At 40.6% G+C, this 72,089-nt stretch overlaps 2 protein-coding genes and 4 non-coding genes across 6 annotated transcripts; 1 reads left to right on the forward strand and 5 right to left on the reverse strand.

Annotated features, from left to right (window-relative positions):
* Positions 1-9,553: 9,553 nt before the first annotated feature.
* Trnav-aac (transfer RNA valine (anticodon AAC)) lies at positions 9,554-9,626 on the reverse strand. Its single transcript has one exon. It is a non-coding gene; the product is annotated as a tRNA-Val (tRNA).
* Positions 9,627-11,211: 1,585 nt separating this feature from the next.
* On the reverse strand, positions 11,212-11,283 carry Trnaq-cug (transfer RNA glutamine (anticodon CUG)). Its single transcript has one exon. It is a non-coding gene; the product is annotated as a tRNA-Gln (tRNA).
* A 5,264-nt stretch (positions 11,284-16,547) lies between these two features.
* On the forward strand, positions 16,548-16,629 carry Trnal-aag (transfer RNA leucine (anticodon AAG)). Its single transcript has one exon. It is a non-coding gene; the product is annotated as a tRNA-Leu (tRNA).
* A 17,987-nt stretch (positions 16,630-34,616) lies between these two features.
* Positions 34,617-37,345, reverse strand: LOC125770065 (uncharacterized). The gene is made up of 2 exons (XM_049439263.1): positions 36,832-37,345; positions 34,617-36,747 (listed from the first exon to the last, which is right to left on the reverse strand). The coding sequence occupies exons 1-2, from the start codon at positions 37,013-37,015 to the stop codon at positions 36,083-36,085; spliced, it is 849 nt and encodes a 282-aa protein (XP_049295220.1). The 5' UTR covers positions 37,016-37,345; the 3' UTR covers positions 34,617-36,082.
* Positions 37,346-37,641: 296 nt separating this feature from the next.
* On the reverse strand, positions 37,642-39,520 carry LOC125770064 (uncharacterized). The gene is made up of 3 exons (XM_049439262.1): positions 39,055-39,520; positions 38,538-38,984; positions 37,642-38,466 (listed from the first exon to the last, which is right to left on the reverse strand). Exons 2-3 carry the CDS (start codon positions 38,794-38,796, stop codon positions 37,868-37,870), a joined length of 858 nt encoding a protein of 285 aa, XP_049295219.1. The 5' UTR covers positions 38,797-38,984; positions 39,055-39,520; the 3' UTR covers positions 37,642-37,867.
* A 263-nt stretch (positions 39,521-39,783) lies between these two features.
* Trnaq-cug (transfer RNA glutamine (anticodon CUG)) lies at positions 39,784-39,855 on the reverse strand. The gene has a single exon. It is a non-coding gene; the product is annotated as a tRNA-Gln (tRNA).
* Positions 39,856-72,089: the final 32,234 nt, after the last annotated feature.

A 72,089-nucleotide genomic window follows, 5' to 3' on the forward strand; every position in this document is an offset into this window, starting at 1 on the left:
AACAGGAGAGGCTTACTATCATGGCGTCAAAATAGGCTTGAGTCCTTTACTGGAAAGTGATGACATGAAATGAGGCGCAGTAATATTTAGGTTTTTGTCATTTGATTTTGTTTTGTAATGCCAGCAATGTTATCCACGTGTCAGCTAGTACTTTGTGTCCTATGACATGAATGACTTATTTCTGTCGAAATTCTCCTCTTCCTTCTAATTTTTCTCTTTATTTAACCTTGCCACTAGAGGAGTGTTAAAAAGCTAATAAAAGAGATATTTTTAGCACGAGTTTGTATAAATAAAATTGTTAATCATTGGACGATCTTAGAAAACATGGAAAACATGTAAACTATTTAAAAAATAAAAGAAAGTAAAGAGAAATATGACCAATAAATAAAACATAAGATAAAACATTCAACAGTTCGAGAAAAATAGAGTTAGAAAAAAGAGAAAAAAAAAGATTCAAATGTAAACAGCTTTTTAAATGGTGTTTAAGCTTCGTAATTATTCTAAATTTAAAACTTTTAACACATGCTAAATATCGCCATACGTTTCTTTCTAGCATCGCTTCTATTATGAAAAATACAAAACTTATTTTCTATCATATAAAATTCCTTCCCTACCAAATTCCTCCTCTCTCCACCATCACAACAGGATGTAATCCTCAATAGTGAAATTGAAATTTTCAAACAGCTTCCTATTGCCGCCTCTTAACAAACGCTTTACACCGGAGGGGTTTCCTTTGACAAATACAGAAGCACCGTCGCCGAAGAAAAGTACACTAGTAAGTAAGCAACCAAAATAAAAAAAGTGTATCCATTGTGCATGTAATAGGACACGCTAAGCAGCAACAACACACATACATACACATAGAAAAATATGCAACAAAAAGTAAAAAAAAATCGAGGTGTCTTTCGACGCTCGTTGTGGAGCGAAGAGAAGAATTCGATTGATCGCGAAACGCCTGAATGACAATCAATATCACCTACCCCCTCGGGGGTGGGGATGTGAAGAAAAGCACACCCTAGAAGTGGATTGTATTTTATTTTTCCCATTTTTTTTTCTTTTTTTTTGCACCATCTTCTCTTTTGTGAGGATTTCATTTCGTTCTATTCACAGCCTAGAGAAGCATCGAAGGTTTTTCCCGAAGCGGCTGTGACGGATTGTGACGGGAGCTACACGATCGGGCACATTGCACTCGCTTTGGAGGGCTTTTCAGACGTGCTTGGTCATGAAAGGAAAGCCAAAAAGGAAAAAACCCGCACCAGATGAAATGGATCCAATTTAATCAAACAAAGAACTGATTGTATGCTGAAACGAGGCGAACAAATTACCGACGCTTTTGAAGCGAACTTTAAAAAAAAAAGAATTCTGTTAAACAAAAAGTCACAACTTTAAAAGCGAATATCTCGGACGGACGCTATTGCTTTGCTTTAACAGTGTTGTGATGAGATCGTTTAATCTTAACCATCTTTTCGCCACCGAATGACAGATTAAATTAATCTCGTAAAACAAAGCAAAAGAAAAAAAACGAAATGAAGCAAAACGATGATGAAGCTTCAATACCGTCCGGACTCTTTCCGCAGCTTAAGATTATGGCTTTGCTTTAGTGCTATATTCGACATTCCACGCAAAAGCGAAGCACAAGTTTCCGGCACAACCGAAACACAAGGTGCTAAATGGGAAAAAATAAAATTGCTCAGTTTTCCCACCCAGTAAGGAAGGAAGGCATTTTATTTCACTATTTCACCCTTCTGCCATCACATTTTACGATCGTCCTTTTTTGTTTTTGCTAAAATTTTTTTTTGCCTTCCTTTTCCACGATCCAGCGGCATGGGTTTGGTTAATTACAAAAGTTCAAATCGTTCTAAGCTGATTTATTTTGTTTTACTACATTTGCATATCAGGAAAGCAAAGAGAAAGAGAGAGAGAGAAAGTGAGCACAACGGCTCAAGAAGAAAATGGTGCCCACGTGAACGATGTAACCACCCAGCAAGTAGTGGGCTGTTTTTCACGTGGTCCTAATCCTTTTCTTTTTCGCCTTCTCACCCGATACGCCACTCTCTTGCTGGTGATAAATTTCTTATAGCCTACACTTGCTTTTAAAGGATCTTTTTTTTAACTTCCTAAGCATCTTAAGCCCTTGACAATATCCCGCACAGGCGTATGTACGCGCTGGTTGTCGCAAGATAAGCGTACAATCCGTTTGCGGTTTTGTATTTCAAATGTTTTCAAAGATTTCCAGGAATACATTTGAATACTCCAAGCGATGTTTACGAAAGACTTGGATTGTTTTTGAATTTCCATAGCTGTGTTGGTTTCTAATTTCTTATGAACATTTTATTTGACTGCAAAACGTAAAGTGAAAATTTTTCTTTATAAAATAAAATATACAAAAAAAAGAAATATATTTTCAACTACTAAAATAAAATATAATTAACGGCATATAAAGTGTTTTTCGGATGGCAGAATGTTACCTTATGCAGCATAAATCATAATCATATTTCGATATATTATATATATATTATATATATATTTACAAAAAGCAAAAAAGCATATATTCTTTTGTTACATGATATTAAAAAAAACATTAACAAAAAAATCTGATAGAAACGACCAAACGTTGTTGTGCATTTCCACACATTCGCAAAGCAAATAAACGACTTACCCGTTCTGCTAAATAAATCAGCGAGATTACTAGGTTTTAATACTCATTTGAAACATTTCGCCCTTACAAAGTCATTTGTCTACGATGGATGATGGTTTTTTTTCGGGTGCTTTTTCTACTCCCCTTAATGGTCAAACGAGTTGTTAGAAAATCCAGTTCCAGTTCTTTGCAAAATGGGAAACACCCGAAATACGACAATGATAAATAAATACCAACAAAAAACACATGCAAATAGAGAGAGAGAGACAGAACAAAAGCTACACCAAAATAGGCAACCGAAGCACGGAAGCATTTTCCGTTTTAATCTAGTAAATTTAATAAAAAATGATTGATGACCGTCAAGGCACGCCCCGAAGCAAACGGTGAACGACACAGTACCGGCACCGGCGAAAAACAAATCTCGCGCGATCCATTCGCGTTGGGTTGGTTTACTCTAAACCCGGAAAAACCCCGGAAAAAACTCTCTCCCAAATAAAAAAAACGGCCATTTGTAGGAAAATTCCGTAGGAGAAAAAAAAATCACATCGCAAAAGGGTTGTGTAATTAGAAAAACAAATTTTTACCCCGTTAGCCAAGGGAAGGTGAGCAAAAGGAAAACAGGGGCATGAGAGGAACAACTCACAAGCGGAAAGACACACACAGCCAACGAACCGAACGGCTTTTTCCGTTTTATCCTGTTGTGTCAATGTGCTGTCCTTTTTTGTCTGTCTCTCGTGTTTTTGCTCCCCCTTGGTTACTTGACACATTGAGACACATTGAAGGGATTTAACAGTTTGTTTCGCTATGCCGGCTTCGAAACGATGGATTTTCGGCAATGAGTCTCATGGGAGCGGCAATGAGCTAAGCCACCGGTACCGGCTCGGTCTTGATTGATAGCTTCGGAAATCGTAGCCATTTTCTGCAGTTTTCTAACCCTTCTAACTCAGGGAAGCCTGCAATCTGCACAACTCTTTCGTACAGTAGAGTAAAGCGGGCAGTACAAAAAAAGAAACATAAAATCGATTGCAATCACATTCAGAAAAAGCGAGAACATGCGGTGAGACAAATATTTGCATCACCCTCGGAGTTGATCACAGATAACGATCGATCGGTGTTCGGAAGGATGGCTATTTTAAGCTCCATTCGTCATCAGCATCGTCATTATCACAACCGACCTGTATGATGGTGATTACCCACCAACTCTTATCCCGGGTGTCTGACGAACCGGTCAATATTGATAGTTTTTCGAAAACAGACCGATAATTGTGGTTGTTTGTAGGGATATGGCCAGATGGAGTCCGATTGTGCAACTGCATCTTCTGACCGGTGATTATCAGTAAATTATTTTTAACACCACCATGTCCCGGGTATGCAAGGGCTCTGGAGTTTGATTCTTAGAAGTGTGACGTGCAACACAGCTACACCATCTTGATTTGTTTGTTTGGTGCACTATTATTAATTGTATGATTTGTTTGTGTAAACAATAGTCGACACAATCGAGCAATTCGTCACCAAACGTGAGGAAACACAGCAGAGCTATTTACACAATGATTCTATTATGCAACACCATTAGACTCGTAAGGCTTCGAAGTTGCTGGTCAAACGTCACGTGAATAGAAACAATTAATAATTCAACAGGAGAATTTTATTTTAAAAACTTATTTTTATTTTTTTTCTTGTGTTAGAAAATCGATTGCAGTTCTACGTAGTTCTTTTGAAATTTTAAAATTAAAAATTTATTTTTTGAATTTTTAAATAATGCAAATTAAAGCTAATTTTGTTTAAAGCCATTAAAACATTGTGGAACGAATTCAAAAAAATATGGGAGACCGTCAAAAGATTGTAGGATGAATTCAAAAAATATGGGACGCGTTCATAAGATTGTGGAACGAATTCAAAAATATATGGGATGCGTTCAAAAGATTGTGGGACGAAATCAAAAATTTCTGGGAAACATACAAAATATTTTAGGACGGATTCAAAAATATATGGGAACCGTTCAAAAGATTGTGGGATGGATTCAAAAATATCTGGGAACGTGTCAAAAAATTGCGGGAAACCCTGTAAATTAAGCTTTTCTTTCATTCAAATAAATATTAATTAAAAAACGTGTATTAAATAGCAGAATATATAACCATGCCAACTCTAGTTGCTGAAAAAAATTATTAAAATGTTTCTTAACCAAGCAACGCAACAGGAGAAAAAGAAAACATTACGCTACATTCAATCGAGAGTAATTATAAAACCTTCCAAACAAACAAAAAAGGAAACCCTCAGCAATACAGTAATCTGCGCAATTACTTACTTGCCTTTTTTTTCTTTTCACACTCTCTTAACGCTTGCTGCAAACTGATTCGTTCATTTTCCTTCGCAAACGATTTATAATAGCAGAATGCGTAAGATTTGCCCTGCAAAACATTACTTCTCAAAGATCTTTTCTTCTTCTGCTCCTTTGTGTCTTTTATGATTGGGTATGAAAAGCAAGGTGAGCTTTTTCTTCGTAAGCAAAAAAACAGGGGGCGACAAATGAATTACACTGAAGTGCAATTAGTTGCATTCAGATTCGAGTGCAGCCCGTTTTTGCCACGTCCTGTTCTGTTCTGTTCGCCAATCGGTTTTTACTGTAGCCTTTGTTGTAGGGAAAGGACTGCGAAAGAAAACAGAAGGGAGCGGAGTTGACCGGAACGTAGTAACTTTACCATCATAATTTCCCTACATCGCATCGTCTCGTGCGATGCAATAGCCCCGGACAGCGCAGTGGAAAATTTACAGCTCAATTTTTCCCACTTGCACTTGGTGAGTTTTTCCTTCTGTGTTGCAAAAGAAAATTGTATCCCTCTGGAGGGGGTGGGGTGTTCATGATGGTGGTCCGTATTACAAGATGGCGACCGTGGATGAGGTGTCGACACCGAGGACGAGATAGCCATTACTTTGTGCGTTTTATGAAGATTGGTTTACTTAATTGCAATGGAGGCTAAAGTGTGAAAAATAAAGCGAAAAGTCCCACTCCTGTCCACTGCAGAATGGAAAATGTATTTAAAAATTACATACCAGAAGAAAAAATGTGTTAAAATGTCACTACAAGTATGCGCCTTTAAAGTAATTAAATTTACAGGGAAAAACACTGTTGGACAATGTTCTTCTTCTGTTGTTTTGCATCAAACATGAAAACCGTACCAAACAAGAAAGGAGCGACCCACCGTCCCACTTCGATCAATAATGGATAGCTGGAAGGTATCTCTGTTTGCCGGTGAACAGTGAAGCAACAACTAAATTAGCATGTTGATGGCTTTCTTCACACCAAAGTGTCGCCTAAAGGTACCGGGTACCGGTCTAGCTTCTTTTGCTGTTGAATGTCATATTTACGGTGGATCTTTTGCTGCTTGGATTTCTTCGGTTCTTTCCGCCTTTTCAAAAAAAAAACCTCCCAGTATGCCCGTTCTACGCATCATTGCAATTGAATTAGATGTGTCTTGTCTTGCGAACACCACTTTTTTTGTTATCCTCACGTAATGTTGTAATCTGTGTGGGGGATTTTATTTATTTTATTTTGTTCCGTTTTCCACTCGCGTGTCGGTTTGACCTCCTCCCTTTTTTGCTGATAAAAAAACACATACACACAAAGGAAAGGGAACACGAACTGCTCCGAGCCAACCAATCATCCAGTAATACAATTTCCAAATTATTCAATTACAAAAATAAACAGTATCCGTCCACGAGGATTTTTTTTTTGAGGACGTCACTGGAAGACACGCAACAACAAGCAGCAGAGTGGCAGTAGAGTGGCAAAAGCTACATGGAGCGTTGGCGATCCAACAGGACACAAACAACGTGTGACAGTTCAAAAATTGCCAACCATCGCTATTGTTATGTTTTATTTCCATGTTCTGTACTTTTCCTCTTTTTGTTTTTTTTTTGTTCGGCCGCATTTTTCCCTTCGGTCAATGTTTTTCTTTTACCCTCCGCAGTGTTTGTTTTTCAACTAGACGATAAATTGGTTGTTTGTTTAATCGTGTCGCTTCTACTGGACGCCGCTGGCCACCGTTTGTTACTTTACTGGCGACGCAGGACACGTCATTACTGGCACGTCAATTGACACTCGGTACACACAGTCTCTGGCACTCGGTGGAATGTATTTCCTACTCATTTCCGTTCGTTGCGTGCATAATAATGTGGCCAAACCGAGAAAAAAAAACACGACCGGTTGCTCAGTTCGCAGTGTTCAGACTTTGGTCGGAAAGTTTGGATAAAACCAATGAGATAATGTTTTGTTTGCTAATAAATTGGATAAACAAGCTGCAGTGGGATTGAATTAGTTTTTTTTTGTTCTTATTTTGATAAAGAAGTTTGTGTAATAAAAACGAAATTCATAATTAACACTTTATGAAAAATAAAAAAAACAATTGACAATTAATTAATGAAAAACACAATACATTAAAATCATTAAAATTATTAGTTAAAGCAAATACTTAAATAAACAACATAAACAGCTTAAAGTTAAAAAACATAAAAATTTAATAGGAAATTAAACAAAATTTAAAAAAAACACAAAAGAAATAAAAGTGAAAATCAGAGTAAAAAATAAATAATAACAAAATAAGTGTAAACAATAAATAAACAAAATAAAAAGTTTAATAAGTGAAACTATCTCAAATAATGTAATTGGTTTTGTTAAACGACAAATAATGTAATTGGATTAGCGTTGGGTCGGAATGTGATTCAGATTCGTGAATCGGGAAGAATATTTAAACTGAATGAATCACTCTGAATCCCTATTCTGATTAATGAATTCTCATAGAATCATAGATTCGGGGGAAATGTTTGAGGCTTAATGAATTTTTTGGGAGTTGACTCATGATTTGAATGACTCTTTGTTGCGTATTCATATAAACGACTCTTTTCATAAGATTTATTATCCTCAACACTTAGTTGAATGAAACAAACATTTGAAACTCTGTAATATACCATTCTTTGTTGCCGGTGTTCTGGCTTATCTCACTTATCCACACAACGACAAAATTAACGCCAAAAAACAAACTCCCAAAGCTGAATACGGAGAATAATTTTCCCATCAGATTTGCACGGGAAAGGGATTAAATTTAGCAACATAAAAAAAACATCATAATACAATTTTGCTATGTGTAGCTATGTTTGCTATGTGTTGCAAGATTGGACAACATTTCCAGCAAAACCCATCTGGTAAAGGATAAAGGTAAAGCCCTTGCCAACGGATACTGTAAACCATCGATGTAGCGAATGATTCATCATGGCTCTAATCTCCAACGCCACTCATTCGTAGGGAATGAGTCAAAATTCATCCATCAGCCAGGAATGCGTCCCTGGCAGGATTAATATCTCGACTATCTTTCTCTCTCTCTCACACACACTCTTACTCGCTTTAGAGAAAATGCAATCAACAGTACAGAGTCTAATAAGACTTACTGCGTTTCCCTTGGCAACTTAAAATGAGCATCGCGCAACACTAAATCCTCTTCTGTTCATTACACATGTCGTGCCTGTAGCGTGCCTTTGAAGCGCCACCGTGTGCGTACGGGTGGAGCTAATCCTTTTGGTAAACGGAAAACGGAAAAACGGGAGGGAAGCAACCCTTAGACACGTTAGTATGCTAGCGCCATATTTGCCATACACACCGCTACACCGTGTGGAAAACAGTCGCGGACGCAAAACATGCCGCACGGTCACATCATCGATGAAAGGTGATTTACTACATCTGGTGGCCTGATGATACGATCCCTCTCGGTGCTAACTTTTGCTAACAGTGCAGATAAATGTCAGCAAACGCATGGGAGTTTGTTCGGGAAATTGAAAGGAATTTTTCCTCGCAACATGCTCCCGAGTGGGTAAAACTCACATTCCATTCGCTACCTTGGCAACATTCTTGCAAGATTTTAATTGACATTTTTATCCCTCTTTGCTGGCGCGTTTTCCCTGCGCGTGCTGTCGCGGAATGCCGGATGCAGCAAAGCGGAACCGTGCAGTACAGCAGGAAGCATAAATAAACATGCGTTCTATTCAACTTACCGCAGGGGCCCGTCAAACGACTTCCATCCCGGGGAAGGGATCAAGCCTGAAACAGGAAGATACGAAGCTAGGACAAGATGTGTCCTTCTAGAATAACTGCGTAGCAAAAGGGATGACTCGCACAGTTCAACACATTGTGCGCACAAAATAGTTCCATCAAATCTCGTGGCGTGTGATTAGTTACGGACGAGCAGATCCATTACCGGACCGGAGAGCGCGTTTCGTAGCGTTTAAAGAAGCCACACTATATTACACGGCCAATCTCTTTGTGCAGCTTATTAATTGTACAGGGCTCCTGCTGCTGCTGCTGCTAGCTAGCTCACCAGGTGCCGTACGGACTCGGCAAAGCGTTCTGTTATTTTAGACCTCATCCGGTGACATTTTGGGTAACGTCGCAACCGGCACAAACCATTGTACACGCTGCGGTAATGTTGTACAAAAGCGTACAACGATTGGTTATTTTGTTTTCCTACCCAAATAAAGCGAAAACGTTTGCATTTGATTAGCAAAAAAGGGAAGCTTAGGGCACGGTTCGATGGCATTGCATGTGGTTTGAATGGGACGAGGATTATGTGTCGCCCGGTTTTGTGAGCACATTTTGTTTTTCTTTCTACTTATTTTAAGGGTTTTTTGCTATTTGAAGCTGTCCTTGAGAAGGATTTGTTATTGTCTCTAAACAGATAGAAAAATTTTATAATTTAATTGAGGGTTAAGTTCATGGTTGAGTTAAAAACAAAAAAAAGGAAAAATTTCCGTAACAAATTTTGCTAAAACTTACGGAAATGTGTTTATTATAGAAACTTCTATAAAACAGCTTCGAAAAAAAAAATTTCTAATTTCTCTAAGCAATAAGAAATTGAAAAAAGGGTCCACTGTTTCCGCCCGGGATCGAACCGGGGGCCTTCCGCGTGTTAGGCGGATGTGATAACCACTACACCACGGAAACAACTCCCACTTTGCCACCCATTCGCTGGTGTTTCTCGAGCAATCTCGATTCGTTTGATTCCCATTCAAAAACGCGATTAAAAACAAACATGACGCGGCACGAGAGCACATTAAAAATATAATCCAAGCGACTTTTTGACTTCTTCATCCTGATCGAACCGAAACCTTTTGCGGTGTGGTGCCGTATCAAAACCAGGAATAGAATGCAGGGGTACCCGCCGGAGGCGGCGGCGACCGCTGACTTGTGTCACACAACAATGTGGCAGTGTTTTCGGGCTGGTTTGCTGATTCAACACGATCCCATGGTTGCGTCATATATTTTTGCGCCGAAATTCTTGCATTATCGCAGGCAAGAAATTCGCGAGGAAAAGCAAGAATGAATATTTTTAGCATCACGCGATAATTGCCAGGGGTTAAGAAATGTGACGCAGGCGAACGAATCAAAATATTTGTTTTCGGGCAAGAATGATATTTACCAGTCCGTTCGCTTATCTCGCATGACATTTGGTATGGTTATTGTGAAATAATCGACTGAGAACAATCTGAACTTTCAAGTGTCATTTTTATAGATACCACTTCGTAAAAACATGTTACTACAAATACAGTGTCATAAAGCAATTCTAATTCAATCACATTGACGTAATCATCATACCGAGCGTGGAATGCTTTATATTGCTGATGATAGCACGGCTGACCTCTCGGGACTTTGAGACTTTGCCATGTGCAAAATCTCACCAACGCTAATCAAACCAACAATTTATTACACAAACATTACCTCCAGACGGTTCTGCCTCTTGCCCATTTCAAACCACCATCAACCATTGTTCACCAAACCGATGGAACCAGTTCACACCGGCCGTCATAGATTACTGCCGAGCTTAAGTTCCTTTAACCGGTTATCGGCTTACGCGCACAGGAAGTGACCAGCCAACAAGCGTACTGAACTGTCCCTGAACTGCACTCGAACCAGATTGTGATTGTTGGTACACCGATGGGATTATCAATTTATAGTAGATGCTTTCGTTAGTGAAGGTATGTCCACATTAATTGCGAATCATTGGTTTCTTTGTTACTAAGCACGATCAGAACGTATAGAATTATAATCGCGAAGTACATACTATAACTAGAAATACTCAAGAAAAACATGCCGTAGAAAGTTAAACAATAGAAACGAAAAACAAGAAAAGCGTAAGAAAACTTCAAAGGCAAAAAAATAATCAAATCTGCTAACATCATTAGAAGAAATAAATAAAAAACAATAGAATTTAACAAAACAAGGAAAAAATGAAGAAAGAGGAAGAGAATCAAAAAACGCATATAAATAAAACAACGAAATGAAAAATATTGAACAATGGAGTAACAGCAAAACAATTACGAAAAAAATGCTTAAGTAAAGGAATATATAATAAAAAGGTGTTCTGTTAAAAGTAGCTGATAAAACATAAAAATAAACATGATGTCTCTAATAAGGACCATGGACAGGTAATTTCACATTCCTTCAAACTCCATAAATATTCCCAATATCTTATTCCCCATCAAATTACTTACCAAACAGCATAAGTACACCTACAAAAAAGATCATTTGAAGGTTCCACCGAGATTTGAACTCGGATCGTTGGATTCAGAGTCCAAAGTGCTAACCATTACACCATGGAACCCGGTGATGCAGCTTAGCCGCTGCAATCATTTTGTTTCTCTAACCCTGCAATCATGATTGCCTACCTATAATAAACCTCACAAAACCTTATCGCTGACCAATTCATTTACACATCCCTTTCAAAACTCACTCAATGTTCACTGGCACGTAGCACCACACTACCCAATAGTGTCTTTACTTGATGTTTTCCCTCCCGCAGATCGGCAAATCGGCCTATGAGCAGTAAGAAAAATAGCCCTCAATTTCAGAACGCAATTGCAGAACGATTGCCGACGCACAAACGCTCAACGACACAGCGATGAGCCCTTCACGTCCCCAGAGCAGATTCATCCGCATCGAGTGCCAACGATTGCTTTAATTAAGAATTGATTCTCGATTACTTTTCGGGCCAAATATCGTCCGGCAACCGTTGGGATGCGGCTTGTTTTTTTATTACCCATCGCGTCAGGCGGCGTACGTCCCATGGCGCTGCTGCTGTCTGCTAATTACCGCTTCTCACCTTCTCAAGCAGGTTTCAGTCGCGAGTGGGTTGGTTTGCTGGAGAACATGCCAGTAAGAAATATCATGTAATGACGAGGGCAAGAAGAAACAAACAAAAACGGAAAAATAGAAGAAAAACCCTACCGAAACGGAGGCCCGTGTACGCGTACGGTAGGATGGCATTAATAGAAGAGTCATAAAATAATTTACGATAGATAATACGGACTCATTAAGGTAATCACAATAAATGCGACGAGTTTTTGGTCGGTTACGGGACGGTTCCAGCCCATCTCGATACCCTTCAAAATGGTATTCTCTTGCTCGGTTTAATTTCATCCGTACGTTTTTCCGTACCGTACAATACAAAACATCCCCTTGAGACGAATCTCATTCGAATGCTAATCCCCGCCCCGCCGAACGAGGGGAGTCTTTTTCCGGAGGTGGCTTTTTACCCACCACTAGATGGCGCCGTAAATCATGCTGCTTTTGGACGGTCCGGCCAGTCTCGGCACCACTTCAACGGTTTGGTGTGCGTGTGTGTGTGTGTGTGTGTGGTCAACTGCCTGCTTTCGGCCTATTAAATAAATACCTTCGATTTACTGCCGAAAACATTAAACAAACAGCGCACCGTAATGGATTAAAACGAACCACTAAACGATGATGCTTCCTTCCCATTCCATAACCGTATCAATAATCATTAAAACTCGGTACGGTGCTTCAAATATGCGGTGCCTCACATACAGTTCCCGGCGGCATAAAACATGGTTCTTCTTTCGATATCGAAAACGAAGCATAGAACCGTCTCCATGTGTACCGCCCTGTAAGATGGCAACAAAACGATGGGAATGAAGAAAATTGAAGCAGGTGAACAATAAAATAGACGCTGGTTGTGATATCCCTTCGCTATACACTCTGCTAGCATTAATGGCAAATTACTACTGCCACAACAATTCAAATGAGCTTAAAATCTTACAACTCTCGTCCCATTCTTTAAGGATGCATCAGGGGCACTTACGCCCTCGGTAGAATAAAAATGTATCACCTTCAAGACATTTTACGCAAAAGGGATAGTAATATTGTCTTCGCAATTAAAACCCAAGGTACATATGGAAAATTTATTAGCTATCAAAAGATTACCAGGAAACGACCAAGGATTGCCTGAGAAACGGAACAGCAGGTGAGTTGAAGTTGTGTACGTATCAGAATGTATTGTAGGATATTGTATCTTTCCTTGTAGGCAATTACATTATGGCTGATGGGACAAAAAATGTTGCTGAAGATGGTAACAGAAGATACTCAAGACACAATGTGTCAAGATCTCGATAGTGTAGGAATTTATGGCTGTTGTAGAAATAGCTAAAAGTTGTGATTTATGTATTTTTAAATTCTAGCTCAAGTCACTAAACTTAAGTACGTAAAATACTTTCTTCTGGAAGGTGTACAAGAAATTTAAGAACTGAGTCGTCAATTCTGACAACATGGCCAGTCTGCAGGATCTTTGCGATTAAGAGTTGTGGATAAGTCTCCAACTCGCTATCCAACCTAAGAGTTCCAATTCCTGATATATTCTTCATCTTGCCACCATCTTGAATGCAAGATGTCAGGTGTCGATTCTAACGCTTGTTCTGAACATTTGTTCAGATTATTGTTTTTACATCACCAAAACTCCTCAAAGTATTTCAAAAAACCTTTTCTTCATCCTCATCGTTAAGTCAAGTCTTCAATTATTGTCATACTTCCAGATGCAGTCTCCCGATCGGATCTCCACAGGAGTAATCTCAAACATTAAGATCTCAAATGGTTAATCAGAGATGCCTTTCTGTAAGTTGTGAATTGATCTGCGATTTCATAACAATGTTTAAGTCATAAACGTTGTCGAAGAATAACTGACAAGTGATCCTCTGACTCCTCAGTAACTCTGTTAGTAAAATTACTTGTATTAACAAATCTATTTGAATCAGTTGCATAACACACTAGAATTGAGTGGCATTCATGTTTTTCCCAAAAAAAACAACACAGTTTCCAACGAGCGACTAACCGTCAAATTCAACTGCTCCAACTGTTCCCGTAGAGATATACAGATTAAACCAGTAATCAATCCTCATTACGCGATCCGTGCGTGGAAGCCATCATGGTGTGCACGTGTGGAAACAACAGCACGCCAATCCGTCTCACTATCATCACAGGCCCATCATGATCCAGGCCACCACATGGCCGTGCACGAACCAGATCTCAACCGAAAGATGATCTAATTCCAACGCTTCAGGCGTTTTACCGTACTCCGCTACGCGTCCTGTCCGCTTGTGACTTTGACAGCTGACCCATCCCATTTTAGCTAGCCGAAGGGAGGTGGAGAATCGTTTGTTTATTCCATCATCCACCACACAGTGAATTTGTATCACAATTAATCGCTTATTTAAATTCATCATGAAATCCACTTCGTTCGCATGCACTGCCGGTTTGCACGGTTTGCACGTGTTCCAAGCGTGGCGCATGTCGATATAAATGGTGGAATGCCGTTTGAGGTGCCATCGCCAAAAATGGTTTGCCTCCTAACAATGACCACAACCACACAACGGTTCCACGTGATGCTGCATTGTAGCAAGTGGGTGCCTTTGTCAAACAGCAAACACACAATAGGCGCAAAGCAGAAATTCGGAACAGCCATTTTCATTATTTTTTCGCGCTTATTTGTTTCACAAAGGGTTTTGTTTGCCATTTTTAATCCATGGCTGACGAATTCGTTTTCGATACGATTATCGTAAGGCTGGAACAAGGAGAGCAAGAGAAAGAGACAGAAAAAGAGAGAAGCTTATCATCCTACTGGCTGATGTTTTGCGGGGGGTTCATGACGATATTCATGATGATGACGTTGAAAAAGGTGCTTTGTACGCTTTGCATCTCACCTTAATCCAATCGGACACGAGAGAGCACGTTTATTTAAATGAAAAAAGACACTGGCAATCACGCAAAGGGGATTTAAGCTGTGCTGTGTGCTGTGATCAATCTCGACTGGAATTTTGTGTGGGGTACAAAACTGCCACAGCGGAAAACACGATGCTTCGGGGCACGTTATCAGGCCTACAGATGACAGTTAAAATCTTTATCGACCGAAAATGTACATACATTTGTTCGATGTTTTAGATTGTTTGATGTCACTTTTAGAGAGGCTCCATAAACCAATAAAATGGACCTCTTCTCACATCGTGATTTAAATCTTGTTTACAGCCGTGTTTTATTTCTGTTTAATTTCTTGTATTTTTCATGGTGATTGTCATTAATATTATTTATTTATTTTACCTTGGTAGCACCATTTAATTATGCTTCATATTTAATTAACAGATTCTGCACGAACCGTATGTAAATATTGAGTACAAAGTGTAAATAATATTTTTCATGTCAATTTTAACCAATCGCATCGCCTTTGCGATGGAGTCAACAATGCACGGAATCGATATTGTATCATTATGTGTAAATAAATAAAATTCCCCACATCGAACTGCACCATCAACCGAATGATCATCATTAAGTCGTCCAGCTGAAGTTTTTTTTCCAATACAAATAGAGTAATGCTCAATTTCATTTAACTACATGTACCTTTTTTGTGTGCTTACACAAAAACCACCCAAAAAACACTGGTTTACTGGAAAGCTGAACTGAAGGGTTGGACGCAATGTTTTCGGGAGGAAAAAAGCTGGAAAACTGACTTCATTATGCATTTTATTTGCATTCCCCATTTTCCCCGGGCTGCCGGGGCAGATATTATTCAATCGCTAGATAATCTACTCGTGTAGTTGATTCCTTTTTTTTTTGTTCACTCTTTGTCTCTCTATGCGTTTCAGCTGCAAATGAGCACCAACAAACAACAAAAGGGGTTTGGTTTTGCCACCCCGAGCACGATGGGTAGAATGCAATCGAATACTGCATCCACGAATCGGTTTCAGATCGAAATTATGCAATCCGGTGCGTTACACTTTACTTACCGCACCACATTCCATGTGCCACCCCTTTGCTTGTTTGGGGTGTGTGAGAGAGGGTGCATTCCCTTATTAAGCCATTTATCAGCTGTGGGTGGGATGTATGCACGTGTGTGTTCGTATAATTGCGGAAGAGAACGGAGTAATGTAGAATCAAAGCCAGATAAGCGCGAATCCGTAGATGTGTTGAGGTGCGATGGTACTTGCATAATGGAAGATGGAAAAGGGGTGCTTTTGCTCCAACACAATCTCACCCCCCGGCCATTACTACCCCAACCGGAGAGGTCTAAATGGAGTAACAAACGAGAGATAAGCGCTTAGTCAAACATCATCTGCGGTGGTCTGCTTCACTTGCTGTCTGATTCTCGCTTTCTCTCTCTCCCTCTCTCTCTCTCTCTCTCTCTCTCTCTCTCGCTCTCTCTCTCACACACGCATACACGTACGCAAACAATTTTCCAAACGCGTTGTTTAATACGTGTGGAGAGAATCTTCGATAATTGGAGTGCTTGTTTATTGATAAACATGGTGCGCCCGGGCGTGTCTATACTCCCGGGCGTGTGTCCACCATTTCGGCACGGGGAATGGCCAGGCGGACGTGTGCCACGAGCGAAACGAAGAAGAGACCCAAGAGAAGCAAAAGAACTTTGCCTACTTATAGATAACTTTAGAGTGGTTTGATTTACTTCCAAGGGTGGGATGAAGATGGAACGCCTGGGTGCGCAATGCGTAAGACTTTGCCGTAAAACGATGCTGCGATAGGGTGGTAAAATCGAACGGGATGGTTAATGCGCAGCATCTACGCACCGAAGGTAGCGTGGCCGAGCGGTCTAAGGCGCTGGTTTAAGGCACCAGTCACTTCGGTGGCGTGGGTTCGAATCCCACCGCTGCCATGCTCAATGAAACTATTATTTTATTATTTCATAAATTATCAATCAAATCCAAATTATAAAAAAATCGCTAGCTAGATTTCAATTTTTTTTATGCCTTTGAAGTTTTTAAGCATCTTCCTTTATTTTTTATTACACATCAGATTAACATTTTCACCAGGGGAAAATTTTAAAAGTGATTTTCCGAACCTTTTCACGTGCAAAATAAATTCCCCCTAGAAATTTTGCACTTTACGCTATCTTGGACAAAATTGCAAAAACGTATACTGCATCATCTCGTAGGTTCGTAATACATCAACCATTAACCAGAGCTGCACAACCATCTCAGGCAACCAAACGAGATGCTCAATTATCGTACGATCACCATTGCCGTGTAAGCTCTTCACATCGTGTGCCGTGCCGTTGAAAACAACCCACATGCAACCCAGCTAAGCAGCGTCATGAATCTGTCATCAATTTATGGTTCCATCTTTCTAACACAGGTTTTTCTTTCCTCGCTACTTTTTTTTCCTCCTGTTTAGATGAGTTATTTCCATCCTACGTTTCACAGCGCGATAGCAAAGCGAAGGAAAAAAAATGCCCGTTAGAAAAAAAATAAGGAAAATAATCTTCACTTCTATCCAACGAATGCTGGTGCTGGTACATGAAGAAAACATGCCAAAACACACACATAAACTCCACGTCAAACCCGGGAAGGGAAGGAAAAATAAAGAACGATAGGCAGAAACGAGTCAAAACTCATTTCGTAACACATCTCGTGTATCGTTGCCTTTCTTACCATCCAGGCGATTAATGCGCACCTCACACAGTAACGGGTTTGTCCTTTCGTTGCTTTTCCTGTTGGTTTCCACACACACACACACACGTGATGATACATCGTTTGCGGTGGAAATGAGATGAGATTACATTTTTCCACCATCATCCACCAAAGTGATGCTCGTTTTATGGTGACATATTCGAGCTTTTAACGTTCTTGCCGCTGCATCCGTGTAGTGCACTGGGCTGAAAAAGATTTACCACTGCGACAGAGATGGAAATGGTTAATATGGTTGGAAAAACCTATCTGTTTAGTGGAAACGACTTACCAAAGATAATAATTTTCTTGAAAAAATTGTAACAAATAAATGTTTTTGTAACAGGTTAGAACAAAATTTCTTTATTTTAACCTTATCAACCCCGAAAAAATAATGTATTGCGTAAAATCTTACAAAACACCAGGCGTCTCCATCGGGAAAGTTCATATTAATCCCTGCAAGTTTATGTTTTGTTCCATCTTACTGTTAGCGCTGGTGCAGAATAAAAACAGCATTACCTTTAAAATCCGCACTATGTTTCACTCATACCATTACCCATTTTGCAGGAAAACAATCATCAAACAACGACACTTTAATCATATCGCTTCGGAGAGCCATCGTTCGCTGTTCCGCCGTATTGCCGTCGTGGTGTACTAGCGTGAGAAGATCTTTAATCTTGGCAAGGTTGTAAAACATTAACAACCCCACAAACACCACCTTACCCGCTCCGTAACGTTTAACAAAAGGAAAAATCGATTTTCTCACCACACACACACACACAGCCTACAGCTCTAGCCGGTCCCGCCCCGATAACGATCAACATGGGAAAAGTTTGTCATAAAATTTGAAAGCCACACCATTTAGCAATATTCTGAAACGGTTAACTGGTGAAAGGGAAAGAGAGTGAAAGAGAAGGAGAGAAAGTTCTATTTATTTTTGGCATGTCCGGAAATGTCATCCGAACGGAAGAGGGTTGAAGAATGAAAACAAAAAATACTTGTCAAAAGACACAATAACAAAAATAAATAGCACAAAAATGGTAATGAAAATAAATGTTCAAATAGAGGAGAATACAGTCAATGTTATTTCGTATTACGATTGTTTCAATTTACCCCCTTTACGGATTCGGAAGAAGGAAAAGCATTTTTTCAGCAGTACATTTTCCCGTTCCGCATTGATCACATCGGTGATAAGAAGATGGGTTCAATAAATACATCCGACAAGTGTGTATATGTTCTGGGCTAGCTAAATGTGCCGGTCAATTCCTTAAACTTATGTGCTTTAATTCTTCTAGCGTGTTTCTGTATGTGTGTGAGCGTTTGAAGCTTGTTTTCTTCTCCATCATCCCATTAAGATGAATATTTTCATATTTTGTGTTACCAGCGGTTCAAATAAAAAAGAAAAATCTTCCTCCCAATGACTTTTCTACCTATCGCTTGGCGTTCATGTAGCCCATGTAGCTTCCCCTTTTGCCATTCTCCCACACCTCAAACCTTCCCACCTTTCTTCCCTTTGTTGCTATCTTTTATCTAAGCTTCCACTTCACTGTCACAATATTTGCCATTCAATTTCCTGTGCAAACATGGCCCCACACCAGAGCGACAGAGCGACACGCACACATCCTTTTTACAGTGTGGACGAATCACGCAACCCCTTTCGTTCCGTTGCTTCGTTTCGTTATCTTTTGCCAACTTAAATCCTTTTCCCACTTCCTTTCTCCCTCTCCCTCTCTCTCCCCCTCTCGCTGGCTCGTCCGATACATTTATCAACCACGAACCGGATATCTTGGGCAGAGGAAAAGAATGTCAAATTGGTTGCTTCCTCGGCTGTTTGGTTCGTTTGCCGTATATTACGAGTTTTTGGAAGTTGAGTTGGTTTGGACTTTGACTAACAGGTGTGCCGCAGAGAGGTAAGTTTACATACAGATCACTAGAAAAAATGGTTTTGCAAAATGTTTCCCCACGGCTTCTTCCCCTGTACTGTACTGATTGATAAGACCGTTTAAGATGGTTGAAAGCATTTCATTTTCCACAATCCAATACCGTCCAATTTGTGTGTTGTTTTTGGTTGAGCTTTTCTTTTTTGGCACCTTTCTTGTTATTATATCGTCAGACCATCCCAGAAACGAAAACAACACCACCGCCCCCCTTGTCACACACAGAGAGAAAACAAAATAACGACCTTGACGCCAAGCTTTATCTGACAGTTTGCCAAAAATGTGTTGTTTTGATAATCACCAACACCAAACGACCCCATCTATTCGACTTTCGGGGGCACACAACACAAACACAAAACTCTCCTACATTCTCTACTCTCAGTACAAACGCACTCAGTTAGCAAGCTCGTCATTTGGTGTGTGCCCACCCCCCATACACATGCACACACACTCACACACACACTGTGCTACATACAGGACAGGCCCCAACATCGACCCCCATTAGATCGGTAGATCTATTCTAACATTCACATACATACACATACAAACACTCACAACCCTCAATCTCCCCCCTCCCCTCCCATTCGGTAAGAAAAAGGTAAAGAAAAAAAACAGGAAAACAACAACAAACAGCATCACACATACATATACGCGCTAAATGTGCGAAAACAGTGTGAATACTTTACCGGCTTAAATAACCCACACCAGCAGGGAAACCAAATGCGATCAGAATCAACTCCATCATCACTCATTGTACCCTTTTCGCTTCTCATCCTCTATTTGCTATATTTCCTACCCCCTCACCCCCTCCCCAATCCCATCCATTTGTAAGTGGTAAACAAGCGAAAGCATCTTGAATAAATGAAGCAAAAAAAAATCACCAACAGAGTAGGCTGATATTCAACAAATACACACACACACAAACAGATACACGCGTTGACGTATCATTTAAGGGGGTGGATTTAAACATTTGCCATTTCGCTCGCGCACACGCGTGTATGGGGTGGCGTGGCGTAAATAGTAAACAGTTTAATAAATAGACACTTTTTATCAATTTACTTTTACCGGGTCCTATTTTTACAACTCTTAACACGTTTGATCCGGTATTGTCGGGGGTGCGGGGGGTTTTTAATTCGCTCGGGAGTGTTGCGTAAAGAATGTTTGCCAGGGCGGGTGTATGTTTCTGTACGTTTGTACACAAGGTTGGTGTTTTTATTAAATAATTTTTTATTTTTTTACCATATCCCTATACAGTATATTTGTTCTAATTTTCTTTTATTAAAAAAAATTAACGTTTTTTATACCAGCTAAATCCAAATTTAAAAAAAAATCTTTAAAAATATTTTTAAGATTTTAAATTAAATCTTTGAATTTATTTTAAACTAAAAATTCTTAATTTACCTAGTGTAGTAAAGAAATAGCTTTTAAAAAAGTCACTTAATTTTGCGTATCGTCTCAAAACATTCCATTCCAACGATCGTATGAGCGATCAAAATTGTTTAGTCGATTGGTTAAGTAATTACGTTCCTATCGAGATTAGAAGCTTGCTAAAGTGTTAAATTTAACAGTTAGACAAAACAAAATACTACCAGCGAACTATTCAAACTACTTATCAATCATTAGTCACACGTAGGAATATTTAATTCCTGCATCAAACCAACAACGTTTAATAATTCTTATCGCTAATAATCTTAATCGCTTTCATTAATGTGCCCCGTTTCATCCTAATCACTCATTCGCTTCATAACAAGCGCACACAATAAGCGGCAATTAAAAAAAAGAAAAAGAAAAAGAAAGAATAACTCACACCCCAGCTTAATACTACATTGAGTTGGTCATGAGCAAAACAAGCCCAAGCAGTCAGTCCAAGCGGTAGAACAACATTCAGAAGGAAGAGGAGAACAAAAAAACAATTTCAACACAGATAGAATGAGATTGGACGCAATTTAAATACGCAACACACAGACACACACTCTTCACCCTTCCGACTTGAACGGATCGCGAATAAATCTCCCTTCTTTTCTTCTCACCCTCCCCCCGCGGCCACCCCCTTGGATTCAACCATCTGCAGGGTAGTTCAGTGATTCTGTTTCGCGGCACCGAACCGAAACTGGGTCAAAATGGTGCGCAGTTCTGCCATGTGCAACCACATCGTACGACCGTAACGTGCCTAAGCGTGTGGGCTTTATCTAATCGCGGATTCTGTACCAATGTGTGTGTGTGTGCGACTCCGCGAGAAAAGACAGAACAGAAAAAGAAAACAAACAAGAATCGGAAGGAGGGGGTTGCTTTCGATTCCATTCAGCATTCGACAAACAACAACAACCCTCATGGTTCTTCCTCCTTGTGCCGTTCCACAACTCCTCACTAACTCTTACTTGTTGCGCACTGACCAACCGGTTCCATCGAGAACTCGCGCAAAGACTGGAAATAAAACTATGGCCAGAGGTGTGGAGCAACGGATGGAGTGGTTTCAGCTTGGTAAATATCATAACAATTTGCGAATTTTTTTTATGTGTGTTTATACGATTGCCTTTGCTGATGGGCCCGTCCAGCAACAACAATAACATGGGCACGTCTGTCTATCTTCATTGGATCGAGGGAGGGAAAAATATCGAATCGCGGTATCAACTTCAAACTTCCGTAAGGCCACCGAGAAACCGAATGATTGGAGAAGTTTGTGTTTATCGATTAGGGAAAGGGAGTAGGGATTTTTTTTTCTGCGTCTCCAATTTTTTTCCATCCACACAATTGCACCGAAAAGGGGTGTTTCGTATGTCAACATAAAGAATAAAAAAAACAACCCGGTAAAAGGCTAGAAGGTTTGAAAGGCTTGAACCGATTGAGCATTGAACAAACAACAGTAGCCACTAACAAAAACCAATGCTAAACACACTTTAACATATTAAAATAAACCAGGAAGCAACCGATAAGACCGGCTGGTATCATCATGTACGCCCGCGGAGTTTACTTTTTTCATTGCCCCGGCGTTGTTGTTGATAGTCAAAAATTGCGCAGTTGTGTGTTTTTGCTTAGTTGGACGATGGTTTGAGATTTCGACCCCGAAACAATCGCTTCATTTCGCAACCACACCCGTCGTGGACAGAAATTGGGGTGTGTTCGTTGATATGTAGAATCGTTCCCAAACGCCTATTGTTTGGAGATGTACATGTTGGTGAAAGAAACCATTTTTCTACATAAATATGAAAAGGCTAAGCGAGAATTCTTCAGACGCCAGAGACTTCGGAAATGAGTAATTATACAGAAAATAAAAATAAAGTAATTAATTCCTCGACTTTGCTAGACTTTACAAATAGAAACAATAAATATTGGTCTAAAAGGTGATTAGGCTTGGCTTGATCGGCTTAACCGTGTATTCTAAACAAAGATTAAGATATCTCTCTTCAGATCATCAAGTCAACAGGCATGACCCGCTAAGACTAATTATGGATTTAGTGCAAAATACGAAGTTACGATATCATTTCCACTGAGGTATTGGCCTCAGTATCTACTAAGAATGGCGATAGAATCATAGACAGTAAGTACAGAAGATTGATGGATAAAAAATAATAAAATGGTAATGTTTTCAGAACGACACCGAACGATCTAGAATCCAAGAGTAGATCTCAAAGGTCCTCTATTATTGTCGGAAATTGCAATAAAGAGGCCTCTTCCTCCAATAAAAGACTCCTATAACTACTTTTGTCACAGTTACTTGATGGATCTTAGCTATCAGTTTTAACCTATCCACAAGAACTCTGCAGCTAGTGGAGGATCAAGCACCTTGTAGGCCTTTCGCTGAGTAGCCTTTGGGGATATTACCTCCAACCAAAAATAGGTGTTGGAGAAGGAGTGGCCCTAGCAAAAAATAGTGGGTTGGGAAGGCTCTCTAATTTACTTGATCTTTGAGGACAACTTTTTTTTGCTTTAGATTAAATACATAACATTTTGCATCGCCGCCTAATGTTATATACTCAATGTTGAAAATCGTTTACTTACCACTGATAAATTACTCCTTTGTACTCCTTTTTTATTCACGGTCCCTTTCCTTTCACACACTCTAATTTTCAGTTCTTCTTGTTTTCCATACAAAATTTAAATTACGCTCGGCTACAATGGCCACATTTTAATTTACTCAAATTTACGTAAAAAACAACAAGCTCATTAATCCACAACATATACCGATTTATTTTTGTTAATTTCAAATTTTATAAACTGACCGAACAAACACCACACGTTTATGGCATGATTTTATGGCAAACCACGTTTCCAAAATACACTGCACAAACACTAATGCAAATAATTTGCTAGCTTCGAACGCGTGTACTGTACACGCACTGATTGTTAATTTGCTCACTCTCCCTCTGTAACACACGTACGCTCCGGCATTAGCGTACCTTTAGCATTGATCTGCATTGATGACGTATGAAATGTCAAAAGATTTCATAACGAGACAAACGCACTACTCTAATTCATCTTCTTGAATAACATTATTTAGTTTGCTTAATCATTTATCACGCTTTACTGCTTTTTTAGAATCTTTGCCTTGCACAGCATCCTTCTTTTACTTACACACTTTACGCTTGGGTGTATAGAAATCACCACAATCGAACAAAAGGAACAGGTATGATGACGACACGCACACACGCCAACGCAATCCCAAGCCGACGCCGGCAAAAAGTTGAACACGTGCAAAAGAATCTTCACTTTTTACCACATTAGCACACGAATTGACTAATTAACTATTGTTTTTATGTAATAAGATCATTGAGGATCACTTTTTAACACCAAAAACCAACATTTTGTCACAATTTTTTTATGCACAAAGAAAGGATGCCAAATTACCGAAATCTCATATCTCTAATCTATCACTGACCGATCACTACTGATTAGAATTTCTCTCACTCTCTCATTATCGTGATCTCTTCTGCTTCGTTATCACGCGGCACACCTACACAACCGTAATTGGCGAAGCTGCGCCGCCCGATCTCATTCTCTCGCATCTCATTCTTTCGCATAAATTTTGATCCTCGTTGAGAGATGAATGAAAAAAAAGAAAAGCCTAGTAAAAGTAGGAGAGAGAGAAAAAGAGAAAGCGTCTTCCTCCAGGTGGTCTTCCGCCAGGTGGAATTCATATTGTTCTAGTCATTTTGATGTAGTCAGATCTGTGTCTTTTTTCGGATATATGTTTTTTTTTCATACCAAAAGAGTATATTAACTACTTCGCCTGCTTCGAATCAAAATATATCTGCATTGCATCAGCTAGCACTTGAAGACACTGTCTCGACTTTTTATAGTTTCATGATAACATCAATAGCGATCGTTATGTTAACGATAGGTCAATGTACATTTTATAACTCATAAAAACATACTCAAAATAACATTTCTTTCTTTCTGATATACCTTTTTTCAAAATTACTTTCGCATTTATTTAATATCTCATCTTTGTCTTCCTTTTGTCACCATGTCACCATCTAGAATCAATAGGAAAGCATTACTAATTACTACCGAAAATACTTAAGTACAAGTGAGTGTACATAAAATCGAACGATCGCCCGCTCGCTCAAATTGTTTTACGATTCACATCAAAGTGTAGCTTCATTAAAATCCAACCATTTTCCACCATTTGGATGATGACGAAACGATCCCTTATCTGTGTCGTGTGTTTTTTCTCAAGAATTGTAACGCTTTCCCGGGGAAGGCGACAGTTTCGTAATGACAAAATGTTTACACTCCGACGAATTTTAAGACTCGTGCTCGTAAAACCTGCTGATGAAATTACACTCATACACTCCAGCTCATGTTTACTGGATGAAACTGCCAATTCCACAACGTCATTAGTTTTCCCTCAAACTCCTTCCCGGAACAGGGATCAGTGCAAAATCCCTTCGCAACTTCAAAACAACCGGTCCGCTAAGTTGGGTGGCAAACTTCAATTTAAATAAGCTTCTCAATGTTTAAAACCAACCATCCAGGAATTCATCGGTTTTTTGGGGGCGGCAGATTATCGCAGCTCGGCGTGAGGATAGCTGGTATAACATTGTCATGCCGTACCATGCCGCCAAAACCAGCGCATCTAGTGGCATCCGCGGAAAAACAGTAAAATTATCGCAAGAATGAGATTAATAATTTAACTTTATTAGCAACTGGAGTGCCGTTTTCATTTCCCGGGACGTCACCTTACCCACGGTAAGCGGTTCGTCTTCTGTGTAAAAGTCCAACAAACACACACCCACATGAGCACAACCCGATGGAGACGCAGTGTTGGTCGTTTCGGTAAAGAAGTCACAGAAGTAATAATGACGCCGGTGAACCGCACCGGTGCGCACTTCACATCCCAAGAATGTCCTTCGGTTAGTGTTTGGAGCGTATTGGAGCGAGCACCAACGTCTACATATGATCCACCGATAGGGAGAAAAGCCACCGTAAAACCAAACCCCTTTTTATGACAACCCAGCCCACCTATACGGGAATGAATGTTTGAAGCAAAGTTTTGCAAACGGAAGGCGCAACGAATTTACGGTGTCAATAGTTAATGCCACCGCCAGCCACCGATCATCAGCCCTGTGCACGTGAGAGACTTTGCCTTTTTGGGCCCTACCGAAGAAGGGATACCACTTCAAATCCGCTTTAATATACAACCGGAGCGTTAATGAAGTGAAAACTACTGCACGCGGGCACCAAAACCATCGCACGCCGGTGGGACAAATGGGATAAGTTTTTCCCCCCCATTTTCCCCCATTCGAAGGTACAATCCACCCAGGGCAGACATATTATAATTCGTGCGCAAAACACACGCGACCACGTGCAGTGTTTCCGACCTGTTTGCGTAATTTATGTGAAATGCCGTAACCGTAATCTGGTTCGCAGTACGGATTCGAGTTGTTCGATTGCGATATGTGCGTCACTGGTGGCACTTTCTTTCCAAAATGGTTGCCATTTACGCGATATTTCACCGTTGGGCCGCAAGCGTTACGGATAGCGTCAGCAAAAGGTGACATCAATCTTTCTGCCCGCGAGCTAATCGTCCATGGAGACATTTAAATTGTACAGTTGCTCGATGCTCCCGAATGTGTGATTAGTGGTGGGTGTGTGTGTGTAAACATGATTTGCTGTTATCGGTTCGAAATGTCGCAGTTTAATTTATTCTTTTTTTTGGCGTTCCTTTACTGAAGTAAATTTGTCTTTAAACGACAAGATTGATTAATTCGAAGGAAAACTTTAGAGTAGGTTAGTGCATTCCGATTTTTTAAATTTATTAATTCTACAAGTCTTCTATGTATCTTTCATCTTTAATTTCGTATATTTTATTTTAATTTAATTTATTTATTACATTTTTCACATTTTATATATTGCTCAACTATTTTTTCATAATTTTTGAAGGACTTATAGAAAATTATAACAATTAATAAAAAAAATTAGTCCTAATCAGTTTTATACTCTTGAATAGCTCCTACTAGATAAAATTTAAACATCTCTCAAAACATATTTTCTGTAACACTTTTCTCCGTCTCACCCTTAACAGCTCAAAAGCAAAGGGTGAGAGCCAATTTAATTAAATGGAATTGATTTTAAGTAATAGGATAAATGGAGGATTATGTAGACACTTTATGGCATCACAAATTCGGTGTACGGTACAAGCTCCCTCCCTCCCTACGTCCCGCTTCACCATTTCGGACGATCGAGCTGTGAGTGTTTTTCATCGTGGAAAATTCCTTCTTTTCCCAATCCGTCTCTTGTTCTCTTATGGTTCTTATTTGTGTCCTTTTTTCCCTGTGTAACGGTTAAAGTGAAACTTCCCCATCCTCTTACAGCGTGTGTAGTCTTCAAGAAGGACATGAAACATACGCTCTCGGTAGGGTGAAGAAACAACGAAAAAAAACAACAAAATACCCGTCAGCTAATAGCGTGCTGGCGATGTGTTCGATCGCTTCCAGGCGGATTATCGTTAGGCTTCTTTCTTTTTTTTTTCTTGCTGTCGTGTATCGTTCCACACGATAAGCCGCATACAGCATTGCCGGCGAGCAATGCTACTAACACTTTCTAGCAGCTAAAACCCTTAACCAACTCGGACGGTGATAAGGCTCCAGTATCCAGTAAGTATCATCCGTAGGGGACAATATTTCGTCCGACATTCGATACATCGCTTCGCTTTAAGGATCGACGAGGTTCCTCAGGCTCCCAAGGCCTTCAGCCGGGCGAGATAACCTCACTTAACCGGCCGACCATAAATACCACGGGAAGACCAGGGAACGGGGGGTAAGGATATCTTCTTTCCAAGGGCAATTTCATTAAATTTGAGAGAAAATATGAAACCCATAAGTAATGGAAGCTGCACAATCGACCAGTTTCTTGGGAATGGGAAAAGGAGAACAGAAGGACATCCAAATGGCGAGTGTCTTAGCGATAGAAACTGAAGCCAAAAAACGGTCTTATTTTTCTAACGATGAAAAGCGATGAAGGCAATCTTAGCCTTTTCCTACTAAACATTAGCCTGATGACATGGTAGAGCGCCAAGATAGCGCCAAAAAAAGAAAATTCCCCCGAAACAACTCCAACTATTTGCCGAGTGGTTTTGGAAATAAATTTCAAATATCATTAAGGGGATTGAAATAGAAATATTGAGAACTTCACGTTGGAGTTCATTTCCAACAAACTTTCCAACATTAAAGACAGCGCAGAGCAGTATTCATCTGTGTTCAACTCGTCCTTTCACCATCAGCAAAACGTTTGGTATGTTTACGTACCACCTTAAGCAGATCTATCGAAGCGGAACAAAACTGAAACACAAAATAAAACCACCCATAAGCAAAACGGACGAACAAAGAGACGAACAGCGGCCACTACTGCACTAAAGAAAAAGTGGCCCATCAACGCAGAATCATATCGCAATAAATCAGATTTAATATTTTATGAAAACGACATGTGCCACCGGTTGGCACACCACGAATTCTCGCTCCCATATCGTGCTTACACGTACACTATATGTGGAGGAAAGAAAGTCACCGTCACTGGGTGTCTTCTCACCGTATCCTTTCCACCCGAGGAAGCCAAACCAAAAAGGGATTGATGTAATAACGTTGGAATTTATGAGCGCTAAAGATGGTTTTGATAAGCGTTTCCGTTTAAGGTTCAAGTGACTACTATCTCTAATGTGTGTGTTTTCAGTTCCTTCTCTTACACGCGTCCTGTGTTTTCCTGTGGGTTCACTCGCGTGATGTTAAAAATCATCAAAAACTGTTAGGACGACTGTTTACGGCGGCCACTTCGCCACACATACGCTAAGGAGAAGGAGCGCTTCAAAGCCATTACTACTACCGGATCGTTCCGTGTTTTTGCACGAGAGAACTTAATGATGGGTGATGGAGCTTGGTAAACGGAAAACATTTGTAACCAGAAGGAGAAATATCTTTGAATGTTTTCTTTCGCTACAGAAGTTTCGTTCGGATGTAAAACCGGTTAGAGACACCTTAAGTTGAATATTTAAAGTGATATTTTTTTCTGAAGACGATACCTACCTGTGGGAATAGCAATAGTAAGTAACATTACTTAACAAAATATTGTTTTTAAAATATGACTAATCAGATATTAGATGGGGATTGTTATACATCTTCGGCGATGATATTTTGGTATGGAGTTACGTAGTTCTTGAGGAATCCATCGTATTTACATTGTTAGCTCTTTTTCAGAGAATTCCTATTTCAGAGCCTATATGCTAGCTCAGCAGGCGGTGCTTGGCCTGTTGAAGGAATCCTATAAACCGTTCACGACCAAGCACCAACATTCAATCCATTATTCCGGCCTTTTTTGGCGAACGCATTAATGCCATCGCTCCATCTCAGTTGGGACCTACAACGCCTCCTCCATCTATGTAGACGACCTAGATAGACTTTACGGACTAGATCGTCCGGTGTCATTCTGATGACATGACAAGCCCACCTGTCATAGAGCTCGTCATTTTAAGCGATTCCTCCGTTGTCCCCCCACAAGTACGAAGTCAACAGTTCTTCTTAAAAGTAATACTAATATGATACCTATTCTATTAAACACCTCAATTAAGTATCGAAATATCACTGATCTCAAGGAATTGATCAGAATCCTTCAAACTTTAATTACACAAAAAGATATGAAAGTAGGATTAAAAATAATTCGCTTAAACATAATATTAATTATCATTCTTACATATCTTCCTTCAAACTATAATACAAACGTTACTTTAACTTATTTTTTGCAACAATAAAAGTTTACCAAGGGGAATTTTTTTTTGGACAATAATAAAACCTTATTTCCTAAGTACAAAAGTTCTCATTTTGATGCCCAATAAGGAAAAATTCATTCATAAAATTCCTCAAAGAATAATCTTATAAGTCCCGTTATAGGCCACCCTTAAATACAGAAAACACACACACACACACACACACAAACACACACATCCATGCAAGGGCCAGATATGGGAATGATGCTAAAAATATGAGCATTAAAAATTATGGTTCATCAAATGAAAACGATTGCACTGTCAGGTCGGTCTGCTGGTGGCTCCGACTTGCCGTCATGACCCCACCCGGGGTTGTCCAACAGCAGGAAGAAAGCATCCCCTAAGCAATACCAGCAACTTGAGCATCGTGTGTGTGTGTGTGTGTGTGTGTGTGAAGTCTCTCCAGGAAAAAGGGATTGCCCCGCACACGCTCTAACGAACGGTTTCGTACTTTATGTTCTTTTTCCTGCCATGCCCACGAAGTCCCCCTTTCTGAATCCGGTTTCTCTCTCCATTCGGCAAACGTCCCCACAGTGAAAGTGAGTCGATTTCTGGCAGATTCCGGGTGTCCTTTTTTCTTCCTTTTTCTACTGTATCTTTTCTTCGGGCGTACAGGAAACATGGTGGGGAAACATACGGGAACCACCGGGATGAATGCGATAAATTTATCATTAAATGTATAGGAAATGGAAAACTGCTTTCTTTCGGTATCTGGGTAGCAACGGCCAACCAAACAGCCAGTTGGCTGTATGTGGTGTCCCACCCGGGACACCGGGATTTTCTTCTCAATCAGATGTTTTCTGTATTCTGTTTGCTCCACAATCAGTCTTCGATACAAATCCATCGTGTACTTACGCTTGCGAAAGTGGAAGACGAATGCCAGCTGGCCCCCGTGTTGCTTCGCTGTGTTAGTGCGGTGGTAAGGTAAGGTTGAGCGGCGCAGGACGTTCCCATTAGTTGCAGGACATTAATTTCCTCCTGAAGCATTATTTATCAATACGGATGTACGGCAGCTAAAGCGCAACAGCAGCACAACCGGGCAGCAGAAGTAGGCAGCAGTACGGCCAAAGGTGGTTCCGCGGAAGGACTTTATTTCCGTTTTTGTTTCTTTCGTTGTCCTTTTTTTTCGGCCGCTCAAAACGACTGCTAAAGTGTTGAACGCTTCACAACGATCGAATGAAGTGTTTCCGATTGAGTAGAAAAATCTACAAAAAGGCAAACCATTTCACAAATGATGTACACTTGTTTAAATGCGAAAAAGTACCCAAGTTTTAACATTGTACTTTTGTTTACTTTTCTCTATTCCTATTTATTTTCTACTGTTTTATTCACCTCCCAATTTTTTGTCAGTTTAATGTTATTTTCTTCTTTCTTTTCGTTATTTTATTGATTAAAATTTTTACATTGTTTTCTGTAATTGTTTGCTTTTATTATTAACATATTTGCAACATGACATTTTTCTGTATTTTATTACCTTTTTGCAGCTCATTCTTGTTTGAACCTCATTGTTCCATGTTTAATTAAAATGAAGAAAATGGAAATTTAATTATTATGTACATTTTCCCTACTTCTTGTTAAGCTACCGACCATCGAAGGCTTTCGATTGGAAGCGATTAATATTCACAAAAAAAAGTTATTTGTGTTATCAAATAAAGTAAAGCGTACTGGTAACATTGAAGAATAAACAATAATTTCACCGAAGAAAAAAAAAAAGATCCTATAAAATCCTCACGAATTGAAAATGAAAGAAAACCCATCAACCGGGGTACAGTAACGCCAGAAAAAAATCCCCAACCAAAAATCCCTTCCGATGAAAACGAAAGCTTCACCAGCAGACTTTGGTTTGGTTTGGAACCATTGGCAAGGGCCAACAGCATGGCATACACATTCCTTCTCAATTTAGCTGTATCGTTTTCATTACATTTCAGCATGGGACAGAGCAATGTAGCATAAAAGGCGCACACTTTTACTACCCGTTGGCATAAAGAAAATACTCCCCGACAAGAAGATAGGGACATAATATGCAGGGATGATAACTGCTTTAAATTAAAGAGACATTCAAACGAACGCAAGCAAATGGTAAGAGCTCACCAGAAGCAGGAGAGAGAGAGAGAAAGAGAGAAAAAATGAAACAGGAAAACGAATCGCATAAATTGTATTTTTATTTATTATTAAAAAAATCGTGCGCCTTTCGTAAAGCATCCGTGTGCTCATATTTCATGCGGTTAATTCTGCTCGTGACAAGAAGCCACCAAATGTGGGGACCACTTCACCCATGGTGCGGATGCAAAGAGAGGGGCGCAATGTGACTGATGTGATAAAATTGTCTTTTTCTTCCTTCCTTTCTTTGGATATCACAAAAATTGGCTTCCCGTTCAAGGGTGGGCTTCTGCCAAAGGACGGCCAAGCAGGAACTGGATGCTTCATTACCGTGCGCGGCGGCTTTGGAAAGTTTCTTGGAGCGGGATTTGCAATTTTATTCACTCTGTGCGTCATTTGGCCATGTTTAAATGTTCGTTCAAGATGAGTCGCACACTTTAGACAGAGGGGAGTGGGGGTGGGGGCGAGTAAATTCGATTTTCTGTTCCCATAAAAGGTGTAATATAATTTATGTGTAGAATTGCTAACGATAACGTTAATGCTGGTGTGTCTTTGTTGGGTTAGGATACGATGTAAATATGAGGCAGGGCTATGTTTTGTGCTTGTTTGGAATTTTGATGTATTGAAAATCGTTTAGTAAAAGTAGAATTACATCAGAATATATAATATATTGTCATTGCAGGAAAAGTTTAAGGTTTGATATATTTTAAAAATATATTCATGTAATATATCTCCAATATTTAATCTAAAAATTAGTCACAAAAATGTTGTTTATATTATGTAACGAAATAAATATTTCTAAAAAAATGTACGTTTCGATTGATGTTAAATAATCAAGATAGATATGTTATCTAACCATTTTTAAAACTACCTCTTACCCGTCCTGTTACACAACTCCTCTTCCCAAGAAGAAAAACTTTTCAATTCAAAAACCTAATCCTTCGCCGAATCTACTACGTTTTTTTCTGGAACAAGGACACCGATGAAAAAGCTAAACTTGCTTTACCATTGCTTACGAAACTTGTTCGGCCACGTGCTTCTTACGATGGTTTGGCAGTTTATTTTGCCGCACCTTAACCGTACACACTAACACAACAGTTCTCCCGATTTGTGAACGATTTCCTGGAAGGACCCGGGAATATCCTGTGCCTGTGTTTGCCTGTCGAGTACGAATCAACGGCAAAGCGATCGGTGGTGAAACCTTTTCCATTCTTCTGCTAAGGTTTTTGAAGAGTCATTTAGGTGAACGGTCAGTACACTTTCACGGGTATTTACAAGCAAACACAAATACGACAAGTTGCAGGTTTTTTGGCCGAGAAGAGTGTCTTATTCAGTAATACATTTTGATGAAGGTACGAAACCCTGTTCCACCTGCTTTAGCAAAAGAGAGCTTAAAGTGATTCTAAGGACAGGGACTTTGGGTTTGATAAAATGTGCTACAAAGTTTCCGGTGTTCTAGGAAATTGATAAATTTAAAGTTTTTAAACCAGTACAAACTTGGATTGCGTATGAATAACTTGAATATGTATGATTTATAGAGGGATTTTAAAAATAAAAAAAATCACACAAATCATTCAACATATATTAAAAGTAATTTGTTTTTCAAGAACGTAACATATAACAAACTCTAGTTACTTTCGATTTTAACATAAAAATTAAATTAAATAAAACACACCCTTTTCTCATGGAGGCGCATGGTACTTCACGCTGTTCATACATTACCACTCTTCGGAAACGTCCGGCCCCTTCCCACTTTTGACAACCCACATTTTGTAACCACAACACGATTGTTATCAAATGCAAAATGCAAACAAAACCCCCCAGCTGGGAAAGGTACCAAACGGGAACACCAAACGTGAAATATCAACATTTGAAGCACAAACACAAATGCTTTCACGCTTTCTTTCATCTGTCTTGCTTCCGGGAAGCGATATACTACACTAGAGACAACCAAGAAAGATGGAAAATCGTACATTTTGTTACGTTTCCCCCTTTTTTTTGGGGGGAAAAAGGGTTGCCCACCTGTTTTTACTATGCCCCCGCCCGAATGTGATGACGAACATGATGACCTTCGGGTGCAAACAAAACGTAACCGACCACAAACAGAAAACAAAACACGGAAAAACAATAAACAGGTTCGTTCGTAAGAAAAATAATGCCGACCACAATCCATCGTTAACCCATTTTGCCTTTGTCACAGTTTTATTTTGATGTTGTTGTGTTTTTATTTCTCTTTTAACCCCTTAAACCATGCGATCCGATCTGACTGACGGAAAATAGGAAAGATATTTATAAATATAAATCCGTTTTAGTACAAAGCACTGTTTCTTTCTCCTTAACTTATTTTTCTCTTTGAATTGTAAGACTAAAGGGGCGGTTTTGTTTTCTTGTTTTCATGTTTTCTGCCAACAGTAATGTAGAAAGGAAAAAACTCAGTTTTCTTCCCTATTCGCAAGCATCGATTGACGTCAATGGACAGGTCGCACTCTTCGTCGCAAATGGGTGGAAGAAAAATCTGTTCTAAAGTATAAATAAAACAGAGTTCCTTCATTTTCCAATACCCATTAACGATAGGTAGTCCTCAATGCTGAAGTAAACGTAATTTTTACTTTATGAGAATAATTTTTCCCTTTGTTCTACAAACGAAACCTCTCGGAAAAGGAAGCTGAAATGAAAAATTAGAAAAAAAGACTTAATTAAAGAATAGACAACAGGATGAAAAATGTTTGAAGTCATATAATAATTTGTAAGAAAAAAAAGCTATGCAAAAATATTTTTTTAGTATGTGGAGAAGAAAACAACTTTACACAGTTGTACAATATACATGCAAAAAACAACATTCCAAACGTTTTGCTAAACAACAGCACGTATTAAAACCGCGGAAAACCTACATCATGGGACTGTTGTTTTCCACATTCTCGGGGGGTGAAAAATTCCGGTCCACCCATCAAAGCAAACTTGCTGCCACGTCACATCAACTGTCACCGAAAGATGCGTTTGACAGACATGTGAAGCCGAAGAGGCATCATCGTAGGAAGAACACCAAGAAACGAGGCAACATTTCCACACAATTTTCACACCGATTGCAGTCACGGACACGGGTTCCTTAGTTTCTTCTCCGCCTCACGCGAAAGTTTGGCTTTTTTTCCACCGTGTGTTTCCCATTTCCTTAAGGAGTGCTTTAACCTTCCGGCCATTTTCTGGGTTTTATTTTCCTCAACGTGTACTATTTATTCTCTTGATGGAAAAACATGATTCCCAGATGTCTTTTCTTTTCCTGCTCATTCCGTAGTTTGCTTTCCCGCTCCTACACACAATGCAACAAAAAAGGAAATAAAATGCGAAACCAAAAACGACACTAAAATAACCCCCAAAAAAAGTCTTCCAATTCGACGACACGAACTGCTCGATTCTAGCAGATTCTGTGGAGGAAATGGGAAAATAAGGGGAAGGATATTATCCAATCCTACATACCATTGCCCGCAATGTGAAAAGAAAGGGGGCCCGCCACACTACATGCAACACAACGCACAGCTGATCGGGCTCCACTTTTCCTTTCGAAAAACAGGGGAAAAATTTACTCACTTGCCATCTCACTCATCCCGTCTCACGCGCTCGCTCTCTACCGGGGTAACGCACTTTTGCTCAGCTGTTCGCGGTGACGTGACGTTGACACATGCTTCACTCTCGCTGGGAAAAAATCGAACAATTGCTGGTTTATATAAAAGATGTTTGTATGTATTTATGTCCCATGTATCCAATGCCTTGAAGAACACACGAATGCCGGTTTCGTCCTGCTACACACACACTACTCCAAGCGGTTGCACTTTCCTTGCGGTTGAGTTCAAAAATCCCTTTTCCCCCACACACACACACACAAACACATTCGAAACGAACCACGAAGAGCTCCTTGAAAAACAGACAAAGAAATGCATCCCCTATCTACCAGGGACAAAAGGGGAGATTTAGTAAGAGATTGCGCAATACAAGCGAATCCTGGAATGTGCGCTCTCACACACACAAACACACACTAGCAATCTACCACGGAAATGAAATCGAAAACACAAAGCAACCCCCATGTACTTACTGTACGCACACTACTAAACGACTCAGCATATGATTACATGACGTCTTGTATAAGGGTAGCGAATTTGACAAGCCGGCTATCGGTGTGTTTGTGAGCACTCGATCCGAAGAGCATGCGTACAGGACATTTTTCAAGCTGCGTTCCCTCACGCACACACCATCATTTGGAGTTTTTTGCAATGATTCGACCACACGGAATTCTAAGAAAAAGATAAAGTATCCTACTGTATTGAAATGTTTTAGAACATGCAAATTACACAATTTCTAAGGGTTTTAGTTGAGTTTTCACTTCTGGGATCGGGCCAACTGCTGCATCACAATTCCTGCAGCAAACTTTTGCATCCTTTCATAACAAAGCCGCTTTACATTTGGCGGCATTATGGCCAGAAGCGGATAGATGCGTATCATGAGAAAATCATAATCATTATCCGGTGCATCCCGAATGCTTTCTACGGTCAGATTCGGTAACGGGATGCGATGGATCGCATGGTTACGCGTTGCGATAACTCGACCAGCCTGCAGCTGCAAGTCCTCCTTGATGTCTTGCTTCGAACATCGAACCTTTGCGTTCTCCGTATTCAGCACCTTTTCTATCGGTAATAATCGCCGTACCGGCTGATTCGATTGACGACAGGTCCCCATCGAAGAGTTGATATGCCTGCCAGAGCCAGATGGATTCGCTTTACTCGTCTGACTAACCACCAGAACGTGTGGCTTGGGTGGCGGCGTAACGCGTTCCACTTTGAGTTGCCGCACGTTGACCGCCGGTTTGGTGGTTTGAGCGCGTCTAAATATACGAATACGCTTTTCCTCGATGGGCCGTATAAATTCCATCGCTTGAAAGTGGGCCCAGTTCGATTTGAACTGCTTCGTCGTTGATCTTATCTCGCGTCGCAACTCGGCACGATATTTATCGCATAACCGATTCCACTTCAAGGACATCTCATTCGCTAAACGAAACAATATTTCAAACACGATTAGAATGTTTCACATTTTAACATATAGAACAGTAATATAAACAACCCGCTACATACCGCTAATGCCCGTCACTGGGACTAATTTTTCCCACTCCGGAAGCAATCGTTCCGGAGATATACGCGCCAAGAGCTTGGGATGTTGCTTTACCAGCACAATAAAACGCAAAACGTCTTCCACTGAGTTAGTGTTCCACCTAGGTTTAATTTTAACGCTTCTGGTTGATGTTGGCGGGTCGGACATCTTAAGATGATACTATAGTTCGTTGTCTTGTCTTTGACGCACCCCTGCGTGGTTGCTTCGATGAGTGACTACAACGAGCTGCAAAAGTAAGCTTTTGACAGTTGTCTTTTATCCCATTTTTGCAATTCTCGCTGTCGAACAGTTTCACCACCACCTAATAATTTATGCTACGGTTGATGCTGGTTTGATTTTTTTTATGCTGGATAATTTTTCCTGACTATATAAAATCACACCACCAGGCGAATAATTCACAAATGCTAATGCTCAAAACACTTGATCAGGAATTAAATCAGTCTGACAAACTCGGGAAGACGACGCAATGCATTGTACGTTTTTCTTCTACTAGAATATTTCACTATTTTTTTGGATTTCACGATGAAATGAGCATCTAATCCAGACATTCCTTTGCAATCTCAACAGACATCTGCAGCCAACAGTATCTCGCAACAGTTCAACCACTCTTTTGACGACGATATGGATATATTTGCACCTCCGAGGGAAAATGTACCAAAGTAGGATGGGTGGAACGCAAAACATTTGTTCCGTCACGCTCCAGTCATATTGATGAAATGGTCACTGTACATTTTTCGGACACTCCGGAAGCAAATTAGAAAATTACGAAAATCATTTAGCTTCGCGAATCTTAGTATTTTGCTAGAATTTGGTGTTGAGACATTTTCCACATGTTCTACTAGATACAATGTGAGTGAAATAATCTAGATTTCAATTATGAAAGCTTGCATAGAAATTAAAATCCATTACAAGACGTTCATTGCACGAACATATTGCAGGAATTCTTTTTAAATTATTAAATATTTCTATCCGAACTTCCGGAATAATATTCGTATGAGATTATTCCTTTTCAGACGCGTTCACGTTTTGTGTTGCAATCGCAATCAGCTGCAACATCTTGAGGCGAGTTTCTAAATTTTTCTCCATCGGCAAGAGGTTCAAAAATGGCACTAAGCTCATCAAGAACTGATAGTTGGTAATTTGTTGTCCGCGAGCATTCCATTCTACTTGGGCGCATTCCATAACCGGTTCCGATTGAAGGCGTGAGCGGAACTTGTTGTTGTACGTAACCTCACTAACGCCAACCGGTGCATCATTTGTGTCGCGGATGGTTAAAAATGAAACGAGCTGCTGATGGTTACGTTCGGTATTATGTACCGTGTCCTTCTCCGGTATGTAGTTCCTCGGAAGATCGTTTACTACTGCCGTCTTCGGTTGAATTGTTTCATTCGATTTTTTCCATTCTTTCGATCTTGATTTAGCGATTGAACCCGGTGCCTTATTCTGCAATCTTTTCCTCAGCCGGAAATGTCCATCAAGGAACAGCATATCTTCATACATTGGCCAATGGCTTCCGGCACAGGAGCCACATTCGATGCGTTTCCTTTCACGACGAAAGGAATCTCGCATCGTTTTCCAGCGTGCTTTTAACTGATCCACTAAAACAAAACGACCAGAGTAAAGATGACGAACGCACTTTGTAGTGCCGTATACATCTAACAATGCTTACCAGTGTAATGGGGAAATTCATTCCGCTGGATGTCTTCCCAATCAGATACGCAGGAAGATTGTCGCCTACGTATAAACTCTCGCTGCCACAGTTTAGGCTTCTTTTGGACACATTTTATCAGATGCAACGTTTCCATACGACCAAAACCGATCATGCTTCTATCCGATTCGTTCTTTCTCGCCTCCGGAACGGGTGAAAGCAGTTCCTTCACTGTTTCTTCCATCACAGCCTTAGACAAACTATGTTCGTTTGGATCCATGCTTCAAGTGCAATTGTGAAACACGCCGGTTAATACTGCCAACCTGCTTAATGCTGCCTGTTGCTAATTGTTGCGAATCGGGCGCATATAAACAACTCGCGCATCGGTCCGGGCACGGAATATACGCAAGATCTACACGCGCAATCAAAACCCAGAATCAGCACCAGCCAGCCAGGTATGTTGGGAAGCTAAAAAAGAAATAAACAACTATGTTGAAAGCTTAAATGTTACAGCCTGCCAATTTTGCACCGGTGTTACCGTTTTTGTGCAATCGTTACGCTTTTGGACCCAAGCTTCTGGCACGCAACAAAATTCCGATCGAATCTCAACACACACTCGGGAACGGGGCTTCTCCAAACCGATAAGTAAATTGCAGTAAACTGTAGTATATTCCTACTTTCAGCTACAATGTTCTCACTAGATTTGATCTACACAGCAACTTGGCGTGGCGGCACTAAATTCAATGCGTACGAGTCTACCTGGATTGAATAAATTTCATATGCGCCTTGTTGACACATTCGCGCAACGACTTTCTTCTCCCCTTCTTGGTAGGTAAAGTGACAGCGCACGCCACCTGATGACAGCTCCAAGCAAAACTACGAATGAGTGAGCGAGACAGAACTACGCAGCAACGACTGTAATTATTAATTAATAATCAAAAAATATGAGTACAAATTACATTTCATGATTGATTTTAACAGTTTGCATCAATTATTGTGGGCTTCTCGCGTTTTCTCTTATAATAATTACACGTGTTTCACTGTTTTCAGCTGATAACGAGCATCCTGCGAGAAAGCAAACTGCTGATGCGATGAAAAAACCCAAGATTACTATAGGCTGATCGCAGCAAGCGATGCAATATTTTATCAATAATGTTAATAAATAAAAACATTCTCTGGTAAGCGGAATAATTGAATAAGGTTAAATAGATACCAACTAACTCAAAAAGCAAAACCAAAAAACTTGCACGAGCGTTTCTTTTTTGTTAGGTTCCACCGAGATTTGAACTCGGATCGTTGGATTCAGAGTCCAAAGTGCTAACCATTACACCATGGAACCCTCGATAGAGGGAGATGAATTTGATCTGATTACAAAATCACATCTGTGGGCGATAAGAAATTCACACATTATTCATTAGTATGCTGATTAGAAAAATGTTCCAAAGGACATGTGAGAGGATAAAGTAGGAATAATTAGGGAATCTTTCCTAACTCCCAATACGACGCGATTAACACAACTGTAACAAATAGAGACCCCAAAGCAATTGCTTTGCAATTGATACATATTACCGTTTTAGGTTTGTTCAAAAGCAATATTATAAAATAACTAAAATACCATTCTTCTTCTCCTTGATGAGCACGCCGGACAAACTTTTGGTCGGAATTTATGGCATGGTATCAACATCCCGTGCCGAATGTGACAGCATCGCTTGTCTCTAATTAACACTACCGCTCCCTTCTAATTAGCCACCAAAAAGGAACGGTTGTTATTTTGCTTCCGGCTGCAGTTTAAACCACGGAAACCTTCGCGTTCGGTGAAGAACTCAAATCAGCTACGAACGAACAATGCGGCACGTTGATGAAGCTGGAGTGCCGAACCCCCGGTATACTCCATCTCACGCTGTCGGTGTGAAGAGGAAGGTGTAATTAGGCTACACATTTTCGGGTCCCGACGCGACGTCCCGCGTCAGAAATCAAAATCTAGCGAGCTTCTTCTACCGCGTCAAGCTGCGTTTTGCCACGATGTGACAAAGTCAAATCAGAGTAAATTTAATCAGACGGTAGAAGACATTCGGCAACAAAGTTCGCATTGGTCGCCACGTGGTTGGTTCCCATTTGCTCCGAGACGGTAGAATAATTATCCCAGCGGCCCCAAAAAGGCGCTGAAAGCACGGAAAGTTTTGGTGCTGTTCGCGCGAAGAAAATGACATATAATTTTAATTTAGCCGCGTGACAATTCGTACACGGCCGTGTTGCAGCTTCCGGGGACGGAAGTCGAAAGCCTGGCAAGCCTAGAGGCCAGCCAACACCAAACCAAGGCTAATTCCTTCGATGTGCTCAAAGCATCCAGAAGGACTAACCACCACCATCACCACCATCACCACCATCATCATCATCATCATCCTCATCATCGTCTTCGTTCAGAAACGCTCCCCGTTTCAGGACAAAGTTTTCGTCCGACAACCGTCGTCGGGTGGAAGTAATTTAAATTCAAAATGTGATCGTTGTGCGAAAACTTTCACACCAACGCCTCACACACTCCTCGGGAGTTGCAGTGAAACACAATGCAAGCCCGTGTTGGAGCGGAAAACGGAATACACTTCACATGTACATATGCACCGAGAGTCGACTTCACATTCGGAACTTTCCCCGTCGAGTGGAGTGTAGCAATTCGTCTTGGAAAAATATTACCACAAAGTTAGTTCGCTTCTCCAGGGACTTCCAGGCCCGACGGAACTGCGGTGGTTCGATTGTAAATCAGACGCTAAGGTGTCCCCCTTCGGAAACCCGATGGAGTGGATCAGCCAGTTGCTAGTTTATATATGTATGATCCTGTGCCGAGCGTTTGGAGGCGAGTAGTTTGCACACCTTTCCCTAGCTAGAGCACTGTTTGAACGTCATCCTTCTTTTTTCTTCAGCCTTTGGCCATGGCCGTTTGGTGTGCAGGTCACACATTTTACACCAAGTTACACATACACACGGTTCCCTCCGAAGCAAGCAAGAACCTAACTTCATTCCGGGTAACGTAAGCAACTTCAGCCCAAACTGCATCCTCCATACGAACGGAGCAACTTTTGCCACATATTCGAACACGCACCCGGCAAGCTACTACGTCCTTGGGGAATGGAGTAGCTCTAGTGCCAACGGTTGGTTGGTTTTGTCGATAACTCATCGGATAAGGATTTAGTGGTGATATATCATGTGGCTTATCGGTTGGGGTTTTTAATGCAATCCTGGGGTCTCTTTCCGGGAAATGGTTCGGGGAGCGATTAGTAAACCAGATGAGAATGGTCCACAGTAGATCATTATAGTAATTTTTTTTTGATCCAGAAGAATCGCCCCTGAAAGGCGGTGGTATGATTAAAATGTAATTTACATTTACTTAGTTACAATTGCTCGACACTAAGTGCCACTTTCCTGCCATTCGGTATTTCGGTATCCCGGTGACAGTGTTTGAATACGTCCAGAATATTCCCAAACCGGTTGTTTCCTTTGCAAGACGCAGCGATACAATTTTGCACCAAATGTACTGTGACGCGTCCATCTCATCGAGCAGTCCGCTTCCAAGTGGCCTTTTACGCATCAGTGAAAAATAGGGAAAATTAAGCACGAAGCAGATCTGGCCTGCCACTGCTGATTCAGCGTGCACGAACGGGCAGAAGCGAAAACCGATTCTGACAGCACATCGGGCCGGATGTCCTTCGTCTGGGTTGGTTATGATGCCAATAATGTTATTTTGAAATTCAATTCGTTGTCCTGAGCGCGTCTTGGCACTTGGACTGCTTTGCTGCTGTTGTCGTGTATTACTCTTACACTTACTGCTTACTGGATGAAGATTGTGTCCCTGGACCTGGAGCGTGTCCTGTGCGAAATACCGTAAACTAAATATTGGATTCGAAAGTTTCATCCCGCGCGCCCCCTTCCTTCGGTAACTTTCTTGTCCGCCCGATATGTTACGGTGTTCTGTTCTCCCCACGGCTGATCCTACGGTCCAATGTTCGAATGTCCCTGCGCAAAGTTGCGCTGGAATGGGGTGGAAAATCCTTGCGACCGAGTAATGGAAACGGAATGGAAAGCGTAAGATATTGTTTCGGGTTTGGGTCGTTGTCTTGCAGCCTTTGCAATAGGGAGAGTGTAAGTTTTTGCGGTTCTGCTGGCCGGTATTTATGAGCTAGCTGTCATCCATTTCACTTTACTCTCACCCCTCCCCCTCTTGGTACTGTATCCTTCTGCTCGTTCTCGGGGAAATCCTAAAAGAAGACAAGATAAAGTAAATGTTAAAAAATCGATTTAAAGGCAAGAGGTATTTCTATAATTGGAAGCTGGCTAGTACACTGTTGCTAGGAAAACTCTATACTAATTGTTTTAGGTATTTCTTCCCACATTCTCTGGCAAAGTTTTCAGCTCAACCGAACCTTCCACGTTCCTGGTTTGGTTGCATTCGAACCCAATTAAAATCATGAAAACAAGTACAATTTCACATTCCATTGCATTCCGGGGCCAAACTAGCCGTACCAACGGCTTCCCTACAATCACTATTGCCGAGATTCTCTCGTCCGTGTCTGTGACCAAAAAGGAAAAACAAAGACCAGAAAAAATGGGTTCGTTCAAAAATCGAAAATCGTGACTCCGTGTCTAGAGAAGAAAATTGGTAATTATGATCCTGCACTGAATGCACGATGAGTTTCCTTTCATGTACTTCCTTCTTGCAGCGCCAACACAATGTCACGTCCAATAGATGGGCCACTTCCGGGAAAAGTGGAATATCAGTTGCATTCGAAACTGTTGGACTTTAGAAATTGGATGGATTTAATACCCTAGCAGCCTCAGCCCTAGTAGCATCAACGACCAACAAAAAAAGGACTCATTCAAAATGAAGGATTCGAGATGGGGAAAAGATCTTAATTAAAGGTTTACAATTCTGGGAGATTTTTTTTATAGATCCTGCTGTAAACCTCTTCAGGCGTTTCTCCAAGCACAGGGTGGGGGGACCGGAGTTTTCATAAATATGCTTTTAGGATGGTGTGTTGCTTCGGAAAGTATGAAACACACGCCACGCATTCGGTTTTGAGTGCGTGTAATTAAGTTTTAATTGAAAATTCCTGCCCTCTGGTGCTTTCCGAAGAGGTTCCGGAATCTCCAGGAAATACGGCTTGGCTAGAATGTTGCCAAAGTTGACGTTGTATTTTTAGGGATAACAAGTGAACGTGCGAAGGAGAGAGAGAGAGAACAGAGCACACATCTAACGTTGCGCTTGAATTGCGTGTTTTATTGCATGTAATTCTGCAGTAATTCTGGGAAATGGCTCTTCGGGTCTGGGTAGGACAAGAAAGAAGTGTCAGGATCGCTAGGATGAGGATGAGCTCATAAACGGCTCTAGATCATCTGAAAATACGCACGGGAAATGTGCACATCATTCGGTGTAATGTTGGACTGAGGTCGTAAAAAAATCCCCTCCTTGTGTGTGTGTCCGAGGACGGTGATTCAGGACTTTGCGCACAGCACCAGCGAAACGGCAGTGGACAGTGAGCAAGGAACGCATGTATGAGCGACAGGATAAAGGAATTGAGGTAATGAAACAGTGCAATCAGGGTGTTTATTTACACGATAAATATATTAGTTTTACTACCATCCACATGGTAAATAATAGCAGATGATATGTGATTGATTGTAGCGGGTTTTTTTGGAAACAGAATCAATAGAATATGAGGACAGAGAGAGATATGAAAATATACCGTGAAGCATGTAAAAAATTGCATTAACAAAACAAGAATATCTTATCTTGCAGGTGACCATTGTTGAGATACGTTTCTTGCTCACTATCCAGCAGGAGCAAATTATGAAGTAATTATTCATCCTACGACACCCAAGCGTGGGACCATAAATGAGTGAAGAAAATGAAACTGGAACTTGGAAATTCCTGCAATAGCCAGTCCCTGGTTTTTAGTTTAATGGGTGGATGATGATAATTATTTGCATCTCTCGCTCAAACAAACCCATTCAAACCATGGGATAGAATGTCGTCGTGTAATGATTTGTCAGGCTACAAAAAAAATCCAAGTCAAGCACAACATCCAGAAACGCTTTCCCGAGCGAGCTTAACGGATGGGTCCGTTATCCCTGTTGTGGTCATGTGTTTCGTTGCCGACGGTGAAGAGTATCCCGAGTCGGATTGATATTAATGACGACAGTACCTTGGAAAAGAGCATTCCTGCCGATGAAAGAATTCCGAGAAATCAAATGCTTGGTAACTTTCCTTTATAACGCTTTTTGCCTGCAAACAATTTTCCTCTTCACAATAATTTCTTTCATTTTATTTCAGGATAGTTTTTTTTACTACCATACGGCGCGGTCTGTTTCGGACGCAGTGACACAACGACATGCCCTGATTGGATCACGGAGTTGAAAGCATGATATATTTTTTTTTTGTTTCTCCGGTTGTCATTTTTCCCTATTGCAAATGAAAATTCCCACTGCACTGATGTACCCTTCCCCCGGTTCCCCCTATCTTCCTCCCGCTGAAATATTCCTTTTTTGTTTTTGTCCAATGGCAAAACCACGACACATCACGCAAAGAAGCGTAAACCCCTCCAAATCCCCCCGGGAAGGATCCGTGTGGAAAATCGGAGGAAAAAATGCCACAAGAGAAAATGGTTGGGAACAGAGCAGTGGAAACACGTAACCACGGAACCTCGAACCGAACATGACAGCCCCGCAAATGACCACTGACACGCGGAACAAAGGGATGGATGAAGCGGAGGCACGAGATATTCACAGATAATTATGGTAAATTATGGACGCGCGAAGTATTTTCGTGCTCTCGTGAAAGAGATCTGAAATTAATACCACACCCAGGACCCAGGCTTCGCGCGTCAATTTTGTGCCTTTCCCCTTTCTATCATCAAACAAGAAAATCGGGATAAACCACAACAGATAGCAAAAAAAAAAACGAGGAACACAAAAAAAACCGCATGAAAGCAACCAATTTGATGAGGAACTGTGGAATGGATTGAATTACATCGTGCACTGTGTCGTTTCATGATTAAATGCCTATTTTTACCGCAACAACAAAAAAAGGCCGAGAAAACCCTTCTTTTCCGTCGGCAGAATTCCTAAAGCCGGTTGTCCTGGCGGTGTCGCGTTGCATTGAATAGAACCCCGCACTTTTTAACACACCCTTGTACGCTTTGATAGCGCAATTGCCTGACTGGTGGAAATGTTCGACCGTTAACATTGAACGAGAGAAAACCTTTCGTTTTATGTGTGAAGCAGAAAACATAAAAATGATTTCAACGCTAGCACTAATTAAAAGATTAGAAAATTGTAGAAATTAAGTGTAAAAACTAGTTTTTAGGCGTTCATTAGAGTAATTTTAGAAAATCTGATTTCTACTTTGTTTTTGTACTGTGTGTGAGTCATGTCACGAGAATCACACCGGACAGCATAAGCATTCTACAGTCAGAATTTTTCGACATGCGGAATCAGACATTTTTTCTTTTAAAGTTTATCAATTAATATTTTTTAATTCTTTGTATTATTTGGTTTTATGTGACATTCAATTGTTGTTTTTTATTCTCTCATTGAAATTATTAATAACATTGTGTATAGATAATCTCTTTAAGTAACAAGAAACCTTTGCCAGGAAGCAATTTAGAATGACAATTCCATCCGAATACGAAAAATCTAATGTTCAATGTAGACACATTTAGAATTATTACATTTTAAACCATTCTCATCAACCGCATGCAATGAGGGTAGCGACAAAAAAGGGGGAAAAACCTTATGACCTACAATTGATCACATTCAGCTTTCCCTCTTTCATGTTCCGAATGAATTCTGTTCGAGAGTTTTAGAATTGAAATTCAATCATATTTTTTTTTCATTCCTTTTTTTTGTTTGCTTTCTTTTACACATTCTATTTTCAATCACTTCCTGCTCCTTTGTTCACCCTCGTTCTAGTTTTTTTTATTTTTCGTTTAAAATCTTTTGCTTCTAAAATTACACCCAAATCTTTAACCCCTCTAAAAAGTGTTTTTTTTTCTTTATTCTGCGCGACGATTTGCTTTCATTTCTCAATAGCTAATAATATTGCCAGCAATTTCGTGTTTTGTGTCCCTTCTCATGTCTCCAGCGGGAATATCGTTCGCAGTAGATACAATTTTAATATTAATAATTGAATCCGTTTAGAAGCAGATAACGATGTCTTTTCGTTTTTTTTTTTACAAAAATCCCATTAAAAACAGGATGACGCAACGCTACCAGGCAGCTAGTAACCGTGGGTGACCGAGGATGGAACCGAAGCTCACGAGATGGTGTTGCAATTTTCGCGCATTTTCGCGACTTCACACGTGCGGTTCCTGTTTATGGGCGACGCACGTGGGATATTTGGGATCCAACGTAAGGGGTTTCGGCTTCATGGCGAATCCTTCCCGTATGTATGGCTGTGTACGTGTAGATAACGCCAGATTCGAACGCGCAAAAAAAGGGATTGCTATTAGTTTACGATTATGATTATGTTTCTCTTCCTATTGATAGGTGCGGCTTCACTACGGTTGTTGCGGCAACGCAAAACAAATGGGGTGAGTGTGTGCAAAAAAGAAAAATAAAACGAACCGAGAATGCAAAGCACAGCATTAAGGGACGAGAAACGGTACATTCTGGCAGCAAATTTATTTTCCTTCCGTTTCCAGGCGTTACAACGTGGCGCGGAAGGCACAGGGTTCTGTGAATTGATTTTTCAATTTTCAACTAACGACATTTCCCTAATGCTGTCGAATCGTAGCAAAACAATGATTTCTAACGAAGAATTACAACCTGCAATGGGAGAAGGACACAGTTTGGACGCGTTGAAGGTTATCCCTATTCGAAAGAAAAATGAAAATGTAACACAAAAACACAAAAACAGTACTCCAGAGCCACTAAACAGCTTGACATATATCTTTCGGGGTTTTTTTTGCTTTATATAAAAATCGACTGTTCTGTTCCCCTTTATCCTCTTTCACAGTCATGGGGAGATGAGAACCGCGAACCAAACCTGGAAGGAAATTGAAATTGCCCTTCCGGATACTGGGAACCGCAAAGGGGAACGTTTGGAACAGATGTGATTTGAATAGCGCGTCCTATCGAAGCAGAACATTCGGTCCCTATTGGTAAAAACCGTAGTACAATGTCACACGCAATACCACGCTATGAATCATGCCCTGTTGAGTCTTCCGGAAGGGAAGGACACACGCACCGGGAACTGCTGAGAAGAATAAGACCAGGCGACAGCTTCCCGAAGCAAACCGATTATGAACCTGTTGATGATCAATGTCTGTTAATTAATATCTGCCACCAGGGTCTAGGAGCAGAGCATATCTGCAAGGACCTTTGGCCCGGAACGGTGAACCTCTTAATGCTTCTCGTTTCGATGAATTGAAAGACTGCATTTATAAGAAAAAAAATCATGAGCAATATGTGTGAACCATTACCGTTTTCCATTTCTGTTATAAATGATTATGAGAGTCGTTGTGATGATACGTGTTCTATTATATTCCCATTAAAGTCGTAATCATTTTCTTTCTTGCTTTCCAGTGACTGATCTAACGGAAGGTGGAGTAGGCGGTCGTCAAGGACCCTGGCGGCCAGGTGGGCCTCGAAGAAATGTGTATGAATGTTGGTAGCAGAAGAAAATCTTTCCTTTAGCCTCGGCTAAAGGCTTTTAGCTTTTTCCTTTTTTTGAAGGAACTAATGTCCCTTTATAAAGCGTTTTGCTACTAATTACAACAACAATGTTTTATTTTGTTAAAAAGTATGTAATGCTCACCGAGCTCACCCTGGATAAGGTGCCACCTCAGAATGAGGGAAGGAAATGTCCCTTATTCACATAACTATAAGTAGCGTATCAATGTTTGATAATAAGGATAATCTGTAAGATATACGGCCTGGCCGTCCCTACGCTAATAAATATAAATAAATATAAATATATAAATATAAAAATATGTTATATAAATAAATAAATAAAATAAGTATGTAATATAAAAATATGAGAACGGATTTGATCGAGAAGAGTGAAGGCTCTCAATTTTTTTTATTTTTTAAACTCTTTGGGCCTATTGGGCAGAAGGCTCTCAACGAGGATCGAAATTTGTGCGAGAGAATGAGATACGAGAGATAAGATCGGGCGGCGCAGCTTCGGCCAATTATGGTTGTGTAGGTGTGTCGCGTGATAACGAAGCAGAAGAGATCATGCTAATGAGAGAAAGAGAAATTCGGTTCAGTAGTGATCGGTCAGTGATAGATTAGAGATATCCGGTTTCGGCACTTCGGCGTCCTTCCATTGTGCATAAAAAAAATGTGACAAAATGTTGGTTTTTGGTGTTAAAAAGTGATCCTCTATTATCTTATTACATAAAAACAATAGTTAATTAGTCAATTCGTGTGCTAATGCGGTAAAAAGTGAAGTTTTCTTTTGCACCTGTTCAAATTTTTCATGGCGTCGGCTTGGGTTTGTGTCGGCGTGTGTGCGTGTCGCGTGTGTGGTCTTGTGACACCTGTGTTTCGTGATACCTGTACGCGTAAAGTGTGTAAGTGAAAGAAGGATTCTGTGCAAGGAAAAGATTGTAAAAAACAGTAAAGCGTGATAAATCATTAATTTGCCTGCTTATAATATCTTTTGATGTTCCATAAGCCATAAATCCAGTTGCGAATCTAACGGTATCGTGGTCATAATGGCGATAACGAGTTTTTTTTCCATCTCGCTCTAACCTACGCCGACAATGTACGCTCGGGCGTTCGCGCGTTCTTACTCCAACGCTAAGATCAGTGCAGCTTGCTGAATGCTAACGCCGGACGGTGCGCGTGTGAGAGTGAACAAATTACTAATCAGTGCGTGTACTATGCGTGTTCTGAGGTTTGCAAATTATTTGCATTTGTGTTCGTGCAGTGCGTTTAGGAAACGCGTTTTGTCAATCGTGTGGTGTTTGTTCGCTTAGTTTTTAAAATTTGAAATTAATTTAAAAAAATCATTACATGATGTGAAAAGCTTCTCCATTCCTTTGTGCACAGAAAAAAAGTGTTGCAAGTGTTAGTTGTTTTGTGGTGAAAAAAGTGTCTATTGAGTAAATAAATATCTATTTTTCAAAGAGCTTTTTGCTTATTGCGTTAATTCGTGCATTATAAAATGAGGCAATTGTAGGCAAATGTGGTGTTTAAAATGTGCCAAAGTTTGAAATGGTGTTTGAAATCGAAGTGTGTTTGTGCATTTGTGTAAAGAAAAAAAGCAAGTTTTGGTTGTCTTTTTGATAAAAAAAGTTATGTGTAATTCTGTGTGTAATAATGTGAAAAAGCAAGTTTTGGTTGTCTTTTTGGTAAAAAAAAGTTATGTGTAATTCTCGAAGAGCTTGTTGCTTATTGCGTAAATTTGTGTATTGAAAAATGTGGCCATTGTAGGCAAATGTGGTGTTTAAAATGTGAAAAAGTTTAAAATGGTGTTTGAAATGTGGCTCATTGAAGAGTGTTTATGCCTTCGTGCAAAGGAAAAAAAGCAAGTTTTGGTTGTTTTTTGATAAAAATAAAAGTTAAAAGTTAAAAAAAGTAAAAAAAGTGAGCTTCTTGCTTATTATGTAAATTTGTGTATATAAAAAATATGGCCATTGTAGCCGAGTGTGATGTTTTCAATGTGTTTATGTGTATGTAAAATGTGTATGTGAAAGAGAAAAAAGAAAATGTCAGTGTGTGTGAAAGGTAAGGGCCCGCGAAGAGCAACGAATACAAAGGAATCATATGCCCGTGGTAAGTAAACGACATTCAACATTGAATTTATAGCATGATATTATAGCAAAATGTCGTGTATTTCATGTAAAGCTAAAAGAAAAGTTTTCCTCAATGGTCACCCAACAGCTATTCAGCATTGATCCACCAAGTGGTTTGCTCCTCTATCGCTTCTTTCAGTGATTAGTTTGATGTATTTTGTTGCTTTGTTGAACAATATCTTTGTTTCCTACAAGTTTAAAATTACAAGGAACTGTTTCAGCCAATCCAAAAAAAACAAGTCCATTTCTTATCTTCACTCGTATTGTTTATTTGCAATTACATTACTAAAACAGACACCCAAACATATCATCGCTGGTTAAATGATGTTTTTCCACTTTTCCTCACCATTTCCCCACGGAAAAAAAGCAGAAACAAGCGACAAACAACAAGTTCGTTTTCCCATCTCGTTCCCAATTAGCGACGGTTTCAATTTAATCAACATTCATTAGGGAAAAGTGCCACTTTGAGCAACGGTCTCATCCCTGATGATGCCCCCTTTAGCACTATCGCAGCGCATCCAAATCAACCGTCGCCGAAGAAAACAGAAAAACAATAATCCAAAAAAACACGCATAAAACCCATCGCCCAGGGTTTGCTTGTGAGGACCCAAGGGAGTCGTAAAAATGCGTGCCACGCATCCCAGGACGCGACCGTTCCACAAAGCCCGTACGATCGCGTGCTTGTATCCTGACGCGTGTCCACTTGCACTGTGGCGAACTAGAACGTGTACGCGCGCATGTACCCTTGGCAAACGTTACCATTCGACACTTCTTCCACTGTTTTTGGGGGGTCCCGATTGTTCTCTCCTTCCCTGCAACAACGACGTTCAATTCAATTATAAATCCGATCGCTCCGTGGCATACCCCCGACGGTGCGTAGAGGTCTTGGGCCATAAATTTCGCTAATTCGCCACATGAAATGCGCATTACATACCGCCTGGGAAAGGACACAGGACGAAATATATATATTGAAAACTCGTTCAGCGCAGTGAGTAAGTGCGTGACGAACGCAAAACGGTTGAGTGCCTTTCAATCAAACCTCCTGATACCGCGTGGAAGTGTGTGTTTTGTTGGTTGGAAAGTAAAATAATGGAAAATCCATTTTGCGTTTCGTCGCTGGGAAAGGAAGTGGGCCGTACGGTGCGCGCACAAGGGGTTACACACGCATCATAATTCTGCGACAGGGATTTATGCGTTTATATGTTATGCAAATGTGGCCAAAACCGTTTGCGAGAGTGATGGAATAATGCAGAGAAAATCGACGCGCACAATTAAACGCGCTGTGCCTAATTCCCTGGGGTTGCGTCGAAAAAGGGAAAAGGCCTGATTGTTTTTCTTTGTCATCATTTATTTCCAAATCAAGGTACAATGTTTTAAGTGTTTTTAAAATATTTATAAACTACTCAAAAAAAAATCCTACAATTTTTTGATAATTTAGTCTAGGATTTTATTATATATCCATTTAGTGAGAACCTTTAACTTTAAAGCTTTAATAGCTATATCCTTACGGGTTGGAAAGAATTATTTGTTTTGTGTTTTGCATACCTTTGAGCGTATTTTAGAATTACAGTAGAAGGTCGATTATCCGTGGTAGTCGGTACCGGACTAATGCCGGTTAATCGATTTCCACGGATAATAGTCTCTTAAAATATATAGGTCATTTATATAGCTAGATAAATCGTATTCGTAATCGTATCGATAAAGCAAATTATTATCAAACAAGAATTAATATTTAGAACGTAAAATAAAATTATTTCAAAAACATCGTTTTTAATAATTTAAATTAATTTTCAATAATTTTAATAATTTTAATGTAATAATTTTAACCAACCTGACATCAGTACAAATGTTCACCACGGTTGATCAGCTGTCAATTTTCGGCGCACGGTTAATCCGCCCCCTGGATAATCGACGTTATGCTGTATCTATTTAGTGAGAACCTTTAACTTTAAACTTTTTGTAATTATATACTTACGGGTAAGAAAGAATTAATTGTTTTGTGTATTGCATACCTTTGAGCGTATTGCAGAATTTTATGTAAATTCTGCCTACATTTAGGCGCAATATACTAAATTTATACTTAATTAGTATCGAAATGCAATATGTATTCTGGGTAAGAATTTAAAGTTCGTGTCAAATTATTTTATGCAATAACAATTATTATATATTCTACATACTTTTTTATCGTACTAAAAGGTTTGCAAAGGAAAATAAAAATTCGAAAATATAGAACGATTAATCATTCCTATGATTTGCGTTCATCTCAATTGCCAACGATTCCCTGTTGGTAAATGACACCCGTTGGCAAAGAAGAAAAACCCAGACACACGAGGAACACTGGTTGGTTTATGTAAAGCCACACTACCTCAAAATCTCCCTCTGGGGGCGAAATGCTTGAATTTCACCCTTAAAAAACTCGCGACGCAAACTGATTCCTCACAATCTGTTATGCAATTCAGCGATATTAAACTCTACTTTGCCGTACAATTTGGCCATCATCGCATGATGCGCCTATTCCACCACTAAAAGTGAAAGCATGGCTTGGCACAAGTGGTACAAAATTTATTGTCCTTTAACACTGTCACCAACGCATACACACACACCGGCACGCACGCACGCACGAAAGGTCAGTGCGTCCTGTGTAAGGGTGGTGCGTGGCAAATTTTTTTTCTCTTCAGAAACAGTAACGTCCATAAATATGGGTAACAATACTATCATTTATGTCAACACGGGGTGTCGCAGTGGGATGCGTTTCCCGGTTGTGCGTGTGCCAGACTCGTGCAAAAACCATTCTCTCTTCACCCCACCGGGAATGAAGTGTTGTGCTTCCCATTAACACAGCGCTGTGGGGCATGGGAAGAGAGGAATTTATGTTATTATATTTATGACATAAAACAAACGTTCCAAAGTACACTTGCCTTGGGTTGGTTGGTTGGTTGGTTGGGCCCACACGTGCACATATACACACTTTTCCCGCATTCAAGGACTCTTGTGCACTCGACTGTGTTGGGCACTTGGGCACTTGGTGGATGGAAGGTAATACCATCCCAGAGATCCGGAGATTCGATTTGATGATCGTTACCATTTGCTGATGAGTAGACATGGTCTGCCTGTTTCGCTGTTGAATTCGCGTACCGGCACAAGGGACCAACTGCACCAAGCGCCCATGATGAAAACGACACATTTAAGGACACACATCAGCACTTCTCGCTTGGAAGGCATTCGTGAAGGGATGGGGAGAGAGAGAAGGAGAGGGAAACAGAAGACTATGATGATACTACAAATTGTGTGGCTGCTGTTACTACCTTTAGTACCGCTGCTGCTGCTTCTGCTCCTACTGAGCTGCTGATGTCTTCTCACGTTTCCGTACTACTTCTACTCTTCTGCCATAATGATGATTTATGTACGGTGATGACATTTATTCTTCCACCATTTTCCACCCCGTCCAAGTGGCTCCGAGCCCATCATGCTCCGTGTGCGGAAAGGCTGTGTGGGTTTGTATGATTTACAGGAAAAACGCCACAGCACGGTTGCCTGATTTGATAAGCATTCTACTACTCAGCAGCAAAACGAGTTGCTTTATTCAGTTGCCAGATCTATGTCTGTTTGGCACGACGTCATCTGTAGTGGAATTTAAGTGCAGTTTTATTGTTGACGCTTCCTGTACACGTGCAAGCATCATACGGTTTTGTGGAGTGATGGAGTGGGTGGCTTTAAAGTTTTTGCCAAGACCTTTTCCTAACCTACCTGCCATCTGTGTACTTAGACGTTCGCTGATGAGAAAATGTATAGGACATTTAAAACAAGAATGAGCTGTTCCGAACTTTGGAAACTCGTCTTTTGTACAAGTTTGAAGAAGTTTGCCGTCTCGAGTTTTCAACTTACACATGATCGTAAAACAAAGGATCATTCCACGAAACACCGACTAAAGTGAGGTTCTCTAGTTGCTGTACAAACATTAAAATTGCTTAGCACCTCAACATGCCTCAGCCATAATTGTGGCAGCTTATCCTCAATTGCCTGCCATGGGTATCTTCATCTTCATCCGGAGCGTTCCGGAAATCCGCTTTCTAATCCCGTGTATATATCCAGCCGAATATACATTCTTATTAGCACTAGAACTCTCTTGTGTTTTCTGGGAGGTAATCAGGGCAGATAGTAATGCATTACCATTATAAAGGTATCATAATCATTGTACGAAAGGCTTGATGATAATGCGTTTTTAATCTCTTCTTCTTCTTCGTATGTTGTTGGGGTTTGTACGGGTTTGTAAAAGTTTTTCCTCCACACGTATTGTGGTGCGATACAGTACTACTAAGCTCCTGTACAATCAGGGCTGCATGACAAATGTTTTCCCATTCTTTGCCACCGACACGATAAGGGATATTACAGTGAGCTTCGATTGTATGTAAACGTTACACTCCTAGTCTTTTACAGAAGCTCATAATAGACAATTTTTGTAATGTACCACCAAATGGACATCATCTCCTTTCGGACATAATCTTGGTGGTGAGTTCCTTCGGTTGATAATACTTCTTCTATTTTCTCTATCAATTGTATGTAAACGTTAAACTCCTAGTCTTTTACAGAAGCTCATAATAGACAATTTTTGTAATGTACCACCAAATGGACATCATCTCCTTTCGGACATATTCTTGGTGGCGAGTTCTTTCGGTTGGAGATATTTCTTCTATTTCCTTTAGCAAATTAAGAGGAGTGGGAGTAAGGACCTTCTACGTAATCAAACACCTTTCCTATACTGGGTTAAAAAGAATTTTACTTCGTTACTACGAAGTAATCGTAAGGAGCAATTATTGAGTAGATTTGAACCGACAATCTATTGCGTGTTAGGTCTTATGTTTGACGAGTATCAAGTCATTATCAACTTCATGTACACAATATCACTAAAATTACATCTTCAATCTCGCTAGTGCACTGCACACCAAAATGTTGTCACCTACTGTAACATCCATACACCTTGTTTGGATTTTTGGGAAGGATACTGCCGTCTTTTTTTTGTTTTGTTCGCTTCCTCAGCTTTTTGCATCACCAAGTTTAGCACAATAGTCTACTTTTAAATTACACCAGTTTATTTATGTTATCTAATTTATTCCAAACTCGACACCACCCTTCCCTCCCCTCGTCATACACTCATCCACAATCGCACAATCACATGCTGACAACTGTCATATATTCACTCGACCGGGAAGTGCCTCAAGCACCATGATGAGGCCAAAACACCAAGGAGAGGGAAAGTTTCGAAACTTTCCGCGCTTGTGTTGCGAGAATCTCTGGACGTATTTTGGGAGTTGATTCCGGGCCACGCACGTAACACGTGCCCCCACCCATGATAACATTTCCCGGTAACCGGCCTACCGAGCTTAAAGAGCAGCTTCACAATTCACAAAACAAAACCCCAGACCAGGCAGCCAGGTTTTCCCCCTCCCCGACGGTTTTTCCCTGTCCCTTCTGTCAAAGGGAGGAACGAACTTTGTTCCTCGCTCGGTTCCATAATTCATCGCCAATGTGAACGACCAGAAGCGGTATAGTTTGAAGATTGCTGTATGGTTCGGCGCAGGGGGTGAGTCCTTGGGAGTTCCCATTCCTAAACATTCCTTTCGCGTTGCTTTTTCGGTACACAAAACCGTCACGAGACCAAACGTTTCGTTTCCGAATGCTTCCGAACCATTCGCACGGGAGGCTGTAGCAAATGGGAAACGTTTTATCATTGGAACACATTGTCGTCGTTTGCCCAGGTTGGATTTTGGGGCTTTGGAAGGAAGGCCTGTGCATTGCTGGGGAAGCTTATCTCGGCCAACCACCCTTCTCTTCCGTCGAACTCGCACTGGAAAGAGTAGTCGCACATATTTATACACGTTTACGTGCAAATCGGTTGGAATGTTGGTTACTGACATCACCATCTAACCCAACCCAAAACGCAACCGAATCGTTTTGTATGATTCATTAAATGTATATATATTTTTTTGCTTTCCAACATTCAACTTCAGAGCATTCCTCGGTGCTGGTGGAGAATGATATAGTCACCCATTTTTCATCTCGAAAAAACAACGACATTACGACAGTCAAAACGCTTCCTCTCTCACGTTTGATGGAAGCAAACGGGCAAACCCGTACAAGAATTCAATTTACGACACTTTACACATTACAAAGCATTAAGTGATGTGTACAGAAAAAAACCATATCTTGCCATTGCTCAACACCGTGTTTTCGTGCGATTAGAACGAAAGGTGGAAAAGTTTTCCACAATGCTGCACAACAAAACGACACACACAAATGAGCTGTAATTTTCCCCCACGCACATGGGTTTTGATGTTTGTCTTTAGTCGGCTTTATTTGCTGTTTTCCAGCATCTTTTAAAGAATGTGAAAAAAGGTGCAAATAATGACAGAGCTAAGACATAAGGCTGTGCTCCTCTTTGGCGCTGTTGAAAGGAAGATGAAATGCTTCCTTCTGCTTCAATACCTCCCCTGGTCTGGTGTTAGCTATTTGTGGCGATTAAAACAATGGGATCGGTGTTAATTAATCATCATTTGAGAAGATAAACGTTGGCAGAGAAATGTTATTTGGTAGCGTATTGTATGTAATGTATCAAATTTTCTAATGTGACTAAAACATACGACGAATCATGACGAACAGAATGGAACAGAATGGCGTATCCTGGTCACGGCACCAAACTTTCTAATTTAAAAACATTTGACGAACTATGACGAACTGAATGGAACGAAATGGCGTATCCTGGTCACGGCACCAAACACAATGAAATATTAACGGAGAAATATTTCATTGGGAAACTTTTCCTACATTTTTTTTTCATTTCAAAAATGTTTAAAATTGAAATAAAATACATTAAAAATGCAACTCGTATAAAATAGCTATTCATGCTCCACATCGTGTCACCAAAAACTGGAACTGAATCATAAATGCAATCGATCTCGCCGTTCCTTCCTTTCCAACCATCCAAAGCGTTGCTCCATTCGGAATCTAATTCAATCACTGTAAACCTGAAATTGATTTCCAACACCCCACTTTTACTGCGGTGATCAGGTCCAGATCGGGCGTATATAAAATTACCATTTGATGGATTGAACCATATACCTCCCGGGGGCCATCGGGGCGCTTATAACGTTGAAAAATGCAGCTAGGTTTAGAAAAAAAATATTACCCTTGCAACTGATCATCGAACGAGATTGTTTTCGTCTGGCTTCAAATTGATTCAACGTACCTACACACACGCTGACCACACCTTTAGAGAAGCTGGTAAAAAAAAATAAAACCCTACACCCCAACACACACACATATGGGGAGCTGGTAGAACAATAAATCCGGTGCACATTTTATGATACGCACCTCCGCTCGTCCCTCGATTCACTCCGTGTTGCAGTGAGGAATAGGTGCATCATAAATTATCATAACTGTCAACCGAAACCGGAACGGAACACTGGATATTGCAATCGTTCCGATTTTCGGTTGGTGCTTTTGCGGTGAGAAGAATATGATATCATAACTGTTGTGCTGCTGCTGGTGCTGCTGTGGGTTCGAGGTGCACAAAATAAATCGAAATAAAATGGTAAATTGACCATAGACAAAAAAAGGGTTTTGAGCATATTTAAAGAGCCCACGAGCATCCCCGACCCGGTGTGCTCTTTGTTTCATTTTACATTCAATTTAGGTCTCGGAGGGGCTGCTTTTTTATTGCTATCGGTTGCCCTCACACGGCGTACTAACCCCCGGTCGGGTGCACGATCGCTAAGAAACGCGATGGATGGACATATTTATTAAGGCTGTAAAAATTATGACTAGACGCGAAAGATAACCGTCCCCGAGCGGTGTCAGTTGTGTGTGCCGGGCGTCGGATGTCATAACTTACCAGAAGAAAACAACCCTGTGAGCATATGATAAAAAGATAAGCAAGCGAACCTTCACCTTCGTGCGCTTGTTTAGAGAAGAAGAAAAAGGTGCAGATTTTCAAGCCGTCTTCCAAGACGTTCTGTGTTGCGTCTGTTGTGTGTCCTTTTTTTTGCCTGCACTCGTTTACCTTCTATATTGATTTATAGTACCCATCATGCCGATTCCAAATCGAACCACAACGTTGCCCGCCCTTGTAATGTGCTCGTGTAAGTCCCGAGACCGACTGTGAACTTCGAAGAGGAACGGCCGCACCCTGAGGAGCTGGGAAATAGAATTGCGCCAAAAGTTAATTTTCCCACGTGCCTATTTCCAGGTCAAAGGTTTGGAAGGAAAACACCTGCAAATGGGATGTATAGGAAGAAGAGGATCTGGAAAAAAGGGAATTGCAGGATCAGCTGAGAGCAAGAACAGGAGAAGGAATAAAGGAAAAGAAACCAGTAGGGAGAAAGAAGCTAACGCTGGAAGAAAAGATGACAATACAAGAATGAAAACATACAAGTGATAACAAACACAACACACATGATCATGAACCGATACCCGTGCCAGTGGTTGGAAGGACTGAAAAAATGGAACACCTTCATCGGCAGAGCGATAGAAAAGGGTCGTTTTGTTCGACAAGATCCGCCGCCGCCGAAGGTTGTGGGAACGAACCGAAATCTACTTAAAGGGACGACCTACCGATCGTGCGCAGTTTTGTTCCCACTCTGCGCACACGTTTTGTTCTGTTTGTTGTAAAGCAAAGAAAGAACATAAAGCCAGCTACAAGGTGCAAAGTAGACCTGAATGAACGTCTTCTTGGGCAATATGTAGCACACGATCACGTAACGATCGTGTCTTGCTTTGTGTAAGAAGAAAAAAAGGATCAACATCTTGGGATTGGGTTTTTCGTCCTTAAATGTCCCACGGATGGCATGGCACTATCATTATGATTCATTCATCGATTGTACTTTAATTTCGATCCAAGGATTTGGTGAAATTTTCCCAGGATCCGTCGAAGGTTGCAGCTTGTGTGGAAGGTCGTTGCCTTGCCTTGATCAAATGATAATCGCTTTAATATTTCATAATAGGAAAAAGAGAGAGTAAAAGATAGCAATAATTACCTTTAAGATTTTGGTGTTTAAACCATTTAAACTAATATACCTAATAGACAATTGCTTCAATCGATTTACCTGTCAAAAGAAGACTTCATCATAGTTTACTTTTATGACAGCTGTCAACTATTTTACTGTTTAGTCTTTCATAGTAATTATTTTAGCTCTTGTATATAAGAATAAACCCAATGGATCCAAATAAATCTCTACCTTTAATGTCATTCAATGTCTTTAGCTACTACAAGTTTCTCAAATGCAGAACTGGATGCTGTCTTCTTTTGGAAATCTGGATCGATCTCGATACCTTCTAGCAAACAGAGGACTTCCATCTCCGCAACTCAGATCAGAACATTGCCGAAAGGTTGATAACCAATACGACTATCAGGTCTCTTTCAGGTGTCTCTCAATATTGTCAAGCGTCTCAAAATTGGAAAGCATTGTCAGCACTGCTAACCTCAATATTTAAATCATAGCTCAGGATTATGTTCAGAATTTCATTTATCCTTAGGTTAGCCCCCAAAAAAGTGAAATATTGAATAAAAACTGTTCAACTCTCGTCGGCTAAAAAATATGACAGGAAATGTTTTACTCTCTAAGTAATTAAATTAATATCCTTTCTTCAATCGCCTCAAAAGTTTTCCTTCAAATATCTCAAACTCAACTACAGCAAATTTTGACTTTTCGTGCAAAATTGTTTCGGGTTCCTTTTTTTTCTTTTGCATATTTCGGATGATTACCATTTTGGTCCCTCTCATCGCTTCCTTGAGTTAGAAGCTTCCTAGTTCTAGCATCCAAGATATCCTCATTAAGCGTCTCAAAATATTTCGCCTAAATAGACTTGGGGAACCGAAATACACTTTCCAAAAATTACCTTCAATTACCTTCCCAGCTGAAAGACTGCTTTTCATCCATCCGTGGACAACCACTCTGCCACACACCAGATGACGTCTTTATCCCTCTATACCTGTATGTGTGTGTGTTTATACACATTTCCCTAACGAGCTTCCGCAGCTCTGAAGGTGTTGGAATTGGAGTGAAGAATTTATATTTCCACACACTTCCACCAACTTCCTCTGTTTTCACGGCTGGACCCTTTTGTTCTACTCATCAAACGCATTCCGTTTTCTAAATTCATTCTACCCGAGCCCATATGGGATAACGTTACCTGCCCCGACTGCTCACACCGTTCGTTTTTATGAATTTAAAATTCGGCAATTAAATTAACTCCCGCTCTATGGGCTTTACCCTTTAGGCGCGGTTCGAACCCATTGTATTTTAAGCATCAAAGCAACGATCCGCTGCGGAAACGGAAGTAGTTCCTGGTGCGTGTGCACAACATGTGGGGTTTTTTCGTTTTCTACAGAAATAAATTTCAATAAGAAGCGGACATTGCATAAGTAATGTGTGATATATTGAAATTTTAAAACCAAACATGGAAAAGCGTGGGAAAAACAAATGTGGATAAAAATTAGCAATTAGGTAATAAGGAAAAACAGTGAAAAAGATTCTTTTTACTTGAATAAAAGATAAACAAATACGTGTAAAGTGATACTAATAAAATAAATAAGACTTCTCGTAGTTATAGTACCTTCAAATTGACCCCTCAATTTCACCTAAATACTGTCTCACTGTGCCAAGGGGTTGGTACAAATTTGCATTAATTGTTCGTCCTAATTTTAAAAGTTCGTTTCGCTCCACTGAACTCCGGCCCCTTTCTGTTTCCGTTTTTTGCCTCCTGGGGCAGTTAATTTGTCACTGTTTTTAATTCGTGTCTGTGTGTTTTTGTGCGAGAGTCCGTTGAAATTAACCGAGTGTTGGAATTTTCATCCTGCTCACTATCGGAACATTATCGGAACTATCAGCTGTTACTGAATTCTTGCGTGATAGAAAGCGCGTCGGCATTGTTCGTTCCAAATGAGTGGTTGAGTAAGGAGTTGCCAAATGTTACGTACTTGTAAGAGTGAAAGTGACCGTTTGAATAAGTTAAGAATACCTGAAGAGCTGATAAAAGGACCTCTGAATCTCTGGGAAGATACGTGAGTTATTTATTTTTATTTAAAAAACGGAATTATTGAACTTACTTAAATAAATACTTAAGTTTCTTAGGCTCTGTATTCATTCGCATAATAACCATTAGAATGTTTTGTTTCTCCTTCTTATCCTCAACATGTTAATGTGCACGATGGGGATTCTAACTTTCTCAATCAACTTACAGCATCATTCTCAAATATCGATTAAATAAATTTGAATAAAACCACCCCCCGGTTTGCAAATAACTATTACCGCCAACTGACATCCTTCCAAAGGGCATTTGAAAAGCCGCACAAAAACGAACTACTTTCCCTAGTACATTTCCGGTGTATTGGTAGGATTTAGGTTTTACAGTTCTGTACTTCCGTATTTTGAAACGATACCATCAGTACCGGAAGTAGGTTGATATAATCTTTTCCCATTTCTTCACTTTAATCGGGGGGTACATTTTCGCGTACAACGATAAAAAGTAATTTACTCACAATCGTAACCACCCATGAGTGCTGGAGTGCTTCGGCGGGAAAGGCCGCTCCGGCACTCTTTCCCCCAACTTGCTGTCACTTGCCCTGAAAATGCGTCCAACGCGGTTTTTCGAATGACAAAACAATTGCAGATGACATTCCTGCAGGATGAAAATGACACTTTCGAATGAGTATTTCCCTTTACCACCCTGTTGGTGTCCAGTTTCGGGGATTGCATTTCCCAAGCACTGACGGAAGACACGACAGGCATTTTATGTTAAAGCGATATCATAACATAAATTTTTATTGTATCGCACTCGGGGCGAAGGATTTTGATGACGGGGGGGGGGGGGGGGGGGGGAACAATCCGGCATGCCACCGCAAGGACAGTTTCTTCCATTTCTGGACAGTGGAAATAGTCGAAATGTCTAGACTTTTAATTGAATTAGGTTTGGTTTGGTTGGTAAAACCGCGCAGCTAAACATCCAACTATACATCCAAAACCGGAGCTGCTGCGAAATCCGTCCGTCCGCATCAGAAATGTCCTTTCGATAAATCGACTTCAACCCCCCCGGTCTTCAAAACCCTCAAAGTGGACGATTAAAGCACGACAAGCACCACCCTGTACTAAGATCGGATGATTTCCAAAACCAAAACCAAAAAGCAAAACAAAAAAAAGCTAAGGAAACGAGCCCGAACAAAACGATTGGAGTAAGTATAAAAATAAAAAAGGAATATAACCAGCACAAACGATAAAGGACAACTGTCACCAGTGACATTTATCGCCTTCTCGCTTCGTTGTTGCCCTCCCCGTCCGGTGTATCGTGTCCATCGTGTACGGCCGCCTGCACGCGGTCGCTGACAAACGATGGGCACTTATTCCGATTTGTCTCCCCAAAACACAAAAAAAGCAAACTGGCGCCCTTCAAGCTTCAGCGGCCTCGGCACACTCGGAACCAAGGCAAATCCCTGTTCAGGTTTTTGTTCTGTGTTTCCGCTGACCGGGTTTTCTTGGCGTTTTCCAACTCCAACCACCGATGATGTCAATGGTGGTTTGCTTCGTTCTTAAATTTCAACGAGATTAGATAACACCGTCCGGGCGACCGAAAAGTTTATGACGGTTAGCAGCAGCAGCAGCACACGATGATGACGCAAGGGATCGGCTTCTCGCTCTCGTAAATCCTCTTAAGTCGATTGTTTTTTGGACGGTTACACTTTCGGCACCGGTTTTGGAAATGGACAGTTTTGGAAACCCGAACCAATGGAGGCCCTACCGAGGGGGTGTGGACCAGTGGACAAGTGGAACGCATTCGTCCTTAACGTGCTTGCGTCTTTTCGTGCTTGTCGGTTTATCTTTTCCATGTGTTTTTTTTTTTATTTTGTTTCTGTACCGTCCGAATGGACGTCAGTTGCAGCAGAAGGTCGTCACGTTCGGGATAATTAGCAATGCAGTGGAAACAATGAGAGGAAACTAATCCATTACAGCGATCTTGTGTAGATTTTGCAGGGCCCCGGCACCCGGACAAATGGCAGGTCATTCAAAAGGATGAAGATAATGTGACCTTCGAGAGGCGATTGTATTACAACAGAACTGAGTGCACCGGTAATTTTTTGTTCGGGAGGGAAATAAATTTAATAGCTTTTTTCGATAACAGTGTCCTTAACCCTGTGGGAATGAAGATATTGAAAGGAGAAACACATATCATTAGTTTGATAAAATTGTCTAGTGTAAAAGTTCTTTCAAATTACAATTACTCCAGAGAGGAAAGAGGAAGTAAAAAATAGGGCAGTTATACAAAACACAATTATTGGTAAAATATAGGACTTTGTTTTATTTTTTTCTGAGGATGATATTTTGGTATCAGAAATTACAAATTGGTTCGATTCTGTAACATTTCGACGCAACTGAAGGAGATTTGAATGAACGCAAAGAGAGAAAATAGAAAAAATACTAAAATACAGGCGTCCCCCGAATTACTACTATATTTGGGACCGAAAAAAGAGCCCGAAGCAGGGCGTAAGTAGAAATCGTCGTAAGTCGAGGATACATCGCTTATAAACATACGTAGAGAGTCGAAAGCTTTATTCAAATATTGTAGAAGAAAAATAATATAGAAATTGTTTTGAATATTTCCTTAAAATATGTATCGATAATGTATAAGTTTATTTCAATAATTTTATTTTTATACTCAGTAAAGACCATGTTGTTTAACGGTTGCCGGTGAAAAATAAAAAACTGTCAATTTGAGCAAAATAATAACTGTCAACTTTTTTTTTTAACTGTCAACTGTCAAGATCAAAATCGTCGTATCTCGAGGGAGTCATAATACGGGGGACGCCTTTAAATTAAATTGCTTTTATGTAGATCTATAACTATAATTAATGTTTTCATATCTACATAATTCCTGAAAATGCATGCATTTAACACAATCAATAAATTGCAATTTCCTCTTCCTTTGAATTTCGAGTTATGTTTTATTTATTTCAAACTATTTTTCGTACATTATTCAATAATTATAGGTAATTTTAATTTTATGGTTACGTGTTTAATTAATTAAGTAAATTAATCATTTACTACCAGTTAATCAAAATTTATAAAAATAATGACGCTTAACAGTATAGGTTTAAAAAATGTTAAATTCCTCAATTTTCAAACCAAACAGAACATAGTAATATGTCTACCTGAATTTCGAATCATCGTACTGATTAATTATGAATAGTAAGTCCACACATTCCTGTCCAATTCTTGGATGGAGATTTAATTTGAAATTTCATCTGCAATCATTCCCGCGGTCCCACATTCATTGAATAATTATTGGCATAAAATCAAATCCTCATCAACTGGTCAGCTGAAACAATGGATGGATGGCACAATGAAATAATTTTTAAAAAAACTGGAAAACAATAAGAATGCTATTCTGCAAAACCTTCACCGACAGTGCATCTTACCCGGATTGCAATCAAACCCACAAACTGGCCTGGATTCGTTTGCTGCAAGCTGTTTGTTTGCTATTTTAATTAGAAATTCCATTCTAATTTCTTGCCTCGATCGGGTTCGTGAAGGCATAGTAAATTATATTCCAAAATACAGCACGAAAGGTTCATTCGGTTGGTTCGAAAGTAGAAAAACCAACATCCGTAATCCCAAGCTTAGAATATCAAAACCAAATTTTCCTCACCCTCGCCGCTCATTAGGCGTGGAACACATTCCAACACAAAGCAAGGATGCAGATGAAGCGAAATCAGTTTTAATCAAAATTCCTTTAACCATCTTTTTACGCCCGTTCGCCGGCCGAATGGTCGCTGACCCGGTTTTCCTTCACTGAACTTTTCCGCCCACACCCTTGGGCGCCGCGTGAAAGAAGAGAAGGTATGAAAAATATCGATCATCTTTCAGCAATTTATTTCCACTCAAAATCACTTCCTTACCACAACAACTAGCGGGTGTGCGGATCGTGCGGAAGACGAAGAAAAACACGACTTCGCGGTACAGGACATTCAACCAAATTCTGTTTCGATCCCGTCTTATCCCTCCCAACGACTAATTAGTGATGCAAGCGATTCAACATTTTAATTACGGCAATTAGTTCAAACCTGATTAAGAGCTCAACTTTATCAATCCCACTCTCCTGCTCGACAGGGAGGAACAAGGAAGGTGGAGAAGGAGAAACAGACAAAAATTATGTTTTATCCCTAATGCCAACATTTCCATCCACCAATTCTGAAGATTCCACTAATAAATGGTATGATAACGAACCAAAAAAAAAATCTCCAACACTCCTGAACAAATCGAAACAATCCCCCCAAAACAGCTACATCAGGTCAAAAGCATTCGTCCGCTGTCCTATTCCTAGTTCTGGCGTTTCTATCGCAGAGATTTTCTTATTTCCCTGGTGTGATGTGCTACCCTCTCTGCTACTTACTCTACTTCCAGCTTAGCTGTCAGTTTCACACAATTTTTCTTCGAACCACCGACCAAACCGGTGGCCTTTCGGCTATCTCGCGGTAGAGGAGCGTCATGCGAAAGTAAACACAAAGATGGACATCGTTAGGATGATGAATATTTGTTCCGCGACGACCGGCAAACCCATGCACCATGCCGGTAGGACGAACAAACTCGCCGCGTACGGACCTCATGAATTATGAAACGATGTGGCAATTTCCCGGCCCAAGTCCAATTTTCCTTCCTACCGCTATATGTGTGTGTGTGTGTATGTGAACGCCATTTTGCTCCTGGTGTTCTTTCACTCTAAACAAAAAGCTTCAATTAAGGAACGGAAAGAAAAATGAGATTCAACGTTAAGCCCCACGAAGAAAGAAAGAAAAAAACGACGTTTTTCTTTTTGCGTTTCCCTAACCACTCGCAGAGCAAAATAACGACGAGAGAAAGGTGCTTGACAAGAAGCAAACAAGCCTACTGGCCAGTCTACTACTACTCCAACGGTTCGGCGAAACCTGAAAGACTTCATCCGGATGGCCACCATTCAGGCAACAAATCGAATACACACCACGTTAACAAAGGTGGCTAATGATGAAAATTCACTCACCGAATGTAAGCAGAAAGGAATTTCTAAAGAAAGCGAGAAGCAGAAAAAAACACCTCACTGGACAAAGCATGAAAAAGGGGAAAAAGAAGCAAAACAAAACCACACGCGCAAAGAAAACATTTTTTTTGACGAAAAATAATGACGACGGGCTGGGTCAGGCTAGTGTTCAAAAAGGAACAAGTGAAAAACACTCGCCAAGCAATAAATCACGCGCGTCGGAGGATGTTCCCACAAAAAAGGGAAAATCATACTCACACATAGAAATCGAAATAAAAAGCTCCTTTGTTGTGCTGTATGGCGACTACAATGTGGAATTAGTTAAAAAAAAATTATAAAAGAAGAATATAAGGAAAAAGGAATATAAGGAATTTTATAAAAGACTAAAACAAGTGAAAGAAACAATAAAACAAACATGATAAAACATTAGAAACGTGTAAAGTATAACATATAAAGTGTATAACACAAAGTACAACAAAAGAAAAATAAAAAACAAACAACTATTTGTGATACTAAAAACAAAAAACAAATGAAATAAATATTACTAAACGCACAAATGAGAACACTTTCAAAGCAAAGAAATAATGAGTTTAATGAAGTGAAAAAGAAAAAGGGATCATTTCCTTATTTCATTTTCATTAAATGCGGCTCCATTTTTCACGCCTTTTCCATCATTCGCGTAAGAAAAATTAGGGATAAAAATCTACAAACGCTCCTTTGAAGTATGTAGAAAAAAGCTTCCTTATACTCACCCAAAAATTAACCCCATTTCCGGGACCGGCTTTCGCATTATTGTAGCCTTGCTTATCGATAATCGGTCAGCACTTCAAAAAGCCAAACCTTTTTTGTTTTTGTTCGCTTCCATACGCCTAAAGTGTGTAATCAACATTTTGTGCAATCAACGCGAAATGGATTAATAATTTAATGGGTGGCATACTATTTTTCATAAAGGGTTTTTTTTCCTTTTCCGTTGTACAAATGGTTGCAACACAAAGGATTCGAGATGGGAGTGAAGTGAATTCTCCCACCCAGAAGTGACTGACAACGCGAAATGTTCCCTGTTTCCCTGAAAGATTCCCAAAGTAGAAAGGTGTGCTCTGGTCTAGTTGCCCACTTCCGGGGCAGGAAGTGCTCCCGGTCCGCTGACTAGGCACTTTTTTGCAATGGTGCATTTTCATTCCTTCATTATTTTAATGCCATTATTATGATAAAGGCTATTATGGTTGTAACCTTTGTTGCTCTAGGTGCGCGCTACACACAGACAGGCCACAAACGCTTAGTCAGCCAATGTAGTTTAGGTGGTCAGTTTAGTGTTTTCCACTTCAACTCTTTTTCCCGGAAGCATTTCACAGATAGTGGGGAGTGTGGTGGAAACAAAAAAAACGAATCAGCCCTTTTAGTGGCCATATCCGGTGGTGGTTCGGTGGTGTTCCGGATTAATATCTAAACCGAGCGTACAAGTACTGAGTGATTTGATTTTCCACAAAGGAACGCTTCTGTGCTATCCGTTCTGGATCCCTCCCCCGCTTCCCATGCGGCCAATAACAATCAGCACAATATGTTGCCCCCCCAATTCTGAGAGACTAACCCATCTCCGGAAGAGTTATACCGGAAGGTGCGGTTATCTTATCAACGGCGTGGTAACGTTCGTCTAATGTCCTCTAAATGGCACAAATGGACGAAACGGGACGAAACTTTTGCTATCTGCGTTGAAGGTTTTCCGCCTTGCTCGCCGTACACCAAAAAGGTATTTTAATCGACAACCCTCGGAAGCTCCTTCAAACGATGACTTTCATTGGTTTCGGTTTTCTCACTCCTCACGTAAAACCGTTGAAAAACCGAGAAACGGCAAATGGCACTCACATTTGATCGTCCAATGTGTGTTGTTTCTCTCCCGAACGACCGTTCCCTCAGAAATGGGACGTGTTTTATGATTATTGGTTCCGAGCAGCAGCAGCAGCAGCAGCAGTTGTACCGGGTTGCGTTGAAATGGTAATTTTCCATACTGGACCAAAAACCGAAGAAGATGAAGATAACTGTTGGCATCGGGGCAAACCCCAGTTTTGCCTCCTCACACGTCCGGGGGAACCTCCCCAAAATCGTGTACACGTTTGTCGTCAGATTTTACGATGTGCTGATGACGGATAATGGTCAAATCGGTTTGGGGGTTGTTTTTTTTTTTGAGATCCGTCTCTCCCGGGGTTATATGATTCATCCATCTAACCATCATGAAATCAACCCGATCTTGGGGTGAAAATATTGAACGGGCCGTTGTTTTGAGATCCCAAAACCAGAACCAGAAAACTTCACCAAACCAAAACCCACAGCCCACAGGAGGTCCAATTGGTGCGTGAATAATAATTTATTTTTACGGCCAATTCCGAAAACACCGAACAAAAAGGGATCATTATTTATGACGAAACAGGGTGGCTGGATGTAGACCACATTCGAATAAAACTTTACAGGAATAGAGGAACGTAAAACTACGCGGGAAAAATGATGATGATGATACCGACACCATGTGTGTGCCGTGGCCTCCTTTCGCCCATTAAGGTTTATGTTGTGCCGGAGCATTGATTGCATAGATTAATTTAAATTATGGCCTTATGTTGCGCCCTCTGGTGCTCTTTAGTTTAGTGGCCGAGCTTCAGATAGATTTATACCAAAATTATTGGTTCCAGCAAAGAAAGGAGAACTGGGGCCCGTGTATGATGTAAAATGGGTGAGGTGATGCACAACTTCAAGTGCCGGCATTTTGCGCCACCACCTATTAGAAGCGGTTAGAAGTGATTCGGAAGACCTCTGGTACCACTCTGTTTAAGCATGCCAAACACATACACGCTGGACACACTGGACCACACCCCTGCAACAAACCACAACACAAGGTGCCGATTGTTGTTGTTTTTTTCTTCTCATGCCACCAACCGCAAGGTTGTGATTATTCGTATGATGAGCCCTGAACACTGTTAATAATTTCCATTGCGCCACACAACAACAGTGTACAACAATGTGGCCCGATTGTATGTGCACCCCCGGAACGGAAATGCATCACGAATGCGTGACACCACCGACAAACCACTATTTTTATCCATGCGTGGCTTATGTCACGTACATATGGGGACACACCCTGAAGGAGAGACGTACCGATGGGTGCATCTTCATCAATTGGCGGCTTCTTTGGCTGGCCGGCGGTAATTAAATACGATAAATAATTAATACTCGAATGCAAATCACAAACGTGTCACCTCACCGATGTCGGAGCGGTGTGGCACATGGGTGTTCTTGTTGAGGCGAGACCACTTCCACTCAACAAGCCCAGCAGCACAGGTTTCACCACAGGTCCACCCTGTCCCGAGGTAATGGAAAAGTAAGTTTGAATTTCAATCAAGTGCCATTACTCATCACATCCAAACACCTGAGGACATGAGTACTTGGGGAGAGGGTGACCACGGAATTGGAGAATGTGGGCAGAAGGTGGTAGAGAGCAAAAATTAACGCGTTGCAGTTCGTTAGCGAAAATGTAAACAAGTACACCCGATGAGGACGCCACGCCAATGTACGGTTGTAAAGCTTGTGGACCTTTATCACCTCCACCTTCGGACAGGTGGTTCCTCTTTTCGGTCCAACCTTTACCAAAACGACACAATTTTCATTTTGTGTGACATTCAAACACACTCCTGGAGGAGTGTCAGACACACCTTTTTCGAAGACAACACGCTGGCCACACAGTTGATGTTGAGGTGTTGAGGATTTGTTTACAACGTCCGCGTGTGCGCACGCTCGCGCTCGTTATTCTTGGATTGCCTGCAAACATATCCACAATGGCACTAGATGAGATGATGTCTAATGGACATTTCACGCATTCAAAGTGCACTATCTTAATTTTCGGACTTGCTTCCAATGTCGAATTCCGCCTTCTTCAGCGGTACTTCAAATTGATTAGCGCGACTTGCGCCAAGTACTACTACTTCTTAGACGTCTAACATCATGGGCTCATCAAAGTTTGGAATTGTGCATAATTTAAGTACATCACCATCACCTGAGTGTCTGTCTTCCCCAGGAGATAGACAGATTTTACATTGTTAACCACTTCATTTAAAGGCTTTTGCTCAAATGCGTCGATATATCGACAAACGGCAGTTTCTGTGGACTCCAACTGTGAGAGATTGTCTAGGAATGCAAATATGGTTTGTGATGAATTGTTTGTTTATCCCATCGGAGTGTTATTGACAAACCGTCTGCCGAAGTACCCGATGGCTAATATTTGTCCGTACCTCATCAGACACACACACCAGAAGCTCGGGGCTTCTGCTGAAGGTCATACCCCGTCGTCTGTTCGTCTTAGGACGAACCTGTTTGCTTTGGTTGATGGATGTGGTTTATGGACATTATGCGTTGAACATTTATTCAGGATATTGCTCCATTTTTGGGGCTAAACTATTCGCATTCCCAATAAGGTACGATAGAGAGATGGAAGAAAATAGAGAAGTTTAAAATAGCCTTTTGATAAACCAAATGTGTTTGAGGGGTTTTTGTGCAAATGATGACTCAACGTCAACAGGTTACGGCGGTACGCGTACGCGAAAGATGACGAGTTGTTGTTTGTGGTGTGACTCTCCTTTTGCCGATAAACTGTGTACAGATGCAAATGAGTCTTTCGTAACCGAGAACGTTTCCAACGGCGGGGGGTTTGCGTGCTAGGGGTGACGATGGTTGAATAGGTCATATTGTCCACCGTCGTCGGTTAGTGGTTGAAGTTGACAACACTTGTCGCACGAGTGGACGTGGAGTCGGAACAGACAGAGGGCCCTCCCCCAGGAGGTGTTTTGAAACCCAATGTCCAGATCTAAATGAGCTCGCACTAGCTTGCATTTCATCGGCGCCATACGGTTGCCCTTGCAAATTGAGCAGAGGGCAAATGAAGCAAAAGTATCAAACAAAACGAGAGAGAGAGAGAGAGAGAGAGAAAGAGAGGGAAAAAAAGAAACAATCGTTAAACCGAATAAACAAACAACACATGTAGAATGTGAACCCGATTCTACCCGCTCTGTCCACTGTCAAGGGTATTCGCATCAATACGTTACGCCGCACCGAGATTGATCAGATTTGATTTGGTTACCGCGCGCGCCATCATACCCCCCCATATTGGGAGTCGATAATTTTATGCAAATTGAACCGTTCTCCCTTCTCCGTACGGCCTGCGGAAGATTAATCTGCGGTACGCGGGAAGGCGATATACATATCGATACAGCCGTGTGGAAAGATTTCATCACGCACCCGGACGACCTGACCGCAAAACGATGCGGCTTGTATAGAGCTCCATACTCCATACGGCACCATTGCGTAGGTGTACAATCACAAAACCGTTTGGAGTCCCCCGGACCGTAAATGGTGGTGTCGAGTTCATCAACTACCAGACGTTTAAGCGTGTGTGCGCGCACTCCAGTGACACGTGTTCCTCGTTGCGGTACACTGATGTCCACCTTTTTCGGAACCTCGGTTTAAGTCCTCCTTGACATTGACAGCTTGCCCCGGTGTACCCGGCTTCCTCACCTGAGACACTTGTCCTCGGGTGGTTTATGGTAATTGCTAGCAGCAGCACCCTTGTGTTCCATATACGTTGAAAGTTGCGTAGAAAATTATTCAACTCTTTTCAACGCATTACAAGAAATATCGCTGGCCATTTATTTTGCCCAACGATTCTCAAGTTACTGACGAGATGTGT

This window comes from Anopheles funestus, chromosome 3RL (assembly GCF_943734845.2).
Source record: "Anopheles funestus chromosome 3RL, idAnoFuneDA-416_04, whole genome shotgun sequence".
NCBI classification, from domain to species: Eukaryota; Metazoa; Arthropoda; class Insecta; order Diptera; family Culicidae; genus Anopheles; species Anopheles funestus.

Coding starts and splice junctions, on each gene's coding strand:
- LOC125770064 (XM_049439262.1), bottom strand. CDS start 38,796: ATGGATCCAAACGAACATAGTTTGTCTAAGGCTGTGATGGAAGAAACA. Junction 38,467..38,537: donor TGAATTTCCCCATTACACTG/GTAAGCATTGTT, acceptor GTTTTGTTTTAG/TGGATCAGTTAAAAGCACGC.
- LOC125770065 (XM_049439263.1), bottom strand. CDS start 37,015: ATGTCCGACCCGCCAACATCAACCAGAAGCGTTAAAATTAAACCTAGG. Junction 36,748..36,831: donor CCCAGTGACGGGCATTAGCG/GTATGTAGCGGG, acceptor TGTTTCGTTTAG/CGAATGAGATGTCCTTGAAG.